This window comes from Mytilus trossulus, chromosome 2 (assembly GCF_036588685.1).
Source record: "Mytilus trossulus isolate FHL-02 chromosome 2, PNRI_Mtr1.1.1.hap1, whole genome shotgun sequence".
Taxonomy (NCBI): domain Eukaryota; kingdom Metazoa; phylum Mollusca; class Bivalvia; order Mytilida; family Mytilidae; genus Mytilus; species Mytilus trossulus.
The window spans coordinates 69,214,398-69,286,486 of NC_086374.1; the positions used below are offsets into that span (position 1 = coordinate 69,214,398).

General features: G+C 32.3%; 2 protein-coding genes across 2 annotated transcripts; both read left to right on the plus strand.

Annotated features, from left to right (window-relative positions):
* Positions 1-12,832: 12,832 nt before the first annotated feature.
* On the plus strand, positions 12,833-40,827 carry LOC134707884 (signal transducer and activator of transcription 5B-like). The gene is made up of 21 exons (XM_063567994.1): positions 12,833-12,938; positions 19,780-19,912; positions 20,327-20,459; positions 21,217-21,306; positions 23,187-23,279; positions 23,885-23,966; positions 25,493-25,689; positions 26,939-27,093; positions 27,585-27,743; positions 30,092-30,226; positions 30,807-30,933; positions 31,739-31,780; positions 32,548-32,628; positions 34,247-34,339; positions 34,995-35,130; positions 37,154-37,206; positions 37,602-37,696; positions 37,965-38,092; positions 39,143-39,283; positions 39,606-39,666; positions 40,232-40,827. The coding sequence occupies exons 2-21, from the start codon at positions 19,782-19,784 to the stop codon at positions 40,347-40,349; spliced, it is 2,250 nt and encodes a 749-aa protein (XP_063424064.1). The 5' UTR covers positions 12,833-12,938; positions 19,780-19,781; the 3' UTR covers positions 40,350-40,827.
* A 6,558-nt stretch (positions 40,828-47,385) lies between these two features.
* LOC134707885 (toll-like receptor 4) lies at positions 47,386-55,183 on the plus strand. The gene is made up of 2 exons (XM_063567995.1): positions 47,386-47,431; positions 51,648-55,183. Exon 2 carries the CDS (start codon positions 51,719-51,721, stop codon positions 53,906-53,908), a length of 2,190 nt encoding a protein of 729 aa, XP_063424065.1. The 5' UTR covers positions 47,386-47,431; positions 51,648-51,718; the 3' UTR covers positions 53,909-55,183.
* The last annotated feature ends 16,906 nt before the right edge of the window (positions 55,184-72,089 follow it).

The window sequence follows — 72,089 nt, forward strand, 5'->3', positions numbered from 1 at the left end:
CGAACATCTTTCTTCATAAGTTGTATCGGTCGTAAGTACAAATTCAGAAAAATAAAATGTTTGGTTTTGTTTCAATTTGAATAAAACAATTCAGAATAAAAATGCTTAACCCCAGTAATTGTGATTTCTTTAATAACATAAGCTGTTTAGTTACTAGAAATGTATAAAAAAAGTGTATTCAAACATTTTGGTAATGAAAAAAACATCTGATGTATAAAATTATTGATGCTTACTCATTAATAACTTATTACAAAAGATTCTGGTAACTACAAAGCACGTGCATTGTATTTAAGACCAACCGCATCTGTAGATTATTATTATTTTATTTTTAATGTTAATAAACTCATCAGAGATTGAAATTTTAAATTTGCGCCAGACGCGCGTTTCGTGTACAAAAGTCTCATCCGTGACTCGAATAAAACAAAAGTAAAAAAAAAGACTAAATACAGTGCGACGTTGAAGACCATTGAGGACTAAAATGTCATTAAAGTTTTGCCAAAACAGCTCAGGTTATCTTTACCTGAGGTAAAATACAAGTAGCCTTAAAAACTATAAGTTTTAATAACAATTAATTTACAATTATGACCATATCAATGATAATTCTTGTCAATACAGAATGTCTATTCGTTTGATGTGTTTTATCGTTTGATTTTGCCTTTTGATGAAAAACTTTCTATTTTGAATTTTCTTAGGAGTTCAGTATTTTTGTTATTTTACGTTTAGGCTGGTGATACCCTCGGGGAATACGAACTCCGACATCAGTGTTATCGACCCAGTGTTTGTAAATCAACTAATCATAGATACGAAAATTGAAATTTTAAAATTGCACCAGATGCGCGTTTCGTCAACCAAAGACTCATTGAATTTTGAAGGGCCACTTGTTAATAATAACAAAATGTTGACTGCTGTACCCCTATTTGTGACATTTTTACCTTTTACAATTGTTTATTTTGTTCATTCAACTCAAAACCTGGTTTAATCAACAATTTAATACATCAAAAAATGCCTGTACTAAGTCAGGAATATGACATTGGTTATCCACTAGTTTGAGTTTTTGAATTAGCCATTTGATTTGAGACTTTCCGTTATGATTTTTCTCGGCTTTCTGTATTTTTTTTTATATTTTTGTTAAGTCTGCAATCAAGTTTCATTTTATATAAATATCAGTTTGTCGTAATGTGTTGTAATAACTCGTTAGAAAGGTATTTTACATTACCTATTCACGTTATTTTTCATACCGTAAATTTGTAATGTTTTAAATCAACCTGTAGGCTAAATATATACAAATAAAAGAATATGAAGGGAGATGATGTTTTAAATGTTTGCATTATACGATTTCAAGACAGAATAGTCTACTAAAACACGACCGTACATTAAAAAGACACAGTCGACGTTCTCTTTTCAATGAAAAAAATGACAATTTTTATCATTTAAAAAAAAACACTGTAGTCAGGGGCAGAACAACATTTATGCTTTAAAACGATCAATCTATCATCTTTTCCTATGTTATGTTTATATGACGGAATTCATATTTAGGCACAAAACAGTTCGACTTGTATTTGCACCTACTATAATTGACTGTTATGTAAAATTTGTCTATAATTCAAAAGTTGTGAAATATATCGAAGGAAGACACTAATATTCAAGTTAAACACGTATACATGATTAAGAAAAATCCTAAATTCATGCTAATTTACCAAACCTTTATTAGATGTAAACAATTTCAAGATACCAATTTGGGGTTTTTACCTTCTCTAACAAAGATTTCAATTTCTTATATTTAATATTAACTGGGTATTCGCCTGCTTGGCAATTTCAAACTTTCCATTTCCCAGTAGTTACATACCCTTTCCTAGTTGTATGTGGTTTATATATGTCCATTGATATTGCAATAAGGACTCCAAATACCGGGATGATGCAGAATTTGTTTTCTAATCGGATTTATTAAGTAATTTTTATTTATTTCATAGTTGATAATTTAATTTCAATATCGCCATTTCTTTTAGGGACCATTTCTTTACATTTGTACTGCCACAGTGGAAGAATGTGATCTTTTATTTTACATGAAATAACGGCATACATGTATACCTCTCCTATTTTATTATACAACGAACATCTTACCGCGTCATCATTATCACTTTTGTCACAAAATAGTCGCCATGACACAAAACAGCCTACATATACTCCAAACTTACGCTAAAGTATATAACATTGGTCGTGAAGTTTTTTTTACTACTAAATGTGTACGTTATCTTGTTGTCTCCTTTCTTTTTTGTTCTTTCATTTGTTGGGTGTCTTTGCTATTACAGACAGGAAAGCCTCAACGTTTTCAGATACATAGCCTACGATTCTAGAGACATTTGTAGATCTAAAAAATAAGAAGATAATACATACATGGTTATATTTATTTCAATTACACTCTAGGATTGGGGGCTGTACAAAATTTGCCTTTTCAGTCCGTCCATAAGTTTGTCTATGAAATATGTTCTTTGTATTTTAATCATGAGTACTACTTCTTAGAATTTCCTCATATCTAGTCATCTGCATGATTTATTATTTATTTACGGGTAAACACTTTTCAGACACACATGTCTTAAAATAAAAAGCATAGCAATATGTTCAGCACGACAAAGATTGCAATCCTGTTATCAAAGTGCTTAAAACTGTGGATTCATTCCTTTTTGATGGGTACCATTTTTTTGATGAATGAAAACTTACCTATCCGAGTATATTAAATTTCGTGGTGTTATAACACTCTGCATACTGTCCTATAAAAAATATGTCGTTCTTTGAACATTTAATTTCGTAGTTGACCTGTGACTTTGAAATTCACGAAAATTGATATCCCGTATATCTTTATGAAAAAACTGTTATTAGACTCGAAAATATTCTGGAACTTACAAATGACATTGTTTTAAATGAATGTAAGTAAGGCATTGTTTACTGATATTATAGGATCAAACATTTCAAAGATTTCGTCGCTCGACTAAACATTTTCTGCAAAAGAACAGAAACATCTAGCGTGTCTATTGATACTTTTAATTTTTTTTTATGATATATATTGATACGTTTTCAGGATTATTGTAGCGTGATAGTCTAGATCTGGGACATCAGTTTGCAATTTTGGTCCTCAATGCTCTTCAACTTTATACTTATTAAGCTTTTAAACTTTTTTTTTATCTGAGCGTCAGTGATGAGTCTTGTGTAGACGAAACGCGCGTATGGTGTCTCAAATTACAAGCATGGTATAAAGACTTTGATAACGAGTTACTACATTATTCTAAAATCAGTTGTGTCACTATTTTCATTCATTTGCATTATTATTAACGATGTCTTTTATACAAAAATAATCACATCTTATTTCTAATATCCTAGGTAGATACATGTAGATTCTACCCCTGCATCGAGTGTGATTCATTTTTTATACACTAGTGTGGATAATTATTGTATTACACGAGATTTAGTGGTGGAATCTGTTTCTCAAATGGTTTTTATGCAATAAGCAGCCAAACTTATTGCTTCTGTTCTAATGATCTACAAAAGATGTGTTCTTTTTATGTGACGTCATCAGGCATTGTGTCCTTTTTTATGCCGTCAAAATAAGGAATTCATAGAAATGCAAGAACATTAGACGTCATAATCGTATTTTAACAAATGAAGAACTGGGATCAAACAAACCACACGTTGATTATTTTTTTAATATATAAATTGAGTGCAGTAAGGTATAAATTGACTAAGAATTAGAGAAACTTAAATAAATTCCCTCCTATTGTTTGAGGCAATAAGTTTTAGATTAAATAAAAACTATGAAAATAGATATATAATATTCTATACGAAATATAAAAGTTAGATTTCTTTACCGACTAATTTATTTTAATACATGTATTGATTGTGTTTAACTTTAATTTAACCATTGCTTTATATTCATTTTTATGCTCAGGAAAAGTTGAACTTAAAGGAATTGTACCGTCGGTCATATATATAACGTCTCATTGGTTAAATTATTATACCACCATGACTATCTACATAAACTCATCATGGATTCCAGGATTGAAATTTTGTATTTGCGCCAAAAGAGCGTTTTATTTACGTTTAAAAGACTCATGAGTGACGCTCGATTACAAAAAGGAAAAACAAAACAATTGTGTTAAATGTGAATGAAATGATTGCTTTAGATGTGGAGAATACTGATAAACACTTGTAAATATTTTATAATCAAATATGTATACATGCATTGTTTTAATATTTCGCATATTAATATGTTCTAAAGTACCAACAGACTTAATTTAAAAACAGTGATACATTTTAAGACCAGTTCTATGTAACCACCAAAAAAACCATGCCAGGGTATAACAGCAAAATGCGTAAAAATTTGCAGGAATAATTTATGAACCATTAAATCACTTTTTTTTTTTTTTTTGATCTTGTTATGTTTTGTTGCTATGGCTACCAATCATTATATATGTGCATACCTGAAAAGTACAGGTACAATAAAATTAATATTTTTCTGTTATTGTGGAAAATTTTACGGCACTTATTTTTTTTCTATTAAATTGCCTTGCATATTGATTGAAAAAAGTAATAAGATTTTCAAAAGATTTGTCTGCATGAAAGGAATAAAAGACAATTTATATCAGTATATGTCATGTTGCCATTTTGAAATATGAAAGTATATTTAAAAAAGCAGAGGGCATTTGCCTATATCAGTTATATGAAATTGTTCTCTAAAAATATGGTTTTATTTCTGTAAAAAAATTAGAATGGGATCATCAAAACATTTCGAGAAAACTGGTTTTTAAATAACCAGTTTTCTTTCAAATTTGCTCTAAAATTATGTTTGAGTTGTCTCCCTTTGACAATTTTGGAACTCTCCTGTTGGAAGTACAAATAGGCGGGAAAACATAAACAAAGTTCCAGCAGATGATAGATCCAGTTAATTTAGTTTTACAGAGAAAACTGTTGATGGTGATTGTCGTGTAGTATTTAAAAACTGTGGTTTAACTTATAACAACCCTTGTATGATTTGCCATGCATGATGGCAGGGTTGAATGAGTGCAGAACTTGTAATTTTTCTAAATCTTCCCTGCCAGATTTTCCCCATTTGGAATGTTCATCTGAACTGTATACCATTGACACTTTCAATACCGAGGATCAATCTATTTTTTTGACTTCATGTGGTATTTCACCAGGAACTGGGTTTCTATTGTTTAAGAACATTTGTTCTTCACACGTACATGAATTTCGAAATGCATACAAGAAACGATGTATGAAAAGACTCTGCAGTGTACCAAGTGTTGTATGCTACCATTCAGGCCAGAACTGCAAAACAGAAAGATATATATCATCTCCTCAAGTGAAAACTATATTTAACAACACTGGAATTGTTTTACCTGTTGGAACTAGTAAGTACGAAATTTATTTAACCCTTTCAATGCCAAGACCAAATTTCAAATTTGCCAAGACGTTAGAAACGTAATAATGTTACGACGTCACCGATTATATCAGATTTTCAACGTTGACGTTCCGATCGCATTTCTCCATGCATAGGACGCCTACTGTTTGTTCATTGCACGCTGCGGCGGTTGAGGATGGTTTTATATAAATTTAGAAGGAGGAGCAATAAACATTACGAATAATTTATAAAGAAATAAATTGATTTTCGCCAACCCCTAAAAAAAAAAAAAGGAAACTATCGCAAAAAACAGCAGTAAATTAATAAAACAGCCCTCAAAACAACGCATGATAGAAAAATCGAAAGTTTTGAGTCTCCATAAATGAATATTGGGGATGAATTCTAACCCTTTGATTGTCATTCATATTGACTTATTTACCACATTCTTTTTTATTTATCATAGACGTATGAACTATATCTCCTTTTATCTATCATTGACGCATGAACTACATCTCCTTTTTTTTTTATCATAGACGTTTGTACCATATCAAAAGGAATCCAAATTGGTAGTTTAATAAATGTCGACAAACAAAAATTGCTATTCTGTATAAACAAAATACTAGCATTTAAAGAATAACTACTCAAACTGACAAAAAAATCAACCTTTATAAATTTGTGTCTTTACATTGCTGACATTTTCGGAAAAAGCAATCAATCCTGTGGTACACACAAAACGATTTTCTAATACAGAGGTGATAATATTCTATTAAACGAAGAAATAGCTGTCACTTTAAATTGTTTTTGACAGATATTTACCTAACTGTAAAAAAAAATATGATTCACCTTGTGAACTAAAACCGATTTATCTTGATGTTATATTGAGTACACTATTGTCAACTATCTAAGTCAATAACCTCTGGACAACAATGTGTTTGATCCAACACAAATGATATAGATGATATTGTAATATTGTAATATATCTTGCAATATAACCAAATCTCATAGATAGTCAACGTTAGCGCCAACTATTGTGATTTATTTTCCTCGATATTGACATCACCGAATGAGACATGGTACCGGATCTATACTAACCATGACTAATTAGACGGATGCGTAGTATAATTCTAATAAGGTGTTTTTGTCAGAGGCTAATGTCTGGAAGTTTTTGTTATTTTGTTCATGTTTTTATTTGTAAATTTAGTATATGACAATGTTTTATTTTTGTAAGGCCAATAATCATCTTTTGTTTTAATTTTTGTCACACTATTTTATAAACTTTTGAGTACATAACCGATCTCCTTTCATAGGTGCTAAAACAAAACTAATTATGTTGTTTTCTATCCGTAACTTTTTTTTACCTTTCTAAAATTATTTCTGTTATTAAGGTAAGTAACGATCATTTTATTTCATTACACCTTTGTTAAGCCTATTTTGTTATTCAGTCTTTGCATTTTGTTTTTATTGAATAACATGTTTTGTGGTTCGATATTAATAAAAACAACCGATATGTATTCCTTTTGTTTAAAATCTATAATGAGTTTATTTGCAAACATTATGTTGTGGTATTACTATTCAATAGAAAAAACTAGTAAGCTGCAAATGCATATATATTTTTATCATATAATAATTAGAACTGTGGTGCCTGTTTATCGAAATTGTTCTTGAGATCGGTTTAAGGTTGGTTCTAAAAATTGCCTAGGGCAGAAATTATGACTTAGTAAGCTCAGCATGCACATTGAAGCTATCTTAGGATTACCTTAACTTGGATGTCCTGACCACTATCCCAAGTATTTGCGTAAAACAAAAATAGCAAACTAAAATATAGAAAAAAAAATCAAAAAATTCAACAAAACGAAATTTGGTATCAAATAATACGAATAATATTTATTATAAATTGTTAGAAGATTATTGATAAGAAAATAATTATTACGTTTAAAGATAATAATCAGTTTTTATATAATAATTGTACATTAAAACTTTTGTAAAATAAAGATTAAAAAAATTATAACGACAATTTATATAAAATTTGAACAAATTAATTGAAAATATTTAAAACTATACAAATAATCGGTATTTATCATTATTTATTTTGAGTGAGTTTAATACAAAGTTTCACTATGGAATAACCGTTTCACAAACGATATCGGATATGTTCCTTATGTCGTAACTACACTCCCCTTCCCTTTCATGAATTTGACCTACCGAATTAGACTATTTACCGGATTTATAATCACATAAGCAACATGACGGGTGCCACATGTGGAGCGGGATCTGCTCACCCTTCCGGAGCACCTGAGATCACCCCTAGTTTTTGGTGGGGTTCGTGTTGTTTATTCTTTAGTTTTCTATGTTGTGTCATGTGTACTTTTGTTTTTCTGTTTGTCTTTTTCATTTTTAGCCATGGCTTTGTCAGTTTGTTTTAGATTTATGAGTTTGACTGTCCCTTTGGTATCTTTCGTCCCTCTTCTTTCACTAGTTCGTACTTGACTCAAGGAAAAATAGCATGCATCTTCCCATAAAGTAAAATTACAAAATTCCGAACTCCGAGGTAAATTCAAAAAGAAAAGTACCTTATCAAATTGTGTCAAAACAAAAATACACGTTATATTTTTTTGTACTTCAACTGTTTTGTGATGGCTTAATACAAATCGCGTAAAAATGAGCATGAGACGAAATCGAGTTTTACCGATGAAGAACTACTGGACGAAGCGGAAAAGAGTTAATTAAAAAAAAAGGTTCGGGATTCAACATTTAGTAAGGTTAAGACAAACAACAAACACAACAAAATAACCAAAGATAAAATTAGAAAAAAATGAAGAGAATCCAGGAAAACTGGCGGTTGACCGCATCATAGATTATTCCCATGCAGGGTTAAGTTCTCGTTGAAGAGCCGATCCGTACAAGAACCTCTCGAGACAATTTTTGTAGTAATTCGTATTCTTCTGTTACTTTATGTTTAAAATCTTCGAAGAGGGATATATAGTGAACCATCATAAGAGGATTGTTAATTAATACCAATAGAAAGTGAGAAGTTTGAATTTGATAGGATTATCTCCCTTTTGAAAAACAGCAATTGCACATAAAATCGAACAGAAAAAGCATCAACTGTATATATTTCAACTTCAACATTAGCATGACAAAAATGGGTGTACATGTAGCAGATTAATCACCAACCAGTGCAAAGAAAGACAACCCATTTTACCAAAACTTTGTGTTTTTGTATGTTAAAAATATTTTGCATACAAATACATCACGATAATGTCATATATTTTTGTAAATATGTATTTTGTTATTTATTTCCCTAAAGACTCTAGTAAACACTATAATTGTTAAATAAAAGTTTTGATTTAACACATGTATTGCAATTTAAACTTTTTTGGATAAGAGCGTCACTGATGAGTCTTTTGTAGACGAAACGCGCGTCCGGTGTATATACTTAATTTAGTCCTGGTATTTATGATGAGTTTATTATTAACCAACCCAAAAATACAGATATATGAATACAGTAATGTTATATTCATGTTCTGTATAACCACATTTTACTTATATAAATAAGTTTGTGAACAATATTTACAAAATACTTGAATGAAAATACAAAAAAAAACATTTTGTGAATGTACATTGATATGGGAATGCTAACACTCTCCCTATCTTTACAATAAGCAATGGAAACTATTTTTTGGAAATTGTTGATTTTGCAAAAAAAATCTGACATTAATCAGTCTCTGACGTACAGCAGCTCTATCGTTTAAATTACCTGATGATGTCTGCACAGACGAACGCAGTCTTGAAACTCGTCTGCAGGTAAAAGAAGTCTATGAATGTATTTGTCTAAACTTGTTTGACTCGCTATTGTATATAACAATGTAGTTGATTTAAAAAAAAAGAAATATGTGTACTACTGAAAAAATATTACACGAGGGTTTTCAATATCACAAACTAATCGAAACATTTACTGCAATTTATCATCGGTACAAGGACATCATTCGTAAAAATTAATAAACATGTATACATCTTGTCTCATTGGCACTCATATCACATCTTTCTATATCTACCTTATACGTTTAAGTATTTCAAACACAATCTGTTATGGTTACATTCTTTACAAAGCACAACCATGTTGGCATTCACCTCAAAAGCTAACCAAACCTTAAACAGGCTAATTAAGATGGAATATATTTACGAAACTGTTATCAGGTCATAAAAATGGCATACTTTGGTAATAATATTGATTTACTCATATGTATTTGCATAGGAAATAAACATTCATTCTTAAACCAGTTGTTGGCATGATACGGAATATTTGTTTCTTATTTATTAAATGATGATATGACGGGAGGAATTGTGCTTGCTTTTCATTAAATGAAACTATAATTTTTCAATCAGTTTAATTAAGGTCTTGAGCTGGCATGTCAGTAACTTCTAGTAGTTCTGAGGTAATGTATTTATCATTGTCATTTTGCTTAGTTTCTTTTGTTACATATTCTTACATCGGACTCGGACTAATCTCAAATTGAGTTTAACTGTGTGTATTGCTGTAAGTTTGTTTTTCTGGCCTTTATAAGCCTTTATGATTTATAATTGTTATCTATTTACATATTTTTTAGTTAAGTATGACGTCCATTTTCACTGAAATATTACATATTTTTGTGAGGGGACCAACTGAGTCTCCAAATTGCTTTCTGTCTTCATGTACGCTTTGTAGCATTATTGTTTTCTGATCACAGGATAAAAAACAGTGTTGAGAAGTAAATGCCTCAATGGATACCCACTATTACCTAATAGTGTCATATTGCTCGATTTTCAAACATTTCACTAATGTTAGAGTTGGCCCAGATAAATGCGAAATGGGTTTAACATGTCACTAGGTAAATATATTCATATCAGAATCACATACATCTTGAACATTAACGGAGGTTTTTATCATGAACAATTGAAGTCTATAATGTTCGAGAGTTCCTATTGCTTAAGATGAACATAGACCTAGATGAATGGCACGTGCTCTTTCTATCATCTTAATTTTGTTAGCTATCAATGTTATGTATTTTCAAAACTGTTTGACATTTTTTTTATGTCTAGCTCCTTTTCTATTGTCAACATAATTGTTGTGTGATTTCATTAAAACTTCAATCGTTATCTATTTTCGTTGTTCTTTCCATTTCCATTCTAATATTTCGTCCATATAAATATTATTTTTACATTTCCACAGTTAAGAAACAATCGATAAAAAAACTAGTAGTTTTAAAGCCAAACAGTACAATGTTGAAGAGCATTGAGAAAACAAAATTCCAAAAACCTGTGCAAAATACGGCTTAGGTAATCTAGTCCTGGGAAAAGAAATTCTCAGTTTTTCGAAAAATGATTTGTAAACAGGAAATTTATAAACATTTCCATATAATTGATATTTATGTCAACATCGAAGTGCTGACTACTGGGCTGGTCTTACCCGCAGGAACGAAACATCCGCCAGCCGTGGCATCGACCCAGTAATGAAAAACTGCGATTAGCATTGTTTTAGTATACATTTTAAAATATTATTTGTAGCGATGAACAATCTAATTAAAAACCGATCCCTCATCGCTCCTGTTTTCTGATATGTCGCATGGGAGATCTAACGAAACCCGCTTTAAGGTCGCATGTGAGGCCAATCAACAAAAGTGTACGAGTTATTTAGACTGACGATTTCGTCGTATATATAAAATGAGTTACATTCCTTTAACAACTTTTACGATCGTGAAAGACTCAATTTAACTGGTCGAAAAAAACACACCTTCGAGGTCACTCATATGTGACCTCAAAGCGAGTTTCGTTAGATCTCCCACGCGACATATCAGAAAACGGCAGCGATGAGAGATCGGTTTTTAATTAGATTGAGCGATGAATTATATGATCTTCATTATTTGATTCAAAAATAACATTGTGTGGTAACGACGGTTTAGTGATGTTAATATCATAGCATCAGTGATTACATGCTATTAGAAATGAGATGTAACATGATATATCTCTGATCACTGATACTTCGACTCAATACTGACCAATATGTAGTTTTCTGAACTTATTTGGTATATGATCACATTATACAATTTTAAGGTTTGTGATGGGTCTTCAATGACCCTTTAAAGGACAACACAAAATAAATCATACACAGGTATTAAACGTCAGAAATATAGACCTAGGTCATTTAAAAACCTGATATTATTTCTTTATCTCACTGTGATCTTAAGATTACAATGAAGTCAAGAGGATCTATTGGCTTCTTCCTGTCTGATATAATTTAAATTATTAGAAGGAGTACACACATTCAGTCAGAACTAATAGTATCGGAAGATCTTAATATGAAATATTGGTTTAATAAATAACAGGTTAAATTTTACTATGTTAAACTTTATTTTCACACTTCCTTAAGCATGACCATAAGAACTGAGCTTAGTCCATGTAAGGTTCGATAACAAATTGTTTCATTTAACTAATAATAACAACTGTTTTCTATAAATATTATTAAAATAAAAAAAATAAAACCTGACGCAAGTTATGTCGGTATCAATTTACTAATCTCTCTCTGTAACTAATATTGCATCTCATTTAGAAAGATTAAACTATGTGAAGTTAAAACTTTATTTTGGTTTTCTACTTATATCGTCTCTCAATAACTAACCTCTCAGGTATAAAGGAAAAAATGATAGATGAATGTATAATTATTTGTAATATATAACATATATGACATTGTATTTGATTAACTTATTCTAAAGATAGCTAAATGAATTAGTGAATAAAGATTAAACTGACGCAGCTTTTTGCGATGACATATTTAAAAATGGTCAATTCATTGATAATGTTAATGTAAACTTGTGTTTATCATCAAATACATTGCGTTTATAACACCCTGTATTGAAATCGCAACATATATTATTTATTATGAATAAACACAGGCACTTGTTTCTGTCAATATTTGGTTTACTATCCATACCATTACGAAAAATCATTTGATTGAACACAGGCACTTGTTTCAGTAAATCATGGTTTTACTATCCATGCCCGTACGAAAAATCACGTGAGTGTTTCGTTCTGGTATGGATAGTTAACCCCATATTGACAATCTTTACTGTGTTGATTATATGAAATGTGTATGATTCATTGATATTACTATTAATGCATGAATTCAATCGATTAATAATAAGCATATGTTAACAAAAGTATATCTTGGTATTCAAAAAATATAATCATATATCAAATCTAGAATTAAAAATTCGTATTGTTTCATTCGGTATATAATGGTAAATGTTATTTAAAAATAGAACTGAAATTTCGAATTCTAAATAAAGATTTCTATTTTAAGCCATTTCGCCGAAATGTGTATTCATTTTATGACACGGAGTTTAAATTGCTAGTAATAGTTGTTTTATACAACATCAATTGTGATTGGATAAATTATTCGGAGAGACCAATCAAACCTTCTGTTATAAAATACCATTCATATTTTGTACTTTCACTTTACAATAACAAAGTCTTATAGTGATAAATTCATAGAAGCAGGAGGCCATTCTTGGTAAGTACTACGCACTGTAGAATATTTAGGTTGTTTCAAAGGTATATACAATCAATATAAAATAGTCATCTTTTTACATGGTAATCCTGTTCAGACATTATTTGCGAGGGTGTAAACTATTGCGATAATTAATTAGTCTGAATTTTGTGCAGTTTATACTTTCATCAAATGTCAAATACTGTACATTCATATCACAAAGTTTAATTGAATAATCTTATAAATATATATATAACAGGCAGAGATGGGTCCGATTACTTTCAATGTAATTGATTAAATTACAATTACTTTGTCATTTGTACAATTAAATTAATAAATGATTACATCATTTCTGGAAGTGTCTGATTAAATTAATGATTACATTGGGAAAGTAATCAGGATTTTATCTGATTACAATGAATAAAAAAAACACATTTTGAATGATGTGAATAAATTAACGTTTTATATAACTATAGTTCTTTTTAGAGAGGATTTTGTTTTATATATTTTAAAATGATAACTTCAAACTGCATCTATTTAGTAAACCTAAGATAAATCCTACTTTGTAAAGAATCACTCTGATTCAAACAAAAAAAATCTCTGAAACCTATATTATCAAGATGGTTGATTTCTTGATTGACAACATATTTGTTACGTTCGGAGGACATGTGTTTCATTAGACTGTCGGCATCCCAATGGGCACAAACTGTGCCCCTCTACTTGCCGACTTGTTTTTTTATTATTATGAGGCTGACGTCATGCAAAAACTTCTTAGGAAGAAAGATAAGAAGTTAGCAATATCCTTTAACTCTACTTTCCGCTATATAGATGATGTTCTTTCACTAAATAATTCAAAATTTGGTGACTATGTGGAACGGATCTATCCCATCGAATTAGAGACAAAGGATACTACAGATACAGTCAAGGCGGCTTCATATCTTGACTTACATCTAGAAATTGACAATGAGGGTCGATTGAAAACAAAACTTTACGACAAAAGAGATGATTTCAGCTTTCCAATTGTGATCTTTCAATTCCTAAGTAGCAACATTCCAGCAGCACCTGTATACGGGGTATATATCTCAAACCAGGTTCAATCCACCATTTTCTACATTAGAAAATGCCTGTACCAAGTCAGGAATATGACAGTTGTTACCCATTCGTTTGATGTGTTTGGACTTTTGATTTTGCCTTTTGATTTTTGATTTTCCTTTTTGAATTTTCCTCGGAGTTCGGTATTTTTGTGTTTTTACTTTTTTCTCCCAATTGATACGATATTCCCGTGCTGGCATTTCCTATCATAATTTTCTTGATAGAGTGTTGCTACTCACAAGGAAGCTATTAAACCAAGAGTTCTAAATAGTGAAGTTAAAATCATCGTTTCGTAAATTTTACGGACACCATCACGAGTTGGTTGACCGTTATGGAATATCCGTTTCACAAATGATATCGGATATGTTCCTTACGTCGTAACTACAATCCCCTTCCCTTTCATGAATGTAACTTACCGAATTAGACTATTTACCGGATTTGTAATCACATAAGCAACACGAAAGGTGCCACATGTGGAGCAGGATCTGCTTACCCTTCCGGAGCACCTGAGATCACTCCTAGTTTTTGTTGGGGTTGGTGTTGTTTATTCTTTAGTTTTCTATGTTGTGTCATGTGTACTATTGTTTTTCTGTTTGTCTTTTTCATTTTTAGCCTTGGCGTTGTCAGTTTGTTTTAAATTTATGAGTTTGACTGTCCCTTTGGTATCTTTCGTCCCTCTTCTTTTACAGCTGATTGATGATTACAGTTACAATTACCCCAAGTCTGATAACAGGTGATCCCTGATCATTAGGAAGAGCTTATTAGGGGGGAAAAGTCATAATTTGCGAATGTAAGTGCTTGGATGAAGTTGTAATTATAAATTTGAGGCTTGTCATATTTATGTGATGCTGGAATAAATGTAAACTTCTTATTAACGTTTTAGCTCACCGGGCTAGAAGGGCCAAGTGAGTTTTTTTTCTAATCACTTTCGTACGTCGTCGTTAACTTTTACAAACATCTTCTCCTCTGAAACTGATGGTTCAAATTTAACCAAACTTGGCCACTATCATCAATGGGGTAAGTTGTTTAAAAAATGTGTATAGGTTGACCTGGCAGACAAACCAAGATGGCCACCATGGCTAAAAATAGAACATACGGGTTAAATGCAGATTGTGGCGTATATCTTTGAAACCAAAGTATTTAGAGCATATCTGACTAGATTTGATTGTTTATCAGGCCAAACTCTATCTGCTCTAAAATTTTAGACCAATATAATTTTATAAAAGCAACCTGTTGTTAGGTGGCTACCCCTAAATTGATAATTCCAAGGAAATTTTGCCGTTTTCGGTTATAATCTTGAATATTATTTAAGGTACAGATAAACTATAAACATCAATAATGTACAGAAAAGTAAGACCTTAGAGTATTAAAGTCATCACGAACAAAATGATCAATTGACCCCCTCAGGAGTTATTGCCCTTTGTATTAATTTTTTTCTATATTCATCAATTTTGTAAAGTTTAACATATATTTATCACTGTAACTACTTGGCCAAGTTCATTATAGATAAAGATAATTGTATGCAGCAAGACTGTTTAGTAAAGTAAGATCTACAGACACATCACCATCACCAAAACACAATGTTGTCATGAATTTATCTGTGTCCTTTGTTTGATATGCACATATACTAAGGTGAGCGACAGAGGCTCTTGAGAGCATCTAGTTCACATCGGTTCAAACATGCAAAAGGAAATAAATTTTACTGCTATCATGGCTATATATAAAAATAAACTTTTCCATATATTAGTAAACTTGTCGTAAAAACAAGTATTTTAATTTTGTATTTTTAGGTCGATAAGCCTTACTTTTTCAAAAATCAAAAGTTTTATAAACAGCGAATTAATAATCATGACATATCAATAATAAGCTATGTCTACAAAGAAGTGCTGACTTCTTGGCTGGTCAAACACTCGGGTAATAAAAACTCCGTAAACAGTGGCATCGACTCAGTGGTTGTAAATAAACTCATCACAGATACCAGGATTGGCATTTGGTATTTGTGCCAGACGCGCGTTGTGTCTACAAAAGACTCAATAGTGACGCTCGAATAAAAACAAAATGTTCAGTGGTCAAATTAAGGAATTTAATCTCGAATAGAGTCCCTTTATTGAATGGCAGAAATCCCTTTCATCATAATTATGTTTTTTCGTTGATCAATTAATATTTAAATTATAGGACCATATTAAAATCAAAGTGTTACTCACCTATTTTAATATATATATATATGCAATATAGGACCACTCTATTAGTGAACCAATCAAGGAAAAAAGTAGCAAGAAAACTTTTGAGGAAATACCCCATGCATATAAAATTCGGATTTATATTTATAGCCCAGGTGTAAGGGTTACTGATTGGGTCCTGAGGTTTAGAAGACATATAAAAGTCGATGAAATCTTCAGAAACTGTACATTCATTTAGCATTTTATTTTTGTAGTATACATTTGTATCTCAGGTCAAGTAAGGTTTTCTCAACACTTGGCGGCCGTCGTCGTTGTCGTCTATTATTTTTTACAGAAAACCTTCTTCTCTGAAACTAATGGACCAAATTAACCAAAATGGACCACAATAATCAATAGGGTATCTAGTTTAAATATTAATGTGTCCGATGACCCCGTCTTCCAATCATCATGGTAGACATGGTTAAAAATAGAACCTGGGGATAAAATGCTTGGTTTATCTCTCTGAAACTGAATCATTTAGCAAGAATCTGACAAGTGACAAAAATGTTTATCAGATTTATATTTTACTGCCTTGATTTTCAGACAAATCGACAACCCGTTGATGGATTGCTGTCCCTGAGTTAGTAATTCAACGCAAAATGTGCAGGTTTTTGTTGTTGTTATTATCCTTTATATCATTATGATATCTGAAATCAAATACTATTGAATGTGATTGAAACTTTACAGGATATCCAAACAATCAGTTAAAACAGCTAAGCGACACATGCTCTTCAGATCTAAAACCACTAATTTATAGCAACATTGCTTTCTCTGTTAAATTCTTAAATTTCAAGCAAATAAATTTAAAGTACTGGAGTGGGTACAATCAGTGAGGTCATTTATTCAGATAGGGTTAGTAAAGGGTCAAGGAGAACCAAAGCTCCTTCCATCTTTCAAGACACTTATGTTATAGAGGAGTTGTCTTGCCTCCATGACAGATATGTTGTCGTTCCAGCTAACAAAGCCTCAAACAATATTGTTTTGTTTGCAATAAACACTACATAGACTGCCTGATTAAGGAACTTGGGATAAATAACACACTTGGAAATCCTGCATATACACTAAGTACGCTTATGAAACAGGAGATTCTGGAAAACCACAATTCGCTTATAACCTCCTTTGGTGTTAATCCAAAGAATGTAGACCAGGATCATCTATCCTTATATTGGATACCTAAGCTTCACAAGAATCATTATAAGGAAAGGTATATTACAGGTTCTTTGAAGTGTTTCACTTAACCCCTTTCTAAAGTTCAAAACGCCATACTCACTACAGCCAAAGAAGGACTTCAGAAATATTCCGAAACGGCATATTCAAGAAGTGGTGTTAATTAGATGTGGATACTGAAAAATTAAAAAGAGTTATTGGTGAATTTACAATCTAAATCATTAAAACATTGTACCAACATTAAAACCTTTGATTTTTCAACCCTTTATACCGCTATTCCACATACTAAACTTAAAGCTCGACTGAAAGAACTCGTTAGCTTATGTTTCTTAAACAAAAAGGGCACTTGATGTTTTTAATATCTAGTTTGGGCTGGAATTCAGCTTACTTTGTGAAAAATCAGATCAAGGCAAAAGTATACCGACGAGGATATCACTGCCATGCGAGACTTTTTAGTTGACAACATATTTGTTGAATTTGGAGGTTTGGTTTTCCAACAGACTTGGAATCCCAATGGATACCAATTTAGCTCCTTTTCTTGTAGATTTGTTTTTAAATTCCTATGAAGCAGAATTTATCCAAGGGCTAATACAAGATGGCGAAAAGTATTAACCCAGTCTTTTAATTTCACTTTTCGGTATATTGATGATGTACTGTCTCTAAATAATAATAGATTCATTAATTACTTACATTTAATATGTTCAAGTGAACTTGAAATAAAAGATACTACCGACATCGATAAATCTGTTTCATATTTAGACCTTTTTCTCGAAATGACTACTGATGGTAGGTTGAATACAAAAATTTATAACAAACGCGATGAATTTAATTTTCCTATAATTAACATTCCATTTCTGAATAGCAACATCCCAGCGGCACCAACATATGAATTATATGTGTCTCAATTGATACATTACTCTAGAGCTAGCTCAAAGTACGTTGATTTTGTTGAACGAGGAATACTACTTTCTCAAAAGTATGTGTATCAATTGATACATTACTCTAGAGCTAGCTCAAAGTACGTTGATTTTGTTGAACGAGGAATACTACTTTCTCAAAAGTTGCTAAGACAGGGCAATGAATCAATCAAATTAATGTCATCACTCAAGAAATTTTACGGTCGCAATCATGAGCTGATTGGCAATTATGACAAAAGTGTGTCAGAAATCATATATGATATTCTTCCTCAGTCATTATTACATTCCATCATTACCGAACTGAACAAAGCAATAACACGACGGGTGCCGTATACGGTGCAGGAAATGCTTACCCTTCCGTAGCACCTGATTTCACTCCTGGTTTTTAGTTGAGTTCGTGTTGTTTCTTAATTATCATTTATAACTATTGATGTAAATGTCTTTTGGTTTTGTGAGTGTTTGTTCACTCCTTGGTTTTGATTGTTATTGTCCAATGGCTTCTTTGTCTTAAGTTCAAATTCAGGGGCAGTTATTTCTTGTCAAAACTGTACCTTATCCTGACTTTTGCTAAAAAATATCAACAGACCTTTTATTACACATTAGAGCGTACTGGATTCCCGAAAGATTGACAATACAAAAACAGGAACTTCTGATCTGACAAACAGGCAAAAAGGTGCCCTCCAATCAAAACTTCACATACTTCTTTATTAGTCAAATCAATCTTTCAACCAGGGCTCTACAGTGATCCCAAGTCCCAAAGCTTTCATTTGATTCCAAAATTACCTACATATACCCGATTTTGACAAAGATACACCTATGCGAAGGAACCACTTTGTTTAAAATATGTAGTACTTTCTTGTATGTTCTTTCTGACAAGGCCTGAATAAGTGGTTCTATACCTTCTGAGCCGCTGGTTATATATGGCCATTTCTATCTTTTTATCATTCTAAACATTTATGTATACCTCTTAACAACTAAATGTAGTCAACATATCTAATTTTAATAAATGGTATGGGTTTTTTGAAAGGTTAACAAGCAGATATAGTATTGTAACTCGCAGAAAAATTAATCCTGGTACCTTGGATAACTATATAATCACCTAGCATGACATTTTTTTTGTAGTATTAATCCCAAACGTATATTTTATCATATTCCAAATTTGATTGTAGAAGATTGTACAAATTTCATATTTGTTTATCTGTATGCGGATCTTGCTACTTGCAAAGTTTTAAGAATTTAATCAAATATATTTCATAACTTAGAAGCATACATTTTAAATTGCATCACATTACAAAATTATAAAAACAGGTTTTTGCAGTTTGTTGATAAGTGCATCTATCTGCGGACCATGCAATTCACAACGTTTTTAATAATTTAGTCAAAATCATTAAAATCATCTAAGAACCTATCTGTAATAACACTTAGATGTTGAGTGGCATCAAGTGTTATTGTATTATTTTTTTTCCAAAGAAATGTCACAGCAATGGGCTCAAGTTCAAGAGATACCTGTAGAATTCCTGTCAAAATTGAGATCTAGGTATGCTGAAATTTTCCCAATACAAATCAGGGATTGTTTTTCTGTATGGATAGACGAAAAACCTTGGTAAGTTGGTGTTGTATACGATCCATACCGCATAGTCAGCTATAAAAGCACATATTAATTCTTTTTACCCTTTATTATCACCTTCCTGTACTTTGAAATTGTTAATTTATCTAATTTTTTGGTCTTTATGTAAAAAAGGTTCATTAGCAATCATTTTTACAAATATTGATTCGTTAATTTGAAAGCAAATATTGATTCGTTAATTTGAAAGCAAATACAATTGTTAATATTGTCCAAAGTACAATGTTTAGGAAAAAGAACAATTCTAATTTATCAAGAGATAAAATTTTATGTTAAATAAGATCTACACGATCAGATGGATCGGACATTTTTCAATTAGTTACAGTTATAATTATTAAAAGTATTGTATTTATGTTGTTGACCATTTGATTCTGTTCTATCATAAACACATAGGAATCAAATTGATGAAAATGATGACAGTCACAGAAATAGTTATGCCTTACCTCTGCTGCAAGGTCTTCTTCAACTTATTCAAAATAAAGCAAAAGTGATTCCTGAATTCAAAGAATGCCTGATTTCTATAGAGGTAACAAATCAAATAATGTACAGTAAGATATGCACATACACATATATACACTTTCCGTTTAAAAATTGTCAAGAAACAGTTTTATTTGAATCTTTCCTTTTATTCCAAATCAGCATACGGGACATACATACATACTTATGTATTGTGCTTATGTAGAAATCTATCGACAAAGGGATTTAAGTTTTATTCCTTTATTCAAATAAGTTACTGTGGTAAGTTCAGCACATTTAGTAATTAAAAATGAGTAGTGATTGTAAATATTGATTTTTTTGAGTTCGATGAATCCACTTCTGATTGCCATTGTTGTTTAAGTAATCATCAAAACAATATTTAGGAATGGCGTTATGTAGAAAGAGTGAAGAAAGAAGATTTAAACCACCAATATTGTTGGAATAATACCCGACATATTACGGGAGTGCATGTTTACATTATATGGACTTTATAATCACGTGATAATCCTGACATTAGCAGCATGACTGGTGCCACTAGTGAATCAGTATGCTAACTTTGCTCAAACATGATATCGAATCTTGAGTACGTCGTTCTCAGACTTTGTATTCTTTTTGTGAACTTATTTGGGTTTTTTTGTCGTCTTTTCTTTTGTAAGTTTTTAATGTCAACTTGGTATATGCCGGCTTTTGTTTTTTGCATTGTTGATATCTATATATATATAACATCATAGTTTTAAGAGCAAAACAATAAGTTGTGTTCATGATCAGGTTCAATTATCTGATATGCACGTTTAAAATACTTTCAGAATAAGTATATCAATGAACCGCTCAATTTTGTAAGGGATATGAAGATATGTCTTAAGTATGAAGAACAGTTGCTGACAGCATCTAAAAGTGTAAGTTGTATTTAGATGTAACAGAGTGTGTTTTCATTTATTATACTTCCGATTCAGGGACTTAAGCTTAGAAGAAGACGTTGACCATAAAATGACTATCAAACGTTTCTATTACATATTAATGTTTCAATCTCATTGAATTGAGAAATGAATTTAACTTAAAAAAATCTACGAAACTGAAATCTTTTATGGTGATATTAATATAAAAAGAATAGGAAACTCCAAGGTAGATTCCATTAGAGGGTGTACATTAAAACAAATGCAATCATTCATCGGAACAAGTAAGAAAAGAAAACAACACATGCTATATTTTCAACTTGGTACCTGTATTTTCCGAAAATTAAAATTATGAGTTGAGCAAGGTTTCAAACCTAACAAAATCGCCAACATGATTAACAATTTTATAACACACATTAAAGTTTTGAATATGACAGCTGTAAACTCTCTCATAAATTCTCAACGATACGCAGTCTTATATTATGGTGTTATGATTCGCTTGAAAAATTTAAAATGAATATGATGGTTCTTCAAGAATATACTGTAAAGTATATTTAATTCTTAATTCTTAAATAGAGTATGTAGCTAAAACTAATATCATGCTAGCTGAACCGTGAAGTCATTCTTAGGTTATGTAATAAAATTTACGGTACCAATTTTCTTGCACCAGATGCGATTTCGACAATACATGTCTCTTCAGTGATGCTCTTGTCCAAAATATTTGAAATCCAAAGCTTATATAAAAGATGAAGAGCTATAATCCAAAAGGTCCAAAAAGTATAGCCAAATCCTAGTAAACTACACTCCTTAATGAGTAAAGTAGTCCGACAGATAACTAATCTATCTGTCTATAGGAGTAGGTTTCTTCGAAAGGAGGGTAGTATACCTTATCTTACAATGACTTCATGGTTGGCCAGCAAGCCAGCAAACCAAATATATTATATTTAGCTACATACTTCTAGAAATCGGCTATAAGTAAGGTCAATGTATTCAGACTAGACCTGACTACTTGTGCTGAAAACTATACAGTTATTACCAGCCGGTGTGTTTGTTACCTTAAGTATGTACCTCAAACCTACTCGGTATAGACGTATACAATAAATGTTCATTGAATAAGTGTAACAAGACCGAAGTTCACGATGCATTAAGTTGATGTTTTAACCAAATAGTATGTTGGTGTAAAAGATAAGCTGAAAAAAAATCTACTTCAAGACATTTTTCGATAAAATATCAGGATTTTCTTATCTCGGGAAAAGATTACCTTGGCAGGAATTGGCACAACATTTTTTTTAAATTTTGGGTCTTCCATGCGCTTTATTTTGATCTGAGCGTTACTAATGAGTCTTTTGTATACGAATCGCGCGTCTTGCGTATTAAATTAAAATTTTGGTATCTTTGATAACTATTGACACATTCCCCCATTTCCAATTTCACTATAATCCTAGTGATCATGCTTAGTTCATCACATATTAACATCGTACAATTGATCTAGAACATAACAATGGGCTTAATTGTAAACTTACAACATGCACATTCGCAAAAAGAACAAACAACATGAAAGCAAATGGGTATCGGTTGGTGTTAAATAACAAAACTTAAGGAACTTTGGCATCGTGGATGTTGTTTTTTTTTGTTTTTATTTCGATAATTAAAATCTTTTTAACTAATGACAAGTGTTATCCAGCTTTAAAAATGAGGGTGAAGAGTACGCAATATTCTACTTATAATTTCAAAAGATATATTCCGAACCTTGATATGACTGGAAATAGTTATCAAAAGTACCAGGATTACAATTTTATACGCCAGACGCGCGTTTCGTCTTCATAAGATTCATCAGTGACGCTCATATGGAAATTTAATATCTTTTCATTTCGTTGTTGTAGAGTATAATAACAACACAAAGCCATGACGAATGTATTGAAGGGAACATTCTACAAATGTTGGAAGAGTTCAATAACTTGAATGGTTGGGATGCGGTAAGTCCATATTTATGGGTGCTTTGTTGCAGAGGGAATACTCGTAGATCGTGTAAACTGTTTTCAAAGACTGATATTTGAAATTAAATACACAATTATTTCTTGCGTCCTTTTGGGCAGAATATTAATTTTCATCATGTCTTGGACAACATATTTTTTCCAGTTCGTAATACTCTTTTTTTAAATCCTCTTACGCCAACACCAACCAAAAGAGATTTTAAAAGGTTCGTTCCCGTTCTCTTATTCCTATGAAACTTAAATATTTTTTATGATATTAACATTTTAAATTGTTTTAGATGTTGACATTATGTAGAGAAATAATACAATTTTAATAGAAATTTATTAAGTTTTACACATAGTGATTTTGTTTTTGCATTTGCTACACATAATATGATGTACATCCTTGAAATATCAAACACTTTATTTTTAAGGTTTTTAAAGGATTAGGGTTTCGTTTAGGAATATAGAAATACAATCGCTCTAGAGGGGAAAAAAGACTCCCTTTGCCAAATTCAAACATGTGTGTTTCGTTAAGCCTTAAAGCTACTTTTATTTATGTTTCGAAATAGATATTTAAAGTCAAAATAGACAAATATTTCTTACAGGCAATTGATGGTGGTCTCAAAGAATTCAAAAAGAAACAAGAAGAATTTGTGATACTATTGAGAGAACTACCAATAGTTACAGGTAGATAATAAACAAACATGTTTTTCATAGTCATTTGTTATTAATGTTCTTTCTAAACAACATGTAATTCAACCCGAATTATAATTTAAAAAATCTGTAATAAATTGAGCAAAATTGCAAAAAATCTGGAGGTCCTCGGTTCTCTTCAATTTCGTACTGTATATGTGATTTTCTCTTTTGTAATTTGAGCTTAACAAGCGAGTTTTTTTTTTTGTGGACACCACGCGCATGTGGTGAGTACAAAAATGATGTGCATAGTGCATGGTGATACGTTAGAAGTAACGTGTAAAAGTAACGTTCTCGCTGCCGGTATACACTGTATCGTCACCTTGTTGTGACGTATTCACTTGCGAGAAGTTTGAATAGAGATACATACATGTTAAACGCCTTTGTTATTGTTAGCCTTATAGTAGCCCGAAGAACCCACTTCACGATAGATGAGTTAATTAACAATCAATTCCAAATTATCCAATTAATCAAACTCCAGAGCGAATAAAAGAGAAGCTAAAGACACACAAGTAAAAGTCAAACACAGATCGAAAACTGACAACGTAAAGTAACGACAAAACACTTTCAATCTCCAAAGATATTATTTTCTTAAGGTTTATGCACCCTTCTGTAGCCATTTTTGTACGAACTTTTCAAACTTCAATTGTATCAAAACTACAGATATAATGAATTATAGAGGTAGGCCATTTAGTACATATTCCAAGGGGAAACATGATGCAAAGCATTATGTTTACTGTTCCATTGCATTTAATCGAAAAAGAGTACTTTGTGGCAAATAAATCAAGATTTTTGTAGAAAATCCACAGCCTTTATCTTTGTACTCTCATATTTGGCAATTTGATGACTGATATATATAGGATTATCGCATGCAGTGCTAGCATTGATTTTCTTAAAACAAGTTTATAACTGTAGTTATTGGTTAAAACAAATATAAATATGGCCAAAATCAAGTACACCTTTTAGGGTGCGCTCGACTTTTGTGACTCAGCACGAGGGGTTTTGGAATTTACAGGTTGCTTTGGACTTTTTGTAAAAAATGCACACTAGCACATCATAGAAAAATCAAGTGAGTAACTTATGTTTCAAATTTTATAACAAAAATCCCTGTATTGAAGGCTGTGAATTTTCTATAAAAATCTTGATTTATTTGCCACAAAGTCCTCTTTTGAAGCAGTGAAACAGTAAAAAATAACGCTTTGCATCAAGTTTCCCCTTGGAATATGTACTAAATGGCCTATCTCTATTACTCATTATATCTGTAGTTTTGATACAATTGAGGTTTGAAAAATTCGTACAAAAATGGCTACAGAAGGGTTTATAAACCTTAAAGTTATTCTTTTCAAAATGCAAAAGTTATAATTGTATATCATTTATGTATACCATCTAATATTAATATAGTATAACATTTCAAAAAATTACTATCAATACAATATAAATAATAACATTATATACACTATACGAATAGTTATGTTCTTGTTATAATATAACGCATTGTATTGGAATTGTATATTTATCAGCGCATTTCAAAAAAGCTGAACAAGACATAAACGAAAGAGTTGCTGAAGTGGAAAATCTCAAACCAGATGTTTTAAACCAGGATGACATGGACGCAATAGTCAAACTCCATGAAGAAGGTGAAAAAACTAGATCTCGAAAAGAATTCATAATTCAACACTTGCAAAAATCCATAAGAAGTATCTGGGATCTTGTTAATGTAAGTAGTATTCTGTAAAGATTGTCCAAGACATAATGTCAAAAATGTTCCTTAAACTTCAGCAAACAATGACGTACGTTTAAAGCCAAAAAAAGCTCTGTTCCGTTGATTTTGATATTTGTGTGCGTATTGTAATTTTGAGACATATATTAAAGAATAAAATCTTTTATCTTCAGTACATGTATTATGTATCTTAAAATTCATGAAAGTTGCAATTATATGGAAAAACTGTATACATGAATCTCGTTAACATATATAAATATTTAAATGATTGATTAAATTTTATAGATTTTCTAATTAACACTAGAAAGGTACCAGGATTATAATTTAATACGCCAAACCTGCGTTTCGTCTACACAAGACTTTTCAGTGAAGTAGGGATAAAAAAAAACAATCAAGTACAAAGTTGAAGAGCATTGAGGACCCAAAATTCAAAAGGTTAAACAAGTTTATAAATCACAAAATATACAATAGTGAAGTTTAATTCATCCCTTCGTATTTTTTTCAAACGCCATTACGATTGGTTGACCGTTATGGAATAACCGTATCACAGATGACATCTGATGTGCTCCTTATGGCGTAACTACAATCCACTTCCCTTTTCACAACGAATGTGACTACCGAATAAGACTATTAACCGGGTGTATAATAGCACGAGTAACACGACTGGTGTCATATGTGAAGCAAGATCTACTTACCCTTCCGAAGCACATGAGATCACTTCCAGTTTTTAATGGGGATCATGTTGCTTAGTCTTTAGTTTTCTATATTGTGTCTATTGTATTATAATTTATCTGTTTGACTTTTTATTTTTTAAATTCATATTCATCGATTTGACTCAATTTATTATATGTTAATCATCGTTTTTACCTGTATTAAATGCCGTTGTTTCACTTGCAATGTTGACATTCCTTTTCTTTTAATAACAAAACAAGCACACTGAATGCGCTTTCTGTCTATAGGTAAGAGGTTAAATTGAAATTTATATAACAACGGATTCAATGAGACTGAACTATCAATTTCATGCAAGTGAATGATTCTTCATCAATGTTTCTTAGCTTAATGTGACAAAAATTAACAATACTGGCTGCTAAAATAGAATTATTTTTTCACTCTTTCAATTTCATAATTGACTGAACAAAACAATCATACTTAAAAAAAGTAAGATATCTCGTAACTAGTTTAACAAAACCTATCAACACTTTTCCTGAATAAATATGTCACGGTAAATCTTTTTTTTTTATTTAAGATCATTGTTCAGACACTGCAACTCTCTGTCGAAGAATTAACTCAGATTCAACAAACCTTTCTTGACACGGATCTTCTTAAATGGAAACACAAGCAACAGATTGCATGTAATGGAGTTTCATTAGATTCCTCCATCTTACAGTATCTCCAGAAAAAGTAATTATCTTACTTAGAATAAAATTGATTAATGTTCCAATTCATCCATTTTTGTTTGTGTTTTATTGTTTGTTAGTAGCTTTCGATCACTATGATGTTGTCTTCTAGCTTACAGGTTTAAAAACCTTTAAGAATGTTTTTTACTCAACAACTCATTAAGCAGTTGAATAATACTAATCTTTTCGTAAAAGAAATCTATATTGGATAAATCAAATTGTTTAAAAAATACTTTTTAATGCAACTTTTTTACTATGTATGCATATTATTCTAAGGTAGAAAGTGTATATGGTACAGGACACGCAAATTATATGAGTACGATACGAAATATGATTCATACCTATGTACCTGTGTATGTCATGTCATTTTGGTCAAAAACTAGTAGTGATAGCATCTTACCAATATGTTCCAACTTGTCAAAGCTTTTCTTTCGATATTAAACATGCTCAAGTGTTTATTATTACCAAACAGTTTATCTGCTTTTATATCGACAGATGTGAGAAGATACAGACTTTAATAGTAAAAAATATTCAAAACATTCAAAAGTTAGAAGAAATATTACAGCTATTACCACTGGAAAACCCTGAAAATTCACCTACTACAACCTCAGTTCAGCAAAGGCTAGCACATTTATTAGTGGATTTGGCTTGCGGGTAAGGATTTCTGTTCAATTTTTTTGTTAATGTTTTAAAATACAGAGCTTTATGATATATCTTAAAATGGAACAGAAGAAAAGATGTTTAAGAAAGTACAATCAGTTCATTATCATAACATTATGTTATCTTCACCATCTCTATTTGTATTAGTTCAATTGTATATATCACTTCTGAACGAGAAACCAGTAATTTGCAATGACAATGGTTTTCAAATAGTTTAAGGCGAAGTGTACGTAATTGCACGCCCCTAGCGGAATACGGGATTAATAACGTTCGACGTTAGTTACGCAAGTTATCTCCCTTACTCCAAGAAAGGACACACGAAAGAGAAAATACTTCGTGCGGTCTATCATAAATCCAACAAGCACGCCCGTGCTGTCTTAAAAACCCTAATCATGAGAAATTATCTGAATTACTCCATTTAGAAATCAAAGCATTCTATTGTTTCGTGCAGCCTGACTTTAATACTAGTTGATTTTTTTTTTGTTTCAGACGCATGGGACATGAAAGGCATTTCGTGTAAAAACGCCTAAGAACAGAATTATGAATAAATAAACATGTGACGATTCTACTTCTATTATTAATTATTTAATTATTAAAATTAAACCTGAATTGACCCAACAATATCGTTTTAAAAACCGTAGTTTTGAACAAAAACACACAGTACTCAACATAAAGTTTTAGGTTACCGAACAATTAATGAATGACATGTGAAATTAATTATTAGATTAAAAAAACGTTGACATGTTCGTATTTTGTGCTAATGAAAATTTTAGGACACTTTTATATCAATTTAGAAAATAAGACGATACCATATATAATAGAGTTTCGATGTAGAAGCTGGGCGACGTTACTGCAGACAATGACGTCGCCAGATAATTTCAATGTTCCGGCCAAAAACTAAACTTCAACAGAGAGTAGCGTAAAAACTAATACGGTTGCTAAGGACTTTCTTTGCACCGATGGATTCGTCTTTCATTTTAAAATCGTATATCAATTTTAGAAAAAAAATCCATTGTCCAATAAAAAATGAAAATCTTGATAGTGTAAAAATATCTGCTAATTTTTATAATTTCCCCTATATATCCTTTGTAATTTTGGTGTATCGTGTAGTTAATTTCAACGGCTCGTATCTCAAAAACGAAAACGGTTACCCCCTTTTTTTATTTCATTTTCTGGTGTAATTTTACAAGCAGAATTTGTATGTGAAATTAAAAAAAAATCCAATGTGAAGTTTAATTACGTACACTTCGCCTTAAAAGGATTATTTGGTAAAAAGTAAAAATCAAAAATATACTGAACAAAAGTATTGATCAATAGAAACGCAAGGATGTAGTACATTATAAAATGATTACACAAAATCTAAAACAAAATTTAAACAAAAACGAACTGTGCTTATGTTGCTACTTTCACCTAGAGCAAACGAATATGCTCCAAGGTACAATATATCTAAAGCACCAGTTTGAGAGGAGTTCAGTGTTAAATTAAGAACACGCTTTCTCAGTGCATGGAAACACATAGCTGTTGAGTTTCTAATAAAAACTGCCATCATACTGTGCCTGAATAAAATCACTACCAATTATAATTAAAATACCAACCCGTACTATTTAGCAGTGTTTTTGTTACTGCTTACATTGATGATGTATGATTTTTTTTTGGTTCAATCATTAATGAAAGTGAAATAGTAAAATAATAAGCTGCATTTATTAGCTAAAATGGTTCAATTTTGTCAAATTAAGCAAATAAACATTGACCATGAATTATTCACTTGCAAGTGAATAATTCGACCTCATTAAATCTGTATTCATGTGAACTCCAATTAAACCCGTAAAAAGAGATAGAATAAACCATGCATTGTCCGTGTACGGTTATTTAAAGGAAAAGAATGTCAACATTGAAAGTGAAACTAAGGTGAATAATTTGATTGACTGTTTGATACACAAAAATAATAATTCTTATAAATGTCTAATCGACAATAAAAATAAAGTTTTAATCTATACATGTTATACAAAATATACCAAACCTATAAAAATCCAATTGCAGGAGTTGCTTAATCTATTTCTATTTATGTTTATGTTTACCTCGCTTATATGGTCATATCAGGTTAACTCGATAGTTAATTAGGCGGTGTCTGCTAAAATTCGCACGAAACGAAGCTACATCTTTTAAATTGTTTATTTTATACTTTGGATTGTTTGGGAAAATGTCTTACATTGTTATAAATAAAATGAGAATTCAAGTCCAATCGGTGAACATGAATTTGGCAGCTAGTTTCCCTTTAGAGCGCCTCTTGATTAATTTTGTTTTTCGTTTGATATCATATATTTTATTTGCTTCCAATGTAGAACATTTATCGTTGAGCAACAGCCACCACAGGTTTTAAGGAAAGATAATAAATTTGAGGCAAGTGTCTCCCTCCTAGCTGGTAAGACGCTTAATGTGCAATCTCGTTTGCCAACAGTGCACGCCTACATATTGACGTAAGTACGATAAGTTTTATGCATTAGTTATAATTATAATATCACTCTAGAACTTATACAAGTACAATGTATTAAATAAATTAAACTCGAGTTATAATGTACCCGTTTATAAGTGCACATGAATATATAATAATACATTTCGTGGGTTCAAATCACATTTGCAAAGGATTTGTAAGCCACTGATAAATAAAATACATAGAAAAGAGGAGGTAGGACCAAAGTACTTCAAACAACATTTGTCTCATTTAAAAACACAACATGCAAAATGTAATAGAGACCATAGAATGACAAACCAGACTCATGTGTCGTTTTTTTGTTGTTGTCTATTTCACATTTGTCACAATCAGCTGATACGTGAAACTGATTTGGTAAACAATAACAAGGATGACGAGTGTAGACATGTGGTATGAACACAAACAAAGGTGCATATCTTAATTGCTTTATAATTAAAATTCCAAATTCTAGAATAGAACAAACTCGATAAAGATCGTATTTATTTTTGTTTTGTTTTAGCGAAGCACATGTTGTATCTTTGTTATAGTAAAACAGTGGTTAAACACAATTTATTTCTTTGTTTTAGTGAAGCACAAGCTCGGACAGTTCACACAAATAAGTTTGATATGTCAACAATTAGAGACCTTTTGAACAATAAATCGACAGTTGAGATTCTTCCATCTGGAAAAGTTCAAGCTAAGTTTAAAAACCTGGTACGTTTTCTATATTGCTATTGTAAAAATTTCGTATTGAAATCTTAATTTTTATACGTTGAACCCATTTTAAATGAGAAAACATGTACATACCTTTCAACTATAAAATGTATTTAGTAGAAAAAAACCTGTAAATCAGTGAATTTAGGTTACTCTGTACAGTTGGGTTGTGGGCTATAAAAATTTTGTGATACGCGTCACGAATATAATTATTGATCTATCATTAACAATTTGACACACAGATCCTGTTTCACTTACAAGAATTTGAAAACACTCTGATCTATATACTAGCTACGTTCCGTTTTAACGACCTGTTGTGTAGTTATCTAATTTTGTCGTCAAGGTAAACACCTTCTATGTACCTATATTCATTAAAGTAGGACTCAGTGTGTTCATATCCTTGTATAAATGTACGCAAATCGTGGACATATGATCTTTATATTAACCAGTTTGCAACTTCGTACTTTATTTGGCATTTTAAACTTTTTTTGGATTCGAGCGTCACTTATGAGTCTTTAGCAGACGAAACGCGCGTCTGGCGTATATACTAAATTTAGTCCTGGTATCTTTGATGAGTTTATTCGCAGAATGATTGCTAAAGAGACAACTACATAACATATTTCCGAATGACTGAGATGCAAGAAATGTTACGTAGTTTACCAATGTGGTATAAGCAGCTACAGAAAAAATGAAAAACAATTCAAAAGAGACTTGTCGGGTTTGTTTGATGATTTTTATTCTAATAAATTTGGGGTTGTTTGTGTAATCTCCAGATTTAAAGTACGTTCATTTATTTATATTGTAGGTTTTAAAGGACTTCAAACGAGAATCAAGAAAGGGTGGTCAGGTATTGTCTTTCTTTATATCATTGCTTACATTTCAATCATCATTTCAAATCGTTCTAATAACAATTTAACTATAATTTATCAGATAACAGCTTGACAACAACTGTAACAATTGTAAACGCGCGTCTGACGTAAATACAAATTTCAATCCTGGTAACTGCTAGTGGAGTTTCAATTCCCCTCGGATATCACCAGCCCAGTAGTCAGCACTTCTGTACTGACATGAATTATCATTGATAAGGTTATATTTATAAAATTGCTGTTTTCAAAATTTTTGAATTTTTGAAATGCCAAGGATTTTCGAAGTCAGGACCAAATAACCTTAGCCGTATTTGACAAAACGATTAAGAATTTTGGTCCTCAATGCTCTTCAACTTCGTACTTTAAATGGCCTTTTTAACTTTTATGGGTTCGAGCGTCACTGATGAGTCTTTTATAAGGGTAAATACAAAAATTAATCCTGGTATCTATGATGAGTTAATTTGTATTGCTTTAATCTGATCTATCATCTTGCTCCTCTCTGTGATTTTGTAACTTTTCCTAATGTATAAGTATATCTTAGTTTCTACCATATGTAGTTCATAAATGAATGCTCAGTTTTGGATTTTATTGGGGTTGTAGATTTCGCGCATTCAACAATTTTGATTCGGTCATAAGTTGCTAACAAAATTTACCAAACATACATTTGGAAAAGTAAATCAGACACAACTTTAGTTAACCCTTTTCTCTTTACAACAAACGACTCTATTTATCAATAATCTATTTTTAGAGAATAGCTGAGGAAAAATATTGCATACTCTTCGAAACAAAAATAAAAATAGGAGAATTTGATTTACAGACACCTCTTCTGGTAAGTACATATCAGTATAGATTTGACATATTGAAACAAAACCATAATAACATTCTATTAGTTCGAAGAAAACACATGACAAATGTGCTCTGGATGTAAACAGATCCTGCTCCACATGTGACTATTTTTAGACGTTTTGCACTTCGTGTTCCTTATTATTGTTCTTTATAAGTGAACTCAGCCAGTTTTGGTTCAGCATATCTTTTTCACCAGTTGGGTTTTTTTTACTGAAGAACGTGAAGTAAATGCCGATTTAAGTTGGATCATGTGTGTATATTTCCTCATAAGGAATGTTCTTATACTTAAAAAAAAAAAAAGTAGTTATGATTTTTTTTTAATATAACTAAAAATGTGGATCTTTTCAAGCTACAGGGTATGCAAAATTGGCTAAATTAGCATATATTGTCCATGAAAACCCCCCACATTTTGTGAATGAAAAGAAACCTTGAAGATAGAATTTTGATATAAAATGCGAGAAGACAGGTTTTATTAAATGCTTTAAGAAATTTGTTTTCTTGTTTAAAGAAATGAAAATTTCACTATTATTCTATTATAAAGTTTTAACTGTCAAAAGAGTTAAATGCTCTTAAATGTCATAGTTGAAATATAGATTCGAAATACACAAACAATGGGCTTGTGTAACAAAATTTTAGATAATACAATAAAAGAGGGACGACTGATACCAGAGGGACAGCCAAACTCATAAATCGAAAATAAACTGACGCTATGACTAAAAATGAAAAAGACAAACAATAGTACACACGACACAACAATAAAAAAACTAAAGAATAAAAAACACGACCACAACCAAAAACTAGGGGAAATATCAGGTGCTCCGGAAGGGTAAATAGATCCTGCTCCACATGTGGCATCCGTCGTGTCTTATGGGATATAAAATCCGGTAAATAGTCTAATTCGGTAGGTCACATTTATGAAAAGGAAGGGGATTGTACTGACGACGTAAGGAACATATCCGATATCATTTGTAAAACGGTTATTCTATAACGGTCAACCAACTCGTGATGGCGCCCGTAAAATTTACTAAGAGATGATTTCAACTCCACCATTGGGAACTCTCGATTTAATAGTTTCCTTGTCAGCAACAACCCTCTATCAAGAAAATCATGCTAGGAAATGCAAGCACGGGTATATCGTATCAATTGGAATATATATACACCGTATGCAGGTGCTGATGGAAAGTTGCTACTTAGAAATGGAAAGTTCACAGTTGGAAAGCTGAACTCATCTCTGTTGTCGTAAAGTTTTGTTTTCAATCGACTCTCATTGTCAACGTCTAGATGTAAGTCAAGATATGAGGCCAATTTAAATGTATCTTTTGTATCCTTTAGCTCTAGATCAATGAGATAGATGCGTTCGACATAGTCAACACATTTAAAATTATATAGTGAAAGAACATCATCTATATAGTAGAGTTTAAGGATATTGCTACCTTCTTACCTTTCTTCCTAAGAAAGTCCTGTTTAAAGTCAGCCTCATAATAATAAAGAAGAATCCAAGATGGCGGTACAGTGAATATACCGTAATTTCGATTTTAGTTGGATATTGATTTGTGTATAATTTAAAGTGGACACATTGATTTATTTGATCTTACTTTAAGGCATTGTCAGTTCCGGTGATAATAACTAGTCATGTTAATCAGGAATGTCAGGCTCTAGCAACAATTTCATGGGATCATCAATTCTCTTCTCAGGTAAGTGTACAAATCAAAACTAATAGATAAACACAATATATTTAGAAAAAAATTATGATACTCGGTAAAGGTGAGGTGTTTAAAGGAGTGCGTTTGGTAAAATTGAAACACAGACCGAAATACCAAAGACTATATGAAATGACAAACAGTAACAGAAGAAAAAAATCCTAATGGTAAATCCGTTTATCATGCGCGCCTTTAAGATGGCATGTACCAAATAGAGGGGATCGCCTGTACCCCTGCACTATAAACGCGCATCAAGCGTCTTAGTGATCATCATTGTGCAGGATAAACTTGAAATAATGTTTGCTTCGTACATTAGGTACTTCATCAAAATTCCCTCATGAAAGCAGTGCTGATGGTCAATTATGAAAATTCAATTAACCGATTGATTCGTGCAATATAGCATCATAGTTTTCACATCACTCGCTCAACATTGGAATTGAGATGACGATGCGCCTAAATGCACAAATTATAATCATTAAAACCAAAGTTTTTGACGAAAATGCGTCGACCTCGCAAGTTGTCTATGGATCTATTTAATATTGACATAAAGTATTGCAATTGAAAAAAATATTTTAAATACGATTGTTTTTATAGAAGTGAATCTTTTCCATGCTCTTAAAAAGAAGTAATTTCAATTTTTTTTCTTCAGCCCAGGACTTTATTTGAAGTGCCGTCATCCGTGGCATGGTATGACTTAGCAATCCTCCTGAATGCAAAATTTAAACATGAAACAGGACGAGGACTAACTGATGATCATCTTAATTATCTTGCTTCAAAATTGTTTGGTAAGAATCCGAATGTGTATGACTTCTTATAGAGGTTATGTATTTATGTATTAAGTATATATATATTTAAACCTCGTCTAAACATCAACCCAACAATGTTAGATCTGTAAATTTGCTTTCGCAAATTTTTTTTTCTTCCCTCGCCGGGATTCGAACCCATGCTACTGTGATATCGTGACACCAAATCGCCAGCACTGCAGCCGTCCCGCTAGACCACCTGGGCTCTACAAAAATAAAGCTATCGGTGGCCGTGTGTTACCTTTCCTCGTCAGTTTTAATCTAGCGTCGTACCACAGTACATGATATATAAGGCATGGAGATGTTATTGTAACAGATCAGCTCAATTGTCTATAGAAAAGGATCCTACAAATTAATGTAAGATACAGTCACAGAAAATAATTATATTTATAAGTACGTCTGAGTCAGTGACAACTCTACAACAGATTTATCCATTGGAATGTACACAGCCATGTATCACCATCATTGATGGCGATCCAATAGATAAATCTGTTATATATATTTATATATCATTTAAAAGAGAACGATATTGACTCCATCGCATACCTCCTTTAAAATGCTTTTTAGTTAATAAATTAAACATTATCGCTATTGTCTGTTTAAATTGTAAAAAAAAAAAAATATTTTATTGTCTTGTTGATAAGTGTGTTTTTCTATGTCTCCTAATAAAAACAGAGCAGGTAATTAAAGAAACGAAAAAAAACATTATTGCAATGTCCCAAACGGTGCACATAGTGTATCTATTCAATGTTGTCAATACCTAAATTATCCATTAAAACTGTCCATGAATATCTCGTAGTCTCGGAGTGCCCTTTCAATGCCATTTTCCATATGAATAATGTTTCAAATGGGCATATATGTTTATGCCCTACCTAATATAGTAGAGGGGCAGTAGGTTTTCTGGTCTGTGCGTCCGTCCGTCCGTTCTTCCCGCTTCAGGTTAAAGTTTTTGGTCAATGTAGTTTTTGATGAAGCTGAAGTCCGATCAAACTGAAACTTTGTACACTTGTTGCTTATGATATGATCTGTCTAATTTCAAAGCCAAATTACACTTTCGATCCCAATTTCATGGTCCACTGAAAATAGAAAATGAAAGTGGGAGTTTCAGGTTAAAGTTTTTGGTCAAGGTAGTTTTTGATGAAGTTGAAGTCCAATCGACTTTAAATTTAGTACACATGTTCTCTATGGTATGATCTTTCTAATTGTAATACCAAATTATACTTTTCACCCAATTTCACCACGGTCCATTGAACATGGAAAATGATAGTGCGAGTGGGGCATCCGTGTAATTTGGACACATTCATATTAAAAATAAATTGCATGTTTATAAGTGCAAACTCGTCCGATACATTGATAATGTAAACCTTTGATATACAACCTAATATACATTTAAAAATTTGACAAATATTTGTAGACGATCGCTTACAGTGCATTTTCCATATAATTTATTTTACATCTGAAAGCTCTTTTAAAACTGGTACGCATGGACCCAACATTGGCTTGGGGGGACGGGGAGGGGGTTAAAAACACATAAAAACCTATACCTGTAGCAGTCATGTCGCTGACAAAGGTGGTCATTTGTGTAATTGATTATGTAAACTAGTTTATGATTGCCTTCTGCGTTATTTGAACTATTGTCCTTAAATTAAGTCCGTGGTCAAAATAAAGTTCATACATGCTTATCTAAATCATGAGTAAATTTTCTAATAATAAAAACATCTTAACAGTGTTGTAACTGGATAACACAAACCTTAAACTACATGAACAAGCTGGTTTGTTTAACTTCAAGAAGTTGTCTGAAAACAGTTTGCATGACTTGAATAATATTTTGTTCAGACTTTTCAGTAGACCATAAGATCAAAACGACCGTTTCAGACTTTAATTCGTTTCCAAGTGTTTGATCGTGAATAGCATAAGATATATAACACGATTAAGCTTAGTATGACGTTCATATACAATACTTGTCGGGGTTAATTTAATCTTTTTTTTAAATTTTATATTACAGGAGAATCAAGTAATTATGCAAGTTGCCACGTGACATTTAATATGTTCTGTAAGGTGTGTATTCCTCGAATGTGTTCATATTTACTCTTCACAATATCACGCTGTTAATACCATTTATTTCAAGCATAGTTGTTTGTCTTTAAGCACCATATAAAAAGGTTCCCTTCAATGATATACTTCTGTTCTGTATCTCGATATGATACAGTTGTAGAATTTTTTAATTTGTTTACCAATCGAAAAGTCGTTTCTCGTGCTATTTCAGAGCTAACGTCTTAGTGGTGGCACATGTTCATATTCGATGACGGTTCGTAGCAGACAACACTTATCCAATGTATCTTCTACATACATAACCTGTAAAATATCAAATAATTTACCCATAACTTTAAAATTCAAAAAGGATCTGTATTTTAAAGTTGATACACGTCGTCTTATTTGTTATTCTTTTTTAGGATAACTTGAGGAATCATGAGTTCACTTTCTGGGACCTGTTTTATAGTACAATGCGTGTTACAAAGGATCATTTATATGTCGCTTGGAACGAAGGGTAAGTCTGTTTTTTTTTACATTTTAATATGACATTTGTTTAAAGGATTTAAATTTAAAGATAAACAGTGCTGGCAACCAGTGGACATGTCATGGTGCTTAAAGGACCAAATAGGATAATACACGGACGGGCGACCGTTATATACATGCATGATATTCCCCGCATAGCGTTTTTTGTGGTCTAATACATTAACAGGATAAATAACAAAATGTTTACTTGAGACGAAAAATATGAAATATCTTAAACACTTATTTTCTTTTACTTTTAGAAACATTGCTGGTTTTATAAGTAAAGCCAAAGCTGAGATGTGTATGAAAGATTCTTCTCCGGGAAATTTCATTTGCCGTTTCAGTGCATCACTGTTGGGAGGAGTTTCCATTTCTTACAGCCGTGATAGTAAGTACTTTGGCTTAATTTTTCTTGAATTAAAAGAGAGTGGCAAATACATCAAAAGGGGCTTCGAACTAGAATGTCAAAAACAACAAAAACGAAAAACGATTAAAAGACCAACTACTGTGTAAAACATAACATTTAAACTTTAAAATAAACAACACGACACTCATCAAAAAGGAGATTTCGGGTGCCCCGGAAGGGTAAGTAGGTACTGATCTACATGTAGCAGTTTTCGTGTTGTTTATGAAAGTACAAACCCAGTGAAAAGAGTTGTATTAATTCGGAAAGAGAAGGACAAGGTTTTGATTACAACATTAGGAATATTTACGTTGTCATTTGTTAAACAGATATTCCAGAAAGGTCAAACAAACCTAAATTGTCAACGGGATGATTTCAACTGCATACTATGATACTCTTTGATCAATTGTTTTCTTCTGAGCAGCAGCCCTAGCCTCTATCATAAAAATCTTGAACCAAGATAAATATACACCATACGTAGGCTATGATTGTAGTAACAATTAGAACCGTATATGAAAACTGACGATTTTTTTCAAACTAAAAAAAATAATAATTTTCCTGAAAAAATATTCAACCAAACATGTGTACCTGTAAGGTTTGTATTAAAGAATTAAGCAGCTTATCCCTATTTTACGAAATTTTCCTTTCAACTTTCTGACTGGTAATTGCCTATCTCAGCGGAGTCATGTGATATGAACATTATCGATGAAAATAAGGGTGCAAGTGGCTTTGCAAATGAAATTGACACTGTCGTCATAGGTAAAATAGCAATAAACAGATTTTCAATGGTCATCTCAACTCGTCGTACCGGCTCAAGCGAGAAAATCAATATCTTTGTGATGATCAACGATAATCTATAATTATAGGCAATTCTACCTTAATTTCTAATTTTCAGTGCGGTTAACAATCCATATTTCGCGGTTTCATATTGATTAAAACGATATATCATTACACTAACTATAAAAAAAACAAATCACTTCACATAAAACACTACCATAACATGCAAGTCTTTATGATTTATTTTTATTACTACAGATGGTGTTCATCACACGTCTCCTTTTACATGTAAAGATCTACAGATACGTTCATTACCACTTCTAATAATGGATACACCAAAATGGACACATTTATACCCCAATAAACCAAAGGAACACATTTTTGGGACAAATTCTGATGGTAAGAAAATTCTGATAGTAACAAAATATATATTCTCTAAATGATGTCAAACTATTCATAGTGGCAGTGCCATAAACATATACACATAATAAAAACGTTAACCCAAATTTCCCCTTACATTTCGGCAATTATTACCCTCTTCTTTGAATTAATTACAAAATCAAAACAACAATTACATCGTTTGAATACATTACGTTATAATGTACTTTTGATTAGTAATGCAATTTTTGCAAGTAATTAACATTGCGCCTATAAAGGCTTCAAAAAAATAATGCTTATTTCAGGTTCCAGGTTCCATATAATTTCACATTTTGTTTTTCAGATTCTCCGAAGACAGACGGAAAGTCCGAGTATGAGAAATTTATATGGACAATAAAAATGAGGTAATGCGTTTACTCTCTTGTTCCATATTTTTTTTAAAGAAAAAAAGCGGCAGGCCCGTTTTTCATTAACATGATTTATTTAGCTAATGATTAACACATTTAGTATATTATGTATTTATGAGTATGTATCATGTAGAACATTTCATAAACTATTGACGTACACATGTTTGTATAAAAAGAGGGACTAAAGATACCAAAGGGACAGTCAAACTCATAAATCTAAAACAAACTGACAACGCAATGGCTAAAAATTAAAAAGACAAACAGAAAAAACAATAGTACACATGACACAACATAGAAAACTGAAGAATAAACAACACAAACCCCACCAAAAACTAGGGGTGATCTCAGGTCCTCCGGTAGGTTAAGATGAATCTTACTACAAATTGGTTGGTTTGAAAAAATAAATTACTTTTAGAGTAATTTGTCCTTTTAGTGTACCTGTTAAAGTTTTACCATGAACACTAGTCACAATGACATCGGAATAACGACTAAGCAAACATGACAATGAAAATAAAATGTTTCACAATATTATATTTCTGAACTTTTTCCATTTTTTTTGTAGTTCATCAGAAGACGAACGAGAAGATATCACTGATCAGGAATGTGACGCTGCTTTAATGGAATTCATAGCTGGCACCGATTTCGATAAACTTTTGAAGGAAGATTTTGAGATGAGATGATACACTAGCCGATAACTTTCTCTTTTGTCTCCCGCGCGAAGCGTTGCGATTGACATACACATCGAGGTATCCGTCCGCTCGGTCATGCCACTTTGATATATTGATAAAACTGCATATTGCCTTGTTGGCGTTCTCATGTGTTCAGTTCTCGCACGATTTTTGTATGAATATTTGAAGGTTTATGTCTCGGCCTCAATCGGAAATCCGTGCAGATCATTTCATTAAATAAATTGGAAACATTGATTGCATGGCAAATTGCACTATTAGCGCTCTCATATGTACAATTCTTAGGAAATATTCATTTTAATATAAATCGCATTACATGTCCTCTGAATCCTTTATTTCTTTTTGATATTTATAAAGTGTTATGGTATTTTTTAAAGTATTTTCCTTTGTATATATAGAAAAGGGGAATTACGTCGGACATTCGAACTCAGCTCTTTTATTTTAATTGTTATATTATTGTTATATTAAAACATACAATTCTTATTTAAAGCTTTACTTTCTCCACTGTTGGTTCCAATTGCAATAATATGGCATTGTATTACAAAATACACTTATAGAAATCAGTAAGGCTGTTGTGTTATGTGTGATGACCTGTCACAACTTTCTTTAGATTTCGTTTGGCGACTAGCAAGGCATTGAACTTTAAAATACATGTCAATAGATATTTTTCAGAATAATAACTATCTACCACGCATATTCATGTTGGTCATAGGATGGTGGTATTCTCTGTCGTCGATAAGCACGGGATTGTTAATACAATGCCGTTTAAAAATTGTTTTATATGTATTGCTATTACTTGATTCGTGTAGCCTCTTCCCTGCATATAACCCAGTTTAGATGATGACATATAAATATATAAACAGAAATGAGAAACAACGCATATATATTTATCTTAACTTCTAAACATTTCCATGAATATGATTGGTTAAAAACAACAGAGTAAGTCAAGAACAACACGGTGTTGAGGAAAAATCTGAAAGATTTCAACAGACGAAGTAAAAGGGGGACGAAAGATACCAAATGGTCAGTCAAACTCATAAATCTAAAACAAACTGACAACGCCATGGCTAAAAATTAAAAAGACAAACAGAACAAGTGAAACTGATGATACCCCCGCCGCAAGTGGATAATTTTAATAGTGTAAAAATATGCAAGTGTTCGGTAAACAGGAAGTTGTCGAGTGATGAATCTGAAAACGCATCACACGGTAAAGCTGACTTATATAAATCCTGAAACCAAATTTCAGAAATCCTTGTATTGTAGTTCCTGAGAAAAATGTGACGAAAATTTTCAACTTGGCTATCATGTGTAAAATCATACAAGTGTTCGGTAAACTATTAGCGCTCTCATACGTACAATTGTTAGGAAATATTCAATTTAATAGAAACCGCATTACATGTCCTCTGAATCCTTCATTTCTTTTTGATATTTATAAAGTGTTATGGTATTTTTTTAAGTATTTTCCTTTGTATATATAGAAAAGGGGCATTACGTCGGACATTCGAACTCAGCTCTTTTATTTTAATTGTTATATTATTGTTATATTAAAACATACAATTCTTATTTAAAGCTTTACTTTCTCCACTGTTGGTTCCAATTGCAATTATATGGCATTGTAATACAAAATACACTTATAGAAATCAGTAAGGCTGTTGTGTTATGTGTGATGACCTGTCACAACTTTTTTTAGATTTCGTTTGGCGACTAGCAAGGCATTGAACTTTAAAATACATGTCAATAGATATTTTTCAAAATGATAACTCTCTACTACGCATATTCATGTTGGTCATAGGATGGTGGTATTCTCTGTCGTCGATAAGCACGGGATTGTTAATACAATGCCGTTTAAAAATTGTTTTATATGTATTGCTATTACTTGATTCGTGTAGCCTCTTCCGTGCATATAACCCAGTTTAGATGATGACATATGAATATATAAACAAAAATGAGAAACAACGCATATATATTTATCTTAACTTCTAAACATTTCCATGAATATGATTGGTTAAAAACAACAGAGTAAGTCAAGAACAACACGGTGTTGAGGAAAAATCTGAAAGATTTCAACAGACGAAGTAAAAGGGGGATGAAAGATACCAAAGGGTCAGTCAAACTCATAAATCTAAAACAAACTGACAACGCCATGGCTAAAAATTAAAAAGACAAACAGAACAAGTGAAACTGATGATACCCCCGCCGCAAGTGGATAATTTTAATAGTGTAAAAATATGCAAGTGTTCGGTTAACAGGAAGTTGTCGAGTGATGAATCTGAAAACGCATCACACGGTAAAGCTGACTTATATAAATCCTGAAACCAAATTTCAGAAATCCTTGTATTGTAGTTCCTGAGAAAAATGTGACGAAAATTTTCAACTTGGCTATCATGTGTAAAATCATACAAGTGTTCGGTAAACAGGAAGTTGTCAAGTGATCAATCTGAAAACGCATCAAACAGTATAGCTGATTTAGATAAACCCTGAAACCAAATTTCAGAAATCTTTGTATTGTAGTTCCTGAGAAAAATGCGACGAAAAATATTCATGGGACGGACGGACTGACGGACGGACAAGGAACTTGCATAATCACTGGGGTAAATGTGATCTCCGTAACTGCGGTTACGTTTATCCAAAGATGGAAGACGTTTCTGGTCAATATTTTGTTTGTCGATTTTGTAAAAAAGTTTAACTGCTAAATGGAGAAATTGGTCGTCGAAAAAACCGCGATGATATAGGTAACTGTAAAAACTGATATCCGTAACTGTAAAAAACTGATATCCGTAAAGTTCTGTTTTAATCTTTTACAAAAGGATATCCGTAACTGTTGAGTTTTGATGTTTTTGCCTCATTCATTTTTTTCGATTTATTAGATCGGATGAACAATTTATCTTTAATAAAATTGTCATAAATTTGTCAAAATATTAGCAATTAGAAAAATACCAATTAAAAACCTACCAAGTGAAGAAGCTAACAATCCAAATCGATCAAAAGGAATACCGTTAAATCTTATTTCCCAGGCAAAATACGTCGGCCGTATTTGGCACACTTTTTTGGTAACTTGTGGTCCTGAATGCTCTTCAACTTTGTACTTTTTTTGACTTTCTATCCTTTTTCATCAGAGTGTCACTGATTAGTCTTGTGTGGATGAAACTCGCGTCTGACGTATTGAATTTAAAACCTTTCACCTTTTGTAACCTATGATTCGTGTGTTTCTCTGTCCTATATGTTCTCCCATTTTTAGCTCACCTGGCCCAAAGGGCCAAGTGAGCTTTTCTCATCACTTGGCGTCCGGCGTCCGTCGTCCGGCGTCCGTCGTCCGTCGTCGTCCGGCGTTAGCTTTTACAAAAATCTTCTCCTCTGAAACTACTGGGCCAAATCAAACCAAACTTGGCCACAATCATCATTGGGGTATCTAGTTTAAAAAATGTGTGGCGTGACCCGGTCATCCAACCAAGATGGCCGCCACGGCTAAAAAAAGAACATACTAGGGGTAAAATGCAGTTTTTGGCTTATAACTCAAAAACCAAAGCATTTAGAGGAAATCTGACGTGGGGTAAAAATGTTTATCAGGTCAAGATCTATCTGCCCTGAAATTTTCAGATGAATCGGTCAACCTGTTGTTGGGTTGCTGCCCCTGAATTGGTAATTTTGAGGAAATTTTGCTGTTTTTGGTTATTATCTTGAATATTATTATAGATAGAGATAAACTGTAAACAGCAATAATGTTCAGCAAAGTTAGATTTACAAATAAGTCAACATGACCGAAATGGTCAGTTGACCCCTTTAGGAGTTATTGCCCTTTATAGTCAATTTTTAACCATTTTTGATAAATCTAAGTAATCTTTTACAAAAATCTTCTCCTCTGAAACTACTGAGCCAAATTAATCCAAACTTGGCCACAATCATCTTTGGGGTATCTAGTTTAAAAAATGTGTGGCGTGACCCGTCAACCAACCAAGATGGCCGCCACGGCTAAAAATAGAACATAGGGGTAAAATGCAGTATTTGGCTTATAACTCAAAAACCAAAGCATTTTGAGGAAATTTGATGGGGATAAAAATGTTTATCAGGTCAAGATCTATCTGCCCTGAAATTTTCAGATGAATCGGTCAACCTGTTGTTGGGTTGCTGCCCCTGAATTGGTAATTTTGAGGAAATTTTGCTGTTTTTGGTTATTATCTTGAATATTATTATAAATAGAAATAAACTGTAAACGTCAATAATGTTCAACAAAGTTAGATTTACAAATAAGTCAACATGACCGAAATGGTCAGTTGACCCCTTTAGGAGTTATTGCCCTTTATAGTCAACTTTTAACCATTTTTCATAAATCTAAGTAATCTTTTACAAAAATCTTCTCCTCTGAAACTACGGAGCCAAATTAATCCAAACTTGGCCACAATCATCTTTGGGGTATCTAGTTTGAAAATTGTGTCCGATGACCTGGCCATTCAACCAAGATGGACGCCACGGCTAAAAATAGAACAGGGGTAAAATGTAGATTTTGGCTTATAATTCTGAAACCAAAGCATTTAGAGCAAATCTGACAAGAAGTTAAAATGTTAATCAAGTCAATATCTATTTGCCCTGAAATTTTCAGATGAATTGGACAATCGATTGTTGGCTTGCTGCCCTCCAATTGGTAATTTTTAAAGAAATTTTGCCGTTTTTGGTTATTATCTTGAATACTATTATAGATAGAGATAAACTGTAAACAGCAATAATGTTCAGCAAAGTAAGATCTACAAATAAGCCAACATGACCTAAATGGTCAATTGACCCCTTAAGGAGTTATTGCCCTTTATAGTCAATTTTTAACAATTTTCATTAATTCGGTAAATTTATGTAAATTTTTACCAAATATTTTTCTCTGTTACTAATGGGCAAGGTTCATTATAGATATAATTGTAAGAAGCAAGAACGTTCAGTAAAGTAAGAACTTCAAACACATCACCATCACCAAAATACAATTTTGTCATGAATCCATTTGTGTCCTTTGTTTAATATGCACATAGACCAAGGTGAGCGACACAGGCTCTTTAGAGCCTCTAGTTTTGTATTGTAGTCCTGGCATGTAATGTTGTCATTTTAATATTATAATTAAAATTGCCATTAAGGAGGGAGGTTTGGCATGCCGCCAAACCAGGTTCAACCTGAGTAAAAAAGGGACGAAAGATTCCAGGTACAGTCAAACTCATAAGTCGAAAATAAGTAAACGTCGAATTCAAGTGTTGAAAATCTGCGTAAATGATCGAGCAAGTATACAAGGCAAATTAAGTATAACTGCCAAAGAGACAACTCTCAGGGTCAAAAACTGGAAACAATTTTTTTTCCCAAAAATATCTATTCTGGTATTATGACAGCATATTTTAGAGCTTTCAATTGTTTTAATTTATTGGTATCTTCATAGGTGCAGTGATGTTCAAAATAAAGTGATGTTAGCCATTTTGGTACGAATTCTGCTCAGACCTGTGGAAATATTTATAGTTAAGTGAGATGTTTTTGCTTCGCGTGGAAGTTATTAGGACGAGGAACAACAATTAAAGCGTTGTATCTTTGCTTTTTGAGATTATCCTTGTATTGTTTTTTGGTTGTCTCAAGGATAGATAGATCATATCTTTTCTTTCTTATAATAGTGCTATATTTCACCTCTGCTTGTTTGCATTCCTGTAGACCCTGGTCTGGATGGTCCAAAAGTTCCAGACCTTGATGGTCCGGGATTCTCTGATCTTGGTTGATTGTCAGATTGCCAGGACATATCACTTGTGTCATCTTCGTCTTCTGTGTCTAAAAAGTTTCAATTTATTTTATATAGAATACGAAGTGTGTTCATTCATTGAAAGTAACTATAAGCCTTAGTCCAAATGATTATAACGTCTTGAAAAGCTTAGACAGAAAAATAGTCTGTGACGCCTTGTTCGACATAGATTTTATGTCCCTTATTTGACATATATTTTATTTATATGTTGATCTAGTTTAAAATCTATCTAAAAGTCTTGTGTGAACGGGGTCTTTTCCACACTAAACTCCGAAACAGATCAAATTAATGAACTGAAATGAAAAATAAAAAAAAGCATACAAGACTAACAAAGGCCACATGCTCCTCGTCAAATTTATCTAAATTATAACACAGTACATACTAAATAGTGGCAAGTACCGGTATATTGTGTACCTTGCAAATCTGCTTCTTTATCGATCGTAAAGGATGATAATTGAATTTTGATGTATATTATAATAAACTTGAAATTCAATACAACGGCATAGTAAGTAAAGTTATCCTCCTTTTACCAAAATTGAAACCAGCTGATCGACAACAGGATTTTTGTTTTCAAATTTGTATTTATTTTTATATAATTACCTTATATGTACATGTACATAGTCAAATTACAAAATCTGAATATCGTCCGCATAATGCTTTTGGATAAATCCTGTCATCCACGTTTAGTCATAGAATTTCTATGAATTTATAAAGGTTGAAACATACCAAAGCGTTTGCTAAAACAAAATGTCTTCTTCGAATATTTGGGGTTAAAACCAATCTAAACATAACAAATTACTTGCACAAATTATTAATCAGAGGTAATGAAATGAAAAATTTCTCTCCGGGGAAAATAATAAAACCTATTAAGTAATATAGTTTTTTTTTTCAAATTCTTTTGGAAAACTTCAAGATTTTATGTTTTTCAGCTGAATAATTCAATTTGAACAGCACAATAATTACTTGTAAATACATGGTTAGTGCTGTTTTCTTTAAACCAATTTGAGAAAAAAATAAGTTAGATAGAGATTTTCTTCTTGAAAGTAATCAATTTAATGAAAGATTAATGAAAGAAAGCTAAAAAAAAATATTTGACTAGACGTATTTTAGCGGTTCTTAAAACACTAACTATAAACTGTATTTGAAATGCTGAGGTCAAACAAGGTTTTTAAAGAAAGGTAAAACTTGTTTTTATAAGTACACATATAAATATGTGTATTTAAATGCCGTTAAGCAAAACTATAAGTGATATAATAAAAGTACACATCTGTATCTATAACACGGAAGTTATTAACATCAAACTCGTCCAGCGAGATAAAGCGTAAGTAGTTCTTGATACTTTTGTTCTTGTTGTCCTTAGCTTGTCAGTTTTGTGAAAGAACTTTTGTCAGCTGTTTGTTTGAAAGTGTTTGGGTTACTAACTAATCCGAACATAAGAGCAAACGGATGATGACACAGTGAGTAATAATGTATATGACCGTAATTATAACTCGATCATTCAATTTACTTTGCCATAACAAAATATCCTGAGGTTTACATTTTTCAAATTTAATGGAATTAAAATGTTAACAATCAACCCCGAAAAGATAACTTCCGTTCTGCAATCCAAAGTTCCACAAGAATCACACACTTCCTTTTGCAGGACAAAACATTTGGATATGTGTGTATACAGAGCTCTCGCGAGGCTCTTTTCATGAGCAATATCATACTGTTAGTACTTTATCCTCCCCCTATTTTTCGATGTTCTATTTGTATTTCGTTCTTTGGTGTCTTCCTATACAATGCCGTTATTTTCTCGTTTGAATTATTTACATTTCTCATTTCGGGGCCCTTTATATTGACTTGGTTTGTTTATTGTTGGATTGGTGTAATATGGCCTACAGTTGTTGTTGATTTCTTTGACATTTGGTCCCTGTTGGAGAAGCAATCTTGTTGTCGCTCGCATTATTTTCTTAATTTTGTAAATCCCAACTTTCCTTTCTAGAGTGACAAAATACCATTCGTCAACCTTGTATTCAAACTGCATCTTACTTGTATTTTAATTGTGAATTTTATTATTCTATTTTTGAAATGTTTCTTTGGTTTATTTAATGCATAAACAAACAAATAAATGAGAACGTATCTAAATTGAACAGAATTCATGGCTTCAAGCATAAAAATTGGCAGTGTCTAAGAGTTTTTTTTCTCAAACAAAAGCTGTGCTTTCAGGCTAAAGAAAATGCATTTCGGTTATGACCTTTTTTTATCCCCTTTACATGACAAAGAGTGTTCACACATTTTCATGCTACATTCTAATATTGAGTACCTTAATATCTGTCTATTGCCCAAGTACAAAATAGAATTGTTCATGTTAACGTAAGAAAAGGCGGACAAAATATACCAGAGGGACAGTCAAACTCATAGATTGAAAATTAACTGACAACGCCTGGCTAAAAATAAAAAGACAAACAGACAAATATTATTACAGAAGACAAAACAAAGAAAACTAAAGACTAAGCAGAACGAACCCTACCAAAACTTTGGGGTGATCTCAGGTTTGTTTTCATAATACGTTGTGTAACCTGTTAACAGTAATCTTCGTTTGACGTATCAGTTTGAATAATATAGTAATCAATTCAAGCAATCGTCATGACAGGTCCTATTTTACAAAATACCCATCGTTATCAATTAGAAATTTTCCGATCGTTTTCCGTTATGTTTCAATTTGAGTAAAGTTACCTTTATGTGAATACTTTTTGAATAAATTAAAGTGCCGAATTTGTGAATTCAAATGATATGATAGATTAAAATTGAAATATTTTGGAAGTAAATTCTTATTTCATTTATTCGCACTGTCAAACTAAAATATTATGAGTGGGCCCATTGTGTCAACTGTTCTGTTTACCTTCTTTTGAACTACACGTATCTACGGCAATTAAACTTTCGATTATAAAAAAAAATCACTTCCGCGTTTCATAGATATATTGAAATGCTCGCCTTGGTTATAATTACATTCCAGGTATGTTTCAGAAGGATCCGATATTTTGATTGGATAACAACGCTTGTGCGTCATACTAAAACTCACCTTAATATCCCAATGAAAAGACATTGTAATGGCGAAATGCGCATTTGGTGCAGGAAAATTGGTACCGTTACGTAACCTTGGTTATAATTACATTCCAGGTATGTTTCAGAAGGATCCGTTATTTTGATTGGATAACAACGCTTGTGCGTCATACTAAAACTCACCTTAATATCCCAATGAAAAGACATTGTATTGTCGAAATGCGCATTTGGTGCAGGACAATTGGTACCGTTAATGTTATTAACATTCATGATGACACTTTCTATCACAAAAATTGATGCCATAAAGAAATTAACAATACAAATCGATTTCTCATGATCATAGCGTAAAAATGTAATTATAAGTATTGAATGCTTCAATTAAGTAGTTGCATAGGGTTGTAAAATCGTTGACCGTGCGCACTTTTTTTTAATAAAGCGTTTCCGCTTCTTGTAGTAATTGCAGGAAGGTTTTTCACCAGTTATAGCAGAAAACTCAACATTACTCATTGCCTCAATTTCAGTATCAATAGGTTCTCGTGCCTTTTGTGACCTACTAGCTGGAGTTGATTTCTTGACTGTCCTTCATTAGTAAGACGAGCTAGACGACGAACTTCTTTTTCTAAGACGTGCAATCCGATTTCCCTTTATATTTGACTCTCTCCTTCTATTTTATCTGCTTGAAGTTTTAGAAAAATTATTACTGTTTCATTCATTAGATCTCGAAGAACATTTTTGATTTTCTTTAGCTTTTACTATTTTGTTTCTGATGGTTTACTAAGTTTTGCGGGAGTCGACCCTGAGATGTTGTTATATTCATGTATATATTTTTTGTTCTCTATATTTGTCCCATTTGAGACGACGGTCTATTGTATTTTTCATTTCAATTTCATTTTTCATATAAAAAAAAACGAATTTTAGGGAAATAACTCCGATTTAACACATGACATGGGTGAAATCTCTTTGTTCTTACTGTGCTGTAATCTGGATAATGCACAGCAAAGGTGTGCGTTAAATACCTCAGATATACTGTACATTTCAAATCTATTTTTACCTTTAGGGGTGGTTCCTGGATTTTGAAAGGATCGTTCTTCTACAAAATTGAAATCAAAGTTCACCGAGTGTAGTGAGACTAAAAACAATATTGACGATTTTATGCTAAAACTCGATACTTTGTCCAATCCGAGGGTGAACGACCTATTCGCCCCCACCCCTGAACCCGCCATCTGCCTCAGATTACGACAAACATCGTAGTTTCAAAATATGAAAAACGAAAGGTTTCTCATTCCTTTTTTTTGTAATTTCTGCCCCAAAAAAAAATGGTAGCTAAGATTATCCGAATAACAGAAATCTGATCTAGATTAGTTTTAGACTCAATGGAATTTATAACAACTTTTTGAATATCTTTCCCTATGAACTGACTACTTTTGGGTCGAATTTAATGAGGATCATATTTAGGTTTGTTTCAAAACAGGGGGAGGGGAGATTAGCTAGAAATTAATCAAACTTCATTTAGATGGACGTGTCTTAAAAATTAATACTGTAGATAAAAAAAATTGTGGGGTTGGGGAGTAAAATTTTGGAAAGAGAAACGTATTTTTCTGTAATTATAGACTGTTTATTTAACTATTATAATCAGGTAATATACATTTTTCTCTATGCATATCATTGAAGGAAAGAAATTCAAACAAAACCAAACTCAATAACACTTCATGAAAGTATACAATTTGCCGTGGCGGATTCAGGGGGGGGGGGGGGTGTCGGGATTGGAACCTCCCCCTTTCTTAGACGATCAGTGCATTTAAATTGGAGCAAATAGTTGGAACAACCCCCCCCCCCCTTTTTTTACTTCGGATTGGGACCCCCCTCTTTTAAAATGGCTGGATCTGCCGCTGTAATAAATTTTGTCAAAGTCTTAATCATTATATAAAGTATATAAGTATATAAAGTATGTTTCCTATTGGAATTGGATAAAAAAAAATTGTGAATAAATTTAGCAGAAACGATAAATAAAAGTCTACCATTGAATCGCAATTTTAGAATATTAAGTCTAAACATAAAAAAAATATTTAATTCAAATTTTACCAAAAGTCGTATTTTTTCCGTTTCGTTACCCTACAAGAAACTTTCATAGGATCCGTGGATTGCGGAATATCGTCCACATTTCTTAAACGTTCACGTACATTGATTACGTCATGTGTTAAAACAGTTATTGGCCAATCAAATCGGTGTATTGGATTTAATTAGCATAGCTCGTGTGACCCTTTAAGCCGAACTCCTACGATGTTCTGGTTAATTACGGTCACACGAGCTGTGAGTTTATATCCTATATAAGGACATGCTTGCCCAATGGTCAAGAACTATAACGTATTCAGTAAAATACAAACTTTAAAAAAAATCTTCATATTTTCTTCAACAAGTATAAAAACCAATTGTGATTGTATTAAGAAAAATCGTATTCGTTTACACGTTTTAATGCACACATCTCATTTTAGGTGAGGATCCAACAACAGAGAAGGGAGAGAATAGAATGAAAATAGTGCTATGATATCTTTATAAAAAAAGTATGATGAATTATCTTCTGACACTACACGTTTACGTATTCTATCTGGTAATAATTATCACTTGTACAAGAAGAACGGTTTACCAGAACGAAATTGGTAATGACAATAGAATTTCAACATACTGCAAAATATTAAATAAGTCATGTGTATGTGATGGGAAAAAAACGATGCACATAATACCTTTCATTCCGCACAACATCACTAAACTTACTATACAAAATTGTAATTTTTCTAATGTTATCCGGGACACATTTTATAACGTAGAAAACAGTTCAGTTGAAATTCTGAAATTAAAAAATTGCATGATACAATTCATAAGTAAAGATGCTTTCAAAGGGTTAAGAAAAGTGGTTGAATTTGATTTGTCCAGTAACTATGGACTTGTTCCTGAAGTTATTGCTGAGAGTTTACATAGTATGTCTATTTCAAGAATAGAAAGACTATATTTAACACATATGGAATTGACACACTTGCCAATGAACATGTTTGCCGGGCTTATATCGACACACATATCTGAGATTTATCTTAATCACAACTTTATAAAGTCTCTAGATGGTGAAGTCTTCAGAAAATTGATCCACTTACGCATACTAGATTTGTCATGGACAGGAATTTCTGACTTTAACTATAACTTTGCAGGATTATCAAGCTTAGAAACGTTGTCACTCTCGGGTACATGGTTTTCGAAGGTCCCTACATTTTGCAATGGAAACCAGAGCTATCTTCCGAATTTAAAGCGTCTTGATTTAGATAACAGTAAAATAGACTCAATGTTTACTCCTTTGACGTGTTTAGATAATCTAAAAAGTCTTTATCTAATGAAATTATCACTTCGTTTACTTAACAACAACACCTTTTCAAAGCTGAGGTCCTTGGAAGTATTAAATTTGGATCAACTTGGAACCCAGTTTCAAAGGATAGAACCAGATGCTTTTAATAGTAAATCTCTGAAAAATCTTACGTTTTCTGTCACTAGTAGTTTTTCTTTTAATGTATATCATATCGATAAATACCATCCACAATCACTTTTTTTTAATTGCAATCAATTGGAATTTCTTGACCTGTCTGATAATAGATTTCAGTTAACTGAATATTACTGGTTGCAAATTTTTAAACCATTGAAACGATTGAAGGAACTCAAACTAAAAAATGCCAAAATTGAATATTTACCAACTTTCAAACAAAACATTTTCCCCGTGTTGAAAGAACTTAATTTAGCTTCAAATAGAATATCTTCATGGAAAAATAGTGAACCTTTTGATGAAATAAAATATTTGAGAATTTTAAATCTACGTGGAAATCGTATTTCTTTAATCAACAAAACATCTTTTCCCGAATCATGGAATAACGGAGAAGGATCTTTAAAAACACTATTGTTAGTGGGAAATCCGTTTTCCTGTACCTGTGGACTGGCATGGCTAAGACAATGGATGGATACTACTTCCGCAAAAAACATAACAACAGACAAACATGTATGGAGATGTTCTATTTCAAATTCTAAAGTATTGGAATATCATCCAATGCAGACATTTCCGTGTTTAGTTACATATATTATACCATCGTTGATGGCTCTCTTTGCAATATTGGTGACCTCGTTTATATGCTATATATTTCGATTTCAAATTAAACTTAAACTGTACCGGTGTAAATCGAGGAGAGATGGTTATAACCTGATATCAAACAAAGGATATGTCTATGATAGTTTCGTAGCATATAGTTATAACGATCTCAATTGGGTAAAACAACACTTGATTCCCAAACTTGAGACCCTGCATCATTTACAGCTTTGTATACGGGATCGTGATTTCCGACTAGGGACAGTGTTTTCAGATCACATAACAGAAAACATTGAAGCAAGTAGAACATTTCTTCTTATACTGTCCGATAATTTTGCAAGAGACAAGTGGTGTAAGTTTCAGTTAGATATTGCAAACCATATTGGGATTTCCAGAGGAGATTTGGCTATTATACCTGTTATATTAAAAGACATAAGTTTTAATTCCCTAAATGAACCAATTTATAATGTAATAAACAATACGAACTGTATGGTATGGTCAGAAGATGGACCAGCGTCAGAATTATTTTGGAAAAAAGTAGTCGAGTATTTCCCTTCAAGTTACACTAAGAATGAAAATAGCGACTCCTCCGCAAGCTTTTCTATACAGAGTTTTGATTCTGAAATTCTGACGTAAAAAAACTAAATTTAAGGTTAAGTTCGTTGAAATATTACTATGTTTTCTAAAAATGTTCGTTGTTAAAAAGTTATAGAAATATTACTATGTTTTCTATAAATGTTCGTTGTCAAAAGGTTATATATAGTTTAGCTGATGTATACTTATGGGCATGAAAACGGACTATGAATTAAAATATATGGGAAAATATAGAAGCAATAGTTACACATGTATACAGTCAGAGCTAGATTTCATAATTCCTTAGATAACCTGATCCGCATTTATTTCCATCACTACTAGAAGGATAATACAGACACACACAGACAGAGGTAGAAGCATATTTGACATTTAGGACCTAATAAAAGATGCTACAATATATGTCTACCAACGAAAATACCCACCATATTCTCGATAGAAAATACTGATGTAAAAGAAAGTTTATAGATCAGCAGGTTTTCATTCAGCAAGGATGCATTTGTCCCTTACAGACAATTTTGAATTCGAAGTGACCGTATTGGACAGCTGCGACTGCTACAGAGAACAAACCATTGCTAAATACCATAAACATAATAAAGTTATCAATGGAGACCGAAGTTGAAGAAATCAGTACTTAAATCGACGTCTTTGACAATTTATTTGCCAAGAAAGCAGTTCAGACTTTGTCGATACTGCAACAGACTGGCAAAGAGACACGTCAATGTATATGCATTTTGCGGACGGTAATACTCTTAAGCTAGGCGATTAAACAAAATAACACTTGTTTTGAATTCTATATCAACATTAGAAGTGACTGGTTATATACAAACCACCAATATTTGACAAATAACCGGGATGAAAAGATTTAAATGATAAATAAAGAGAAGTAAGTTTATTGAAATTGATGCGCTTTGCAACAATTAATGACTTTTAAGTGATGCACGAGTCATCAAGAATCATCTACAAACATGACAAACGTTGGAGCTGATCAAACCAAAATAGGACAAATAATTAGAGCTGTGCATGAGGTAGATAGATTGTACATGTATATATATTTTGACTTAAAGTCAATTATAAGTGCTATGACAGCAAATATCAAATAAATCTGTAATGGGTTGTTGTTTTAGATCATTTAAATTTTGATATGATCAAAATATGTGTCATTATTCCCATGCATGGTATATGTCATTACTTAAACATCAGCATGTTTTATGACAAACAGTACAACGTCAAAAATTAGATCTACGCCAGGACTGGTGCTTACAGTTCTACAATCGAAAATATATTGCCTTTTTCACTCTAGAACTGTCTTAAGCTTGAACTATCCATGACAGATTGTTCTAACAGTTCTAAAAAGAGGTTAGAACTAGCTATATATGTAGCATTATTCCAAATGTTTTATCTTCATTGTTTCTTACGTTTTACTGATGACCACTTTTCGTTTCATTTATTTCAAGATATGGCGATAGTTTTATTGCGGCGTTTAAATTCCTCAGACTACGATATTCCCGTAATTTTATCAAGATTTGTTATTTTTGCCATAGTTGTATGATTAGTTGTTAATTTGTTATTAACTAAAGTTATTCCACTTTGAATATCTAGTATTTGTGTCGAATACAATGTATTGTATTTTCAACAATCAGGAAAAACCAATGACAATGTCCATTATAATTATTTTACCTTGTAAATTTCGTAGATTAAGCAACAGTCCACTTACTATGTACGTTGAGTTAAAAAGATGTTTTTCACGAGGCATTGGATTTAACGTCACCGAACTCACTTCCCACTACGACTAAATGTTTAACTGCCGATCAAAGTAAAATCAAGATTGAATGTATTTGTAATCCCTAGTCGGTCTTTGAGGTCTGTAAAAGTGTTAGTTTGCAGGGGCTTTTTTTAAGTTGAAAGCTTTGCAGCTTTTTTTCAAATTGTACATCTACAAGGACACAAAAACGCAGTCTGATTTCATGTTCACAGTGAGGCTTTAGCCAACATACAATAATGCCACCGAAAATATCTACAACCGGGCGTACATTGGATTTAAGGTACTTTATCCTTACTGAACATTATCATATGTAATGTAACATTTCGGGCGTTCACCGCACAACCAAGAATAATTTAATCTAGTATCCCTTATATGACCACCAACTAATGAGTTATAGAATGAAAAAAGATGACACTGCAATCTAATGTGTAACTGCATTATAATTTGTAAATTATAAGTAGTGTATTAACGTGGTGACCCTGAATCGAATTTATTTTTTATTTTGCATTTTTACATGTTTTTCATATAAAAAGTGTGCCATAATGATTATTTGTTTATTCCAAAATATACTTCAATAACTCAAAGATGGATTGTAAATTGACGTCTTGTAAAAAATACATTGAATGGAGACAGAAATTATGCTCAACAACAAATCACCTGCCGACCACTCAAAGTGTTGTTGCAACAGTTTTTTAGGTAGAGAGTGTGACACTCTTTGCTTGGTCATCATATTTAGTGTCTCCATTCTCACTGGACTTGGTTGGGTATTTGTACATCCCGAATAGGCGAACGGACACGTCAAAAGGTTTGACTGTCGATTGGAAGAACACGAAGGCTATTTCAATTCCTCAGTCGCGCTTGAAGTAAAGCAGGCATCAATGAAGATCTGTAAGTTTGCGAAATGTAAAGTTGTTTTCTTTAAAGGTGTTCATTGTTGTTTTGTATTATAACAATATAGTTAAATATGTTAACAGATAAATTGTTTACAACAATAAGGAGTTTTGTTTCAATCATTCTTTTTAGTCACTAAAATGTATTGCAGTTAGTAGTTTAACCCTGTCTTTTGTCTAATTATGAAGGTAATAGCAATTTTGTTGTCCCTTCATATTTACTTGATTCCCCATTCACATTTTTTCTATAAGCATGATAATAATTCAATGCACAGTTTCTCTTTTCATGAGTTTATGTCAGTGAATGACAAATATATTTAACAGGTAAGAATTTTCCCATCAGTTTCTAAGGTAGATTCCCAGAGAAACAGTCTTCTTCAGACATAATCTAAACATTTTTTGACAAATTCAGAGAAATTTGCAGAAAAAAACTACATTACAGTCATCTATTTCAGATATTTAATATGCACCTTTACGGAAAAAAAACCTCCCCTTTAAAAAAATCATCAAGTTCTTTAATTTGCACCTGGCTAATTTCTTCTTTTGGCTCTTGCCTCCACTTTCAATTGATTTGGTCTTTTTTTTTTAATTACATTGAAGTTGCCTTTTACCTGCAGGTCCGCTTCCCCATGTTAATATTTTGCACTGCCCTTTAATGTTTTACTTCTTATTTTATAAAATTATAACTTCATTAAAGCAATCATATTCTTGTGGATTGGAACTTGCAACCTCTCAACAAAAAATGATAAACACATACAACTGATCCACGATATACCAGAATATCATAATAAGATTGATGATATAGCAAACCGTCTGTCAGATTGGAAAGCACTAATCCAGGCACGTTATAAACACACAAGAGTTATACTTGAGTGTCCGCCTTATAGTATTGTAGCATAAAACGACGTAAACGACTACCCAAATCCTACAGAAGCATTTTAGGACATACTACTAGGCTAGAACATCATATATATTACCTACATTTGCTTATCAGGAACAATAACAACAAAAACCTGAAAGTAACGACAAAAGCCAGACAAAGACAAATAGATTTAAACAATACCCAAGAGGAGGCAGATAAAACAGCCGTTAAAACAGTCAATACCAAACCAAATCAGAACACTTCGCTCAGCTTCACAACCGACGTTCTACGTCAAACAATGTTTCAAAGACAAACAACTAGAATCATATTCAAAACAGTGTAGCTGTAGCCATTAATTGACGACCTAAATCATCCCGTTGACTGGGACAGATTATGTGAACGTTTGTCTGTAACGATCACTGCTCACTATGAACTTGTTAAAGGCACTTAAAATGTGGGGTCACTAAAGGTTCGCAACACTTAAATAAAGTAATTCAAAAAACTAATCAGAAATAATACGATGTTTTGAATTATATCAATAATATAAATCAAAACATACAGGTTATTCCTGATTATTTTTTTTCAAAATATTATATTAGTAAAAGTGTTGAGAACCTTTGGTGACCCACAATTTAAATTCAAATAAGCAAGTAGTGAGCAGTGGTCGTTACAGACAAACATTCACTTAATCTGTCCTAGTCAATGGGATAGTTTAGATCGTCAATCAATGACCATAGCTACACTGTTTTGAATCTGATTCTAAATATTAAGGAGACTATACAGTCTACTCAGACGGAATTCACACAAGTCCAACATTGGCAAAACTTTTGACTTAGAAGAATTTGCTTAAGCTTGCTAAGAATAAAGAACATTTAGGCCCAATTGCCACATATTGCTGTCTCTGTTTCAATAATTACTCCACATCTCAGAACACCTGTCAGTAAACCTAGCTTTTAAATCAATTTGCTATTAAATTAAAATAAAGAGCTGCATATCAACCCATTAGACAGAACAACATGATTAAATGCAACAAAATACTAGATATAAATTATTAATAAGCAAGTATCGTATACATGCACATAATTTGAACATTGAAACTAGAAGGTTTTTAAATATAAACAGAAACGATAGAATATGTAATGTTTGCAACTCTGATTCTGTTGATAATGAATATCATTTTATTTTGGAATGTATTGGAAACAAAGATATTCGTATGAAGTATATCAAACCTTATTATTGGAGAAATCCATCAGTATTCAACCTTATACAATTGTTATCTGTTCGTAATATAAAAGAACTTAATAATTTTGGGAAGTATTTATGTATTGCCGAAAAAAATCGTAATCGTTGAATGTGTATATCATTCGTTAATTAAGATTGTAAAAAGTGCTGATTAATATCATCCTACATTTGTTTTTAATTTTAATAATTGCATATTAATGAATTACCGTATTATAAAAAATTTTGCTTACTGTATTTAATGTAATATTTATTGTATTTGATACCTATAAGCTGTATTGCTTTTGAAATAAAGAATATATATACGTGTTCTCCAGTTTTTTACAGGCATTTTGAATTTTTGTTCGAGAGTGATCCCTACGGGTCGGGCATCCAACAGACGTTTTTATGATGCAATGCAAGGAATATCAAATCCTCGGCACCATATAAGGCTCACTGCGTCAAATAAGGAGGTCGTTATATTTAGATTGTTTTAAGGCAAATTTTATTTTTCCGATTCAAATTGGATATGTATAGGCTGCACCAGTACCGATAAACTTGATTTATTATTATTTAATTTAGAACATTAATCCATTTCTTCATTTACACTTCAAACGTACTTTTTCATGTTGATTTTGAAATCTGTTGCCAGGGTTCAATTCAGCACACTATTAATTCATAATTTCATTACTTTAAAAGTTTAATTTTAATTTTAATTATATATTATATTTTGAAGATTTGATTTATATTTTAATTTACGGTTACCCAAAGACCCTTTGTTCATGGGTTGGTAACCGACAGAAGCCGTGATGTTACTTCGCCAATACATATATGTCATTTTTAACATGTGTTATCTCTTATAATCAATTTAAATTTAATGTAAAATGAATGAAAGAAAGCTTAAAAAAAATATTTAACTAGACGTATTTTAGCGGTTCTTAAAACATTAACCTTAAACTGTTTTTGAGATGCTGAGGTCATACAAGATTTTTAAAGAAAGGTAAATCTTGTTTTTATAAGTACACATATAAATATGTGTATTAAAATGCCGTTAAGCAAAAGTGTAAGTGATATAATGAAAGTACACATTTGTAACTATAACACGGAAGTTATTAACATCAAACTCGTCCAGCGAGATAAAGCGTAAGTACACGTTTAGTTCTTGATATAATTGCTCACGTTTATATACAGTGGATTCATTAATATTCGTTGGATACCAATTTTCGTGGATTTCGTGGGCACAAGAGAACCACGAATTTAAATGTTCAACGAATTACAAATATTCTAAAGAAATGTATGCGGACTTTGTTAAAACCACGAAATTAAATATCCACGAATATACAGGTTTTCCTCAAACCACGAAGATTGATATCCACGAAAATAAATGAATCCAGAGTATGTTGTCCATATCATGTTGTCCTTGTCATGCTTGTCAGTTTTGTAGAAGAACGTCCGTCAGCTGTTTATTTGAAACTTACTTATCCGAATATAAGAGCAGACGGATGATGTTAGTGTGTAACAATGTATAAGACCGTAATTATACCTCAATCATCCAATTTACCTTGCCATCATGGCCATAACAAAATATCCTTCAGTTTAAGTTTTTCAAATTTGGAATTAAAATGTTAACAATCAACCCCGAAAGGATAACTTCCGTTCTTCAACCCAATGTTCCACAAGAATCACACACTTCCTTTTGCAGGACAAAACATTTGGATATGTGTGTATACAGAGCACTCGCGAGGCTCTTTTTATGAGCAATATCATACTGTTAGTACTTTACCCTCCCCCTATTTTTGTATGTTCTATTTGTCGTTCTTTGTTGTCCTCCCATACAATGCCGTTATTTTCTCGTTTGAATTGTCTACATTTTTCATTTCGTGGCCCTTTATGTTGACTTGGTTTGTTTATTGTTGAATGGGTGTAAGATGTGAGAGTAAGAGTGACAAAATACCATTCATCAACCTTGTATCAAACTGCATCTTACTTGCATTTAAATTATGAATTTCAAAATTTTGTTTTTGAAATGATTTATTAGTTTATGTGAAGCATGAACGAACAAATAACTGAGAACGTATCTAAATTGAGCAGAATTCAAAGCTTCACACAGAAAAATTGGCAGTGTCTAAGAGTTTTTTGGGCCAACAAAAGCTGTGCTTTCAGGCAAAAGAAAATACTTTAAATGCATTTCGGTGATGACGTTTTCTTATTCCGCATTTATGACAATGAGTGTTCAAACATTTTCATCTTGCTACAAACTAGTAATGAGAACCTTTCTGTCTATTGGCTAACTACAAAATAGAATTGTTTTAATATAATACATGTAGTAAATTACTTTCAAAATACGTTGTTTAACAGTAATTTTCGTTTTTATCAATTTGAATAAGATTATATCCAATCCATGCAATCGTATAGCAATATCAATCTAGAAAAATGAATCATAACAGGACATATTTCATGAAATACACATCGTTATCAATTGGAAATTCCCCTATCTTCTTCCGTTATTTTTTTAATTTAAATAAACCTTTATGTGAACTAGCTGGCATCAACATTTTCACACTTAACATTATGAGTGGGTACATTCGTATCAAGTGTTCTGTTTCTATTTATCTTCTTTAAAACTACACTAGAACATACCCGCGAAATCGCGGGAATTTAGAACCTGCTTAAAAGTATGTAATCTGTTGTAGGATGATTTTTTGTAAAAGATTTTAAGAGTGGATAATTACAGGAAAGGTATCAAAAGTATCTTAAACATGAACTGGTATCAATGTAACGTTTTGAATTTTTCTCCACTTACGTTTTGTCATGAACTTCATATATATGTAAAAATGTGTGGGCTATAGAAGGTATCTGAAGAATTAATAGTGTGTTCTTATGTGAAAAATGCATGAGAATGTAAAAGAGGAAAAACTGCGGAAATAAGTTTGACGTTAACAGCTGACAACAACAGGCCAATGGCCTGAAATTGTGACTGTATTGAAATGAATCAATATTTACAATGAAATCCGTAAAATATTACTTGAATTCCATTTAAAAAATAGATGTGAAATATGACAATTTATTTATTGAGTAGTCAATGATGGATGACGCCTTCATAAACTATGTTGTCTGTATAGTATTGTCCATCAAATAGAGAATCAGCAGCAGGTAAAATGGATATTGATTTAAAGTCTCTAACTCTTGAACATAGAGCTGGCCATAAGAGAAAACAGGTTTTGTTAGATCTAGTCCTATTTGTCCTAAGGTTTGTCCTTGAGCTTTGTTAATTGTAATGGAGAATGCTGGCCTAATAGGGAACTGACGTCGTTTTAGATTGAATGGCAGTCCTGCATCTGATTGAATAATGGTAATTCTCGGAAGGAAGACAGTATCTCCTGCATGTGTATCAGTGAGGATTTTTGTGTCGATAAGGCGAGTTCCAAGATTTAGAACAGAAAGTCTAGTCCCATTAAGAAGTCCTGCAGCTGGGTTTAGGTTACGTAAAAGCATAATAGGTGCACGGTTTTTTAAAGTCAATTTATGTGGTGTAATAGTGTTGAGGAATTCTGTAGGATATAAATATCCAGTAGATTCATCTTCAACAGTATCAGCACTGAGATAGGTTTTACTAACAGTTGAAGGAAACATGTCCATGACCATTGTATTAATTGTGTCTACATCATCATTTGTTGTTGTTAAAATGGCGCGATCTGTAAATTTTGAATAGTGTGATGATTCTAAAATATCACCATAAAGTTTATGTGTAAGATTCTTTAATCCATTTTTGTCTTGGCATATGCAAAGGTCTTTAGGGAGCTGTAGTTTTGCAGATCCAACGTTTGGATATAGTTTTTCCTTCCCATTACCAATACGTAATAAGAAGTTTTCGAAATCTGCTTGATTGTTTGAATGTGCGTTACTACGTACTCTTATGTTAATTGTTAACTTGAACATGGTAATGCTATCCCAGAGGAAAGACTGCATAATATTACTATTAATTATTTCAGCTTGTGTTCCATGGCGAATGACAGGTAATACCTGCCTGAAGTCTCCACCTAATAAAACAACTTTACCACCAAATGGTTTGTCTATCTGTGTTATAGCACATAATGTTCTATCAACACACTCTAACACATGCTAATGTATCATTGGCGCCTCGTCCCAAACTATAATTGCAGTATTTTTAATAAGATTAGCAAGTGCACTGTTTCTTGAAATGTTACATGTACTTGTCTCTGAAATTGGAATGGGTATTTTGAATCTGGAATGTGCAGTTCGTCCACCTTCCAACAATTCAGCAGCGATTCCTGAAGACGCTACTGCCAGTGCAATTTAACCTTTAGATCTAATACGGGCTAAAATTGTATTATATAGGAATGTTTTCCCCTATCCACCAGGTGGACCATCCACAAATTAAGCTGTATTATTTGTGTGCTGTTCTAAAGCATCAACTACTTTTTGGTAAACATGATGTTGATCTGAATTGAGAAGGGATTAATTTTTGTCTGCTACCACAGATTGTTCTTCAATTTTGTACTGACATTGTTCATGTAATAAACTTGATGTAAAAGTAATATTAGATTCATCAATGTTTGGAAATCCACGAAAATCTGCCAAGTTTTTACCATGAGATTTCAACAGTTGCTGTATGAGACACAGGACTTTGTTGCATACAAATTGTTTTGAATCGGGTGTTAGATTATTGTTCATGTAATGAACAATGTCTTCTGACATGCAGTCTTTAAATTGCTCCCACAACTTTGCTGGTTCAGATGGCTCACAAAAGAGAAGAATTGTTACAAAAAGCAAACGAATCTGTGATGGGGTTGCAATAGCAGCAGCTTCTGTAAGACATTCTACCCATTATTCATCATGTTGTAGAAAACCTCGTCGCATTACAGTTTCTTTAAAAGTAGTACAAACAGTACCATCTTCCAACTTTCTGAGGTCTTCATAACATGTGGCACCTGGACAATGGTGTAGTAATAGCCTCAAGAAAAAACGTTCTCCTTTTGCTGGGTTTGCCCTATAAAGTCGTCCAATAACATTACCTTTTTTTCGGGGTGCCCATGTATGTGAAGACTGATTCCATGTAAAATGTTCCGGGAAGAGCTGATATGGTATTGTCAATGTAGTGTTTTATTGTGTTGAAGAGCCTGTTGTGCTTTTCCCTCACTATAAATTACCTGCTCCTGCCCTGGCAAATGAACTGCAAGTCTCTGAATTGCTGGCGAATGCGTATGTAAATCATAGTGGAATATGCGCCAACATGCCTCTGATGCTGAAACATACCTAGCATCAACATAATGAGTAATCTCATTATACACATTGGTTCCTTTCTGGTCAGAATCACTGATTTCTGCTTTTTGAAGTTCTACCATTATCTTGTCATGTCCTTTATAAACATATTTATAAAGATATTAGAACATATTTCAACATTTATATGAGCGGAATATTTGGTGCAAAGATAAGGATTATAAGGCACAACCCATCTATTGTCCAATATTACACCATTTTTCTCTACACAGAGTCCATTATCTCTACGTTTATAAAGTGGATAGCCATCTGATGTTTGTAATGTTGCAGGATTAAAATCTTTTGGAAAGCCTTTTGAGCATTTTCCATCGTTCATGCATGGAGATTGTTTATTGGCTTTACCACATGGTCCATGAATCATATGCTGTGTAACAATATGATGAAGATTTGGCAATAATGCAGGGTTCGGTATTTCAGCGGAGACAAAGTCATCGAAATGATCAGGAGTTAAAGGTTTACTGTTGGGTTGTAATATAAGAAGAATGTGTGAGTGGGGTAAACCACGCTTTTGAAATTCAATCACATAGACATAAGCAATAGTTTTGCCAAATACATTGTTTTGTGTAATGTCATGAAGAAGCATTTGAAGTTTTTGTTTGAATACTCTTGTAATCAAATCAGGTCTATCTGCTGGGGTTTGATTTATAAGTAAGCTATGAACGATTTCTTGCCATTTCGGGTTGCATGTAAAAGTAATAAATAAATCGGGTTTTCCAAAGCGACGTACTATGGACATGGCATCTTGATAGTGTTTATACATATTTCTTGGACCTCCAGTGGAAGATGATGGCAAAATAATTTTTCTGCCAACTGTGACGCCATCAACATCTCCTGCATGAACAGCATCATTAAGTCCCTGATATAGTTCAGCTCGTAATTCGTTCTGGTGGTAAAAGCAATAATTTAGTCTAAGTTGCTCAATCTTTGCAAACAAATCTACAATATACTGTTGTAGTAATCTCCCTCCTCGAAGCAAAATGTTAAAGTTATCTCTCTGCATGTGATGGTATGCATAAAATTGCATTGTTGTTACATGAAAATTAGCATTTCCACTATGAGAATTAGCATTTCCACTATCAATTGTCCAACCACTATGTCCATATGGTAGAAAGAGAACATAGTGCAAAGGGTCATATTTCGGGTGAGTTTCATTTATATGTATGATTTCATACCCCTTGGGGTGATTTGATGAATTTTTGTAAAGTACAATGTCTCCGTTTGTTGGTTCTTTCATTTGAGAACCTGGTATGATGAGTAATACTTCAGATGCTGTTGGTAAATTATAGCGCCGTGTGTCTTTACTGGTATCTGCATGTAATACCAATTTAATATTTTGATGTGATGCATTATGATCATCATGCATTATTTTTGCTGCATTTTAAAAAATGTCAATGAATGGATTGCAGTCGTGTAGTATATTTTGTAATGTTAATAGCACAGACTTATTTAAGGAATCATTCCATTGTATTCTATTACACAATTCATTTTCAGTATCATGTATGTATATTTGTGCAAATTTAGGTGCTTTTCCTTCAGATAGAAATAAATGTCCAATTCTATGATGGACAGAACCACAAATACGAAAATTGTATGGTCCATTATGTGGAAGGACATCTTCATGAACACCTAATGGGCAAATGCTAAGCTTGAGTTATATGCTCTTATGTTTAACCTGAAATGTTTTGCCTGTTCAGTATTCAAAATGAATAAATTTTGCAAAGAATGTGGTGGGTCTTTAATAACAGGCAGTACAACTTTGCCTTGCGTGCCACAGGTGGAAAATTTAGAATTTATATTTAGTTGACCACTATGAATCTCATTTTTCCACATAAGTGCTTTGCAACATTGACATTTATATTGCATTTACCAATGTCACTATATTAATTCAGGCAGTTTTATGTTTGTGGAATAATAGTCAATCAATGATCCTAATGCACTGTATGGTCTTTTTCTGTTTGGTGCCACAACAATAGCCTCTGAGTTGGATTTACTTTTGCGTTTTAATTCCCTTTTTTTGTCGTAGAGTCTGTTCTTGGGGTTTGTGTTTTTTCGGCATGTTACTGTACTGTAAAATGAATTGTGTCATATTAAATGAAAGCATTGAACTTACCTTTAACATGTTTCATCACTTCAGCATATATTGTAATTATTTAGTGATGATAAATAACAACCTACATTATAATGGTAAGTAAATGAAGCATAAAATATACAATGTCTTTCCCGGGTATTTGCATTTAGGTTTATAATTTGTGAAGTATTGTTCATTAAGATTGGTCTTGAAAAAAAGGTGAAGTCAAGCAGTATCTGTACTTATAATTAGAATGTATAAACCAACATATATTGTTGTTCTACCTCTTTGATTAAACTGACCTAATTATCAAAATGTCATGCAAGTCACATGACCTTGAACACTGGATAGTGAAAATGAGGTGAAAGTTATGAGAAACCTGCCAATCTTACATTAACTCCTGCCAATTCTGCATACCAAATACAGTTCACTTATCTCTACTAACTACTGCGAAAGGGACATAGTTACTAAGATGTGAATCAAACTTATCTTAGTTAATGAATCATGGATTTGAAGTCAAGATCATGTGACAGACAGGCACGTCATACCATTATGGCATTCAGTGTGTAAATAAAATAAGGCTGGTCTAATTCTTCAACCTTGTGAGATGTCTTACCTCCACTAATTATACATAACAGTTGAGACAACAATTAGTGGTGCATTATATATAGGCTAAAATGTCCAGGTATTGGTTTGGTGCATATAAGAACATATGAGAAAGTTGAATTACAATCATATTTATTATTATCAAATCTTCGTTAATTTATACACAACACAAAAATTACATGTCCTTTCTGAAGTTTTATAAAATAAAAAATTGCTAAAAATTATTGTTCTTTAATAAGTGTTGAAAATGAAAGTACTGAAGAGCCATTCCCTATGGTTTGTACGGAATTGCAATTGAAAATAAAATCGAGCAAAAATATGACGACTTTTTTGTTTATGGGTGTGTGTCCATATCTGCAGATTTCATTTTTTCATTTGATGGTAGTACAACTTTCATTTCTTGGGATTTATTGTGTGTATCTTGTAATGCAGATTTATTGACTGAAGATAATTTGTCTGCTTGTGGGTTTTCACTCTCTTGAATATCTGTAATTTCATCTGTTATATCTTGAAATGATAAATCAGCCATTTCTTTTTGAAGTTTTGTAATTTCTTCATTCAGATGTTTGTTATTACCTCTTGCTTCACTCAGGTCATGAATTAAATGTGATGATTCAGATTTTGCCTTTGCTAACTGATCTTTAATGTTTTGGAGATCTGAGTTGAAAAGTCGTTGGAGTTCATCAGCTTCTGCTATTATCTCTGCAAAATTTCTTGATTTGGTCCATGTTTTCATGGCTATGGAACTTTTTATACCATTGTGTTTGATTTGTTCAAGTTGGTGAATGACTTTCATCAGGTGACATGTCAATGGCATTCTGTGATAATCATCTAAAAAAAGTTCAAGACTTTAAAGATATTCTATGTTTTTAAAAAGCAGTTCGGTTTTAAGATAGTTGGTGTGTTTTCCTTGGGTTTAGTTTGTAACCAAGATTTGTTTTCTGTCAATCAAATTATGACTTTTGAACATCAGTATACAACTATTGGTATTATTTTTCTTAATGAAATTGTATTTAATGCTTAATGGACTTTTGCAGGAGTTGTCTCTGATGATGAGATTGGATTTAAAAAGTTTAGAAAGTATATTGTTTTTCTGTAAGTGGGAATTTTCTCTGTATGTGATGGAGACATTGCAAACAGAGTTTTATTGGAATGCCCATACAGTATACCCTTCATTGGACAAATATTGTGTTAATAAAAGTATTTTTTATAGGTAATAAATTACTTCTAAAAACATTTGTTTGACATAAAAAGAAACTAATTTTGTGTTGTGAAGTGGTTGCAATTACATGGTAGAAAAATATAAGTAAACAAATGCACCATGAGCGCATGATACGCCCTTTGTTCTGTGTGAGAAGTTTTATGCAATAATCATAAATATTTTTTACGCAATATTCATAAATAGATACTTTTTGTTTCATAAAACATGCAGAATACAGAATAATCGATATGCTTTTTGTTTCGTAAAAGGATTTGTTGAAGTAAAATGTTGATTAGTAGGAAATTTTGGCAATCAAAATTTAAGTCAGATGTTGCAACATATGTAAGGTTGCGACGAAGCGGTTACTGAAAACAAATATTTGTATGTGTCATAAAATACAGTGTAGAATCAAAACTGTATATATTTCAATAGTGTGATCGTTTTTTTTTTATATGTAGTTGACTTTTTACTCCTATTGTGGAGGTGTGCCTAGATTGGCAGAAGACAGACAATACAGCTACAGTCACTCGAAATAGATTCCACTAATAAAATAAAGTTTACCTAAAAATCAAAATAATTCATGCATTCTGTAGATTTTTTTTTATTCATTTTCATTGGGCCTGTGTCGTTAAATCTTAAATAAAACATGATTATATAGGCTATGCCTGTGTCGTTATTTATGTGACGATAATTGAATGACAAAAATGATTGTGTTTATTTTCACATTGCCTGGGTTGTTGTTTACACTTGGGACAACATTAAGTGAACGACAAAAATGATTGTGTTTATTTGCACATGGCCTGGGTCGTTGCTTACAGTTGGGACAACGCGAATGGTTTGCATGAATCTTAAATAGAACATGATTATATAGGCTATGCCCGTGTCGTTATTTATGTGACAATAAGTGAATGACAAAAATGATTGTGTTTATTTTCACACGGCCTGGGACGTTGTTTACACTTGGGACAACATATAACGATTCAGGCAATGTGAAAAGGGCTTGCCTAAGTCAGGAATCTGATGTACAGTAGTTGTCGTTTGTTTATGTAATATATACGTGTTTCTCGTTTCTCGTTTTGTTTATATAGATTAGACCGTTGGTTTTCCCGTTTGAATGGTTTTACACTAGTAATTTTGGGGCCCTTTATAGCTTGTTGTTCGGTGTGAGCCAAGGCTCCGTGTTGAAGGCCGTGCTTTAACCTATAATGGTTTGATTTTTAAATTGTTATTTGGATGGAGAGTTGTCTCATTGGCACTCACACCACATCTTCCTATATCTATTGCATGAATCTGAAATAAAACATGATAATATTGGCTATGCCTGTGTCCTTATTTACATGACGATAAGTGAATGACAAAAATGATTGTGTTTTTTTTCACACGGCCTGGGTCGTTGTTTACAGTTGGGACAACGAAAATCTTAAATAAAACATGATTATATAGGCTATGCCCGTGTCGTTATTTACGTGACGATAAGTGAATGACAAAAATGATTGTGTATATTTTCACACAGCCTGGGTCGTTAGGACAACATATAACGATTCAGTCAATGTGAAAATGGCTTGCTTGAATCTTAAATAAAACATGATAATATAGCCTATAGGGTATGCATGTGTCATTATTTACGTGACGATAAGTGAATGACCAAAATGAGTGTGTTTATTTTCACATGGCCTGGGTTATTGTTTACACTTGGGACAACATTCTTATATAATGATTCAGGCAATGAATCTTAAATAAAACATGATTATATAGGGTATGTAATGTAAATTTACCAAACTTCTGGAAATATAAACGGAAGAGGAAGTTGTCAATGAATAAAAGCCGGGGTGATGACGGACACATATTCGGACTTCTTTTTTTCCGTTTTTCTCCCAAAATAACCGAAACTGAATAATCATAAGAATGGATGACAAATGCGACTATGCATGGTACCTATAGGACATACTGTCACAATGATCAATTCATTGTGGAAGGAGGAGAAGCGACACCAAAAATGAGGTCTTCTCGTTTAATAGTATAGATGTTCATGTATCTACGGTAATTGAACTTTATACCTTAAATTACAAAATCTATGTTCACTTCTACGCTTGCAGTGTAAGTTGAAATATTGATATGCTCGTCTGGTGGTTGACGTATTTTTGATTTAATAATAGACATTAAACTTAACAATTTCGATGAATTTACAGTCTTCTGTCTGTTCCACATCTTCGCTAGCCAAGGGTTACGATCCACTCCCGCTCTCTTCACCCTTGGCGGATTGAGCCAACATTTGTGATAACAATGTTGCGCCATCTATCGGAAGATAAAAATCACGCTCATTCCGAATACATTATTCTTTACCAATGGTAGCACTTTAACTCTTCAATTTGGAGGTAAAAACACGGAATCGTGTAGATTCTTCAATCTTGGTAAAGCCGGAAATGAATATATACGTCAACATTCATGCATTTGTGCATGAAACATACACAGGAACTTATATTGGTTGATTAAAAACATTCAAGTTATCATTAGTCGTATGTTAGGGATGTCAAGACTTTTTGCACAATAAACACGTGGTAATTGTTTACAAACACTTTCTATATTTACACATTATCATGTTTATATAGGCGCTTTTTGATTGGATGCAGCGATTTTTGACTGCAACCAATAAAAATCCTTACCTTGTGTTTCTGAAATGTTATCTCAATCCGCCAAGGGTGGAGAGAGCGGGAGTGGATCGCAACCCTTGGCTAACGAAGATGTGTGTTCCATTTAACTTGTCTTTTGTGAAATTGCGCTATTTATGGTATATGTCTATGTTCAACGGCGAAATGAAAAATTACAGATCGCAAATATAAGTATTTCTTTTTCTAATTATACAATTGACCGGATTCAAATGTACACAATTATGACCGGAAAAGACTTATACCCTTTGAGAGAATTTCTCTTAGGTTAAAAATTCAAAATAAACAAGTTAATTTTTAATATTCATTTCCGCATAATTTTAACAAAGTATGTGCCATATGGAACATGTTAATGAATACAATAAAAAATAAAAAAGTTAATTTTTCATGAACAATTGAAAGGTCTTTCTTTTTTTCTTTTATTAATTGCCTTCTTAGTTAAAAAAAAATATATGGTTTCTGATTACTTTTATGTTCATAACAAGTGGTTGCTAATGACAAAAATCATTCCCAAGGATAAAAATATTACTACCAGTATTAGAAATGTCATATGTACTATTCATACTATTTAATGTTAAGAAAAATAAGTGCTAAAAATGAGTGGTAAGGACTTATATGTCGTTACTAGGGACAAATTTTAAATATTAAAAATTTCATATTTATTTTATCTATAGCCTTCTAAGCTCAAAAATATATGGTTGCTAAGGTGTTTAATGTTGTCGCTAGGGACCTGACCTTGACCTGACTTTGTAGATCTCATTATGCAGAAATTTTTGCAATTCAAAATTTTTTTCTATCTCTAACCTCTTTTGAGTTATAAGCAACCAATCATCATTTTGGACCCCAAAAACAGTTTTGGTGTCTTAGTTCCATAACAGTTGGTCCAATAATTTTGAACCCACACACCAAATGTAGATCTCGACAAGACACACATTTTCTCCAATACATTTTATCAGCCATCTTTCACCGTTATTGAGTTTATCCGATAACAAGCCAATGTCAAAATCTAGGTCATGACCTTGACCTTAGGTCACTTTTCATGGTCACGTGAATTGATGATCAGAAGAAAAACAGTAAGATCTTTCCTCATTGAAAAAGTATTTTTTCGGGAGCAACTGTGAAATCGTCCGGATGTTTTTACAGAAAATTTGAATAAGAAAAAAGGTATTCTGGACTTTAAAAAATGACTTTTCTAGTTTAAAACTGTAATTAGGTGAAGGACAATATCATATATACCCAATAAATCATCAAAAACATATTACTACGTTGATCAAAACGACGCTTTTTTTTAATCTAATGCAGATTTTCTGTTCGGAAAGCGTTCTAAAACAATTTTTCAGTGTTCATTTAGAACTTACTTGATCTTTAACAAAGCGGTGTTTACAAAATGTAGAACTATAGAGCTCACAACAGCAGAAGGTTTCCAACAAACGTCTTCAATGTAACGAGAAATTCCCGCACCCGGAGGCGTCCTTCAGCTGGCCCCTAAACAAATATATACTAGTACAGTGATAATGAACACCATAATAAACTCCAAATTGTACACAAAAAACTAAAAGTGAAAACTATACAACCCTTACAAAGGCCAGAGGCTCCTGACTTAGGACCGCGTAAAAATGCGACGAGGTAAGCATGTTTGTGAGAATTCA

Excerpts from the sequence above, each read along its gene's own strand:
- LOC134707884 (XM_063567994.1), top strand. The coding sequence starts at position 19,782 with ATGTCACAGCAATGGGCTCAAGTTCAAGAGATACCTGTAGAATTCCTG. Across the intron at positions 20,460-21,216 it reads AATGCCTGATTTCTATAGAG|AATAAGTATATCAATGAACC; the intron begins GTAACAAATCAA and ends AAATACTTTCAG. Across the intron at positions 27,094-27,584 it reads TTACAGTATCTCCAGAAAAA|ATGTGAGAAGATACAGACTT; the intron begins GTAATTATCTTA and ends TTATATCGACAG.
- LOC134707885 (XM_063567995.1), top strand. The coding sequence starts at position 51,719 with ATGATGAATTATCTTCTGACACTACACGTTTACGTATTCTATCTGGTA.